At 33.6% G+C, this 60948-nt stretch overlaps 1 protein-coding gene across 3 annotated transcripts; it reads left to right on the forward strand.

The window, feature by feature from the left end:
• Positions 1-32838: 32838 nt before the first annotated feature.
• On the forward strand, positions 32839-60474 carry LOC126747839 (CLIP domain-containing serine protease HP8-like). Of its 3 annotated transcripts, none has more exons than XM_050456741.1 (7): positions 32839-33142; positions 43553-43762; positions 43844-44102; positions 58772-58965; positions 59737-59823; positions 59885-60061; positions 60116-60474. In XM_050456741.1, exons 1-7 carry the CDS (start codon positions 32938-32940, stop codon positions 60316-60318), a joined length of 1335 nt encoding a protein of 444 aa, XP_050312698.1. In that variant the 5' UTR covers positions 32839-32937; the 3' UTR covers positions 60319-60474. The 3 variants fall into 3 exon arrangements, with proteins under 3 accessions (XP_050312698.1, XP_050312699.1, XP_050312700.1); XM_050456742.1 differs by having other exon boundaries at positions 43847-44102; XM_050456743.1 differs by lacking the exons at positions 32839-33142; positions 43553-43762; positions 43844-44102 and adding an exon at positions 48604-50118.
• Positions 60475-60948: the final 474 nt, after the last annotated feature.

The following is a 60948-nucleotide window of genomic DNA, read 5'->3' on the forward strand; positions in this document are numbered from 1 at the left end:
ATGGACTGATAAAAGTACATTTACAAACTGTGGCATTTTTAACCGATATAATAAACGGATCTGAAGCCAAAATAATCCTCGACAATTAAGGGAAATTATTATTATTTCGAAAAATTGATCTTTTAATTTTAATGTTTTAGAATAAGTCTCTGTTTCCAGTTTTTAATTTCAAAAACTTTCATTTAAAAAAAAATTGAAGTTTTCCAGATTTTTCCAACATCCTTGAAATATTCGAGGCATTTGGAATTAAATATAAGCTTACTTGTAGACCTGGGATGGTTTTCTACATCTTCCAATTATTTTAATAATTTATCTTTTAATATTAATGTTCTAAAATAATTTTTTATTTTTAATTTCACAATTTTTGCCTTTAACATTTTTCAGATTTCTTAGGAACTTTTATGTTCCAGGCGTTTAGATTAAATGTTGTTCTTTTCCAGGATTTTTGGGTCAATTATCACGCCTTTCAATTATTTTAAATAATTTTTTTTTTAATTTTAATGTTTTAGGACAAGTTTTCGTTTACAATTTTTAATTTCAGAATTTTTGAAATTTTTTAGACTTTTTGGTATTTTTATAATATTTGAGGCATTTGGAGTAAAATCTCATTTTATTCCAGGACTTTTTTCATTTCCAGATATTTCAAATCACTTTTCTTTTAAATTTAAAATTTTAAAAAAGGGTTTGGTTTTCAATTTTTACTTTCAGAATTTTTGAAATAACTTTTGACGATTTCTAGAACTTTTGTGTATTTGTATATTATTCCAGACATTTAAAACTAAATTTTATTTTATTCCAAGATATTGAGGTGATTTTTCATATTTATTTCTTGTAAATTTCCAAATTTTTGAAAAAAACTTAATTTGCTTTAGTTGCCTGTGTTAAACTTGGACAAGACAGTAATTTCAAAAACTTTAAAAATTAAAAAAAATTGAAATTTTTTTAGATCTTTCGAACATTCTTGCAAGGACATTTTTTTCCATTATTTTATTTCATCTTCCAAGTATTTTAAATAATTTATCTTTTAATTTTAATGTTCTAAAATTAAATTTTATCTTCAATTTTTAATTTTGTAATTTTTGGGTTCAATATTTTCCCGATTTTTTAAGCACATTATGATATTGCAGGCGTTTGGATTAAATTTTGTTTTTCTCTAAGATTTTTGGGTCAATTATCACGTTTTTCAACCATTTCAAAAAATTTTTCTTTTAATTTTAATGTTTTAGGGCAAGTTTTTTTTCAATTTTTTATTCCAAAATTTTTGAAATTTTCCAGATTTCTTTGGTATTTTTATATTATACGAGGCATTTGAAATAAAATCTTATTTTATTCGAAGACTTTGGAATCATTTTCCACATCTTCTAGGTATTTCAAATCACTTTTCTTTTAATTTTAATATTTTAAAATAGGTTTTGGTTTTCAATTTTTCATTTCAGAATTTTTGAAATAACTTTTAACGGTTTCCAGAGCTTTTGAATATTTGTATAATATTCCAGGCATTTGTAGTCAAATTTTGTTTTGTTCCAAGATTTGGAGGTGATTTTTCTATGTCTTTCAGGTATTTGCAATATATATATATATATATATATATATATACAGTGTGGTGACTTTAACTGGAATAAATTCAGTTAAAACTAATTAAATTTTATCTCGCAAAATTCCAATTTTTGTTGATTTTTTTTCACATTTCAGGATAGTTTTTGTATTTTTTCACCTACAGGAGGGGTTCAAATTAACCCAAACTTTTTTTTTTCAAATGGAAAGCCCCTTTTTTTAAACTCTCATTGAAAAGAGCCCTTTTTCCTGATTAAATTGCCCTATTTACTTTTGTGATTATCTAAAGGAGAAATACGAAAAAAAAATAAAAACCATTAAATTATTAAAAGTCTAGAAATATTTTGTGTTGGTAAATTTTTGGCGTATTTGTTTATTTTATTGGTATCGAGACATTTCCTGACATTGTTGTAGTGTCACTGTTAAAGTGAATTTCAACCAGTTGTTAAATAAGTTAACTTATATTGAAAAAATGCCTTATTTATCCGAATCCCACAAGATTGAAATCTTAATGATGATTGGTTATGGGGACAGAAGTTGTACTCAGCTAGAGGTTGTCCACTTATTCAGGCAGAAATATCCAGATCGCAGAGTTCAGTTCTGTGAATTAATGATGAACGCCATTGACGAAAATTGCATATCTTCGGAGTGGATCCTTTTTTGTGATGAGGCTACATTTACCCTAAATGGCCATGTTAATAAGCAGAACTGTCGATACTGGTCTGACGAGAACCCACACTGGGTAAGGGATACCAATACACAATATCCCCAGAAAACTAATGTTTGGGCTGGCATAATTGGCAGGCAAGTTATAGGGCCCATATTCTTCAATGATACTTTAACTGGGGAAAGATATCTAGAATTTCTTGAACATGAACTAGTTCCAGTCTTGCCTTATATCCGAGTCAGTTCGATCCAGATTTGTATGATGACAGAATCTGGATGCAACAAGATGGTGCTCCCCCACATTATGCCTGTAATGTACGCCAGTATTTAGATGACAATTTTCCAAACAGATGGATTGGTAGAAGGGGTGCAATCGAGTGGCCGGCACGTTCTCCCGATCTCACCCCACTTGATTTTTTTCTGTGGGGACATTTGAAAAGTCAAATTTATATGAGCAAACCAAGAAACCTAGATGAACTCGAAGAACGTATTAGGCAGGAAATCCGACAAATATCTCCAGAAGTGTTAGAAAATGTCAGAAACGAATTTTATTATCGTCTTGGGCTTTGCCAACAAGTAAATGGTGCTCATTTTGAGAATCTTACACATTAAAAACTTTTAATAATTTAATGTTTTTTTTTCGTATTTCTCCTTTAGATAATCACAAAAGTAAATAGGGCAATTTAATTAAGAAAAAGGGCTCTTTTCAATGAGAGTTTTAAAAAAGTGGCTTTCTATTTGAAAAAAAAAGTTAGGGTTAATTTGGACCCCCCCTGTTGGTGAAAAAATACAAAAACTATTTTGAAATGTGAAAAAAAATAAACAAAAAACGACGGGTCTCAGGAATTTTTCGAGATAAAATTTGATTAGTTTCAACTGAATTTATTCCAGTTAAAGTCACCATACTGTATATATAATATAGTAAGTAATATAATGTTTTTATTTAATACAGCGATATTGCGAATTTTAAATTTCGAAAATTGGCATGTCTTTGGATTTTCTTATAGTTTTCCAGGTTAATGGAGTAATTATTTCAGGTATTTACAGTGAATTAAGAAACTTTAAAATTTTAAAAAAATTAAAATTTTCCAGATCTTTCCAACATCCTTGCAATATTCCAGGTATTTGGAATCAATTATAATCTTATTTCTAGACCTTAGGGTCATTTTCTTCCATTATTTTATTTCATCTTCCAAGAATTTTAAATAATCATTCTTTTAATTTTAGTGTTTTAAAATATTATTTTATTTTTAATTTTGCAATTTTTGGCTTCAATATTTTTCCAATTTTTTAAGCACATTATGATATTGCAGGCGTTTGGATTAAATTTTGTTTTTTTCTAAGATTTTTGGGTCAATTATCACGTTTTTCAACTATTTCAAATAATTTTTCTTTTAATTTTAACGTTTTAGGACAATTTTCTGATTTCAATTCTTATTTTAAAAATTTTTGAAATTTTCCAGATTTTTTGCAATTTTTATATTATTCGAGGAATTTGGAATAAAATCTAGTTTTATTCCAGGACTTTGGAATAATTTTCCACGTCTTCCAGGTAGTTCAAATCACTTTTCATTTAATTTTAATAATTTAAAATAGGTTTTGGTTTTTAATTTCAGAATTTTTAAAATAACTTGTAACGGTTTTCACAGCTTTTAAGTATTTGTATGTACACTGTTCCAGGTATTTGTAACCAAATGTCCGTTTTCTTCCAAGATTTTGAGGTGATTTTTCCATGTCTTTCAAGTATTTGCTATATAGATCGTGTTTTCTTTCGTTACTTATAGGAAACCGCATAGAGGCAAAATTTTGCAACGTCGCGCGTGTACAAGTGCCTGTGACAGAGCACCACCCCGGCCGGCCCGAGGACGGGATTAGTAAACATCTGACTTTCGTGGGAGCTGTGTCGTTTGGCGACAAAATGTCCCGAAATATTACGCGAAAATCCAGGCATTTTTAAAATATTTATTCTAATGTATCTATATTTATTCTAAAATATCAACTCTGATAAAAATATAATAAAAAATCAGAAATAAAACTCTAATAAACAAACTTAACAACATATCATTTTTTAAATAAAAGGCTCAAATAAACCGCCTTCTTTCGCTAAACAAAAACTTAACCTATTGTAAAAACTATTTCGCAACTCCTCTAAATTTGTTGGCCTACTAGATTCATGCTTGTAAATGGTCTGCTTAATTAAGAAAATCTCATCCATTTTTCACAATAAGACCGACGTATACAACAGACGAAAAACAATGAAAAAGACAAAGTCACGGTCTCACAACATTTACTTAAAGCTACACGTGTTTCGCTCTATTCAGAGCATCATCAGGCCTAAAACAATAATAATTAGTCTTGAAAGAAAAAAAGAGGACATTAAAAAGACTAAAACCTTAAAAAGCCACTGACGTTGGCAAAACAGTAAATAAACATACATTTAAGGTTAGGATGACTATACAGTTATTTAGAACCAAAAAAATAATAAAAATAAAAATAAAAAATTGTAAAATATCACACCTATTGGGAATCGAACCCGCAACAACAAGCTTACAAGCCAGAGACTATAACCTATGGGCTACCGGAACACTGAGGAGAAGTTCAAAGCATTTGTTGTTAAGGCAAGGCATTCTAACACAATATTAAACTTATTTCAGTTGGAAGAGATTATGTAAATATAAAATTGATTAAATAAGATTATTAAAAATAAGGTTGGGTTCAAAATTAAATACGTCGTTAACACAGACAAGAACAGGACTCTTCTTGGCTTTAGTAATTTCCATCCTCTCCAGAAGGTCAAGCTTAGGGCATTCATGAAGTATTTCAGCTCCGACCTCTGGAGAAAAGTGATGTGTGGAAGCTAACAGGTGATTCGCAAACGCTGACTTTGTATCACGGACGTCTGTATTTTTAAATTTCTCAAACAACGCTACATGTTCTTTAACGCGTGTAGAAATTTTTCTTCCAGATTGGCCAATATATACAGCGTCACAATCCCCACATTTCAAAGAGTAAACCCCTGATTTCGAAAAGACATTTGCCTTGTCTATCACGCTCACTAACTTTTTTTTTTAAATTATTCGCGGTTTTGAAAGCGATTTTGATATTAGAGGTCTTAAAAAATTTAGCTAAATTTAATGAAATTGAGCCGAAAAAGGATAAAGATCTAAAGGACTTTTTGTCGTCTTTCGCATGAAGAAGGTTGTAAGTCAACCTATATTTATTTAAGAACTTAAAGTATAATTTGTTAATTAAGTAAAGTGGAAATCCATTATTAAAAGCAATATGTTTTATAATATTAAGCTCTTTAGCAAACGCTTCCTTTGACAGGGCAATGTTAAAAAGTCTGTAAAAGAAAGAATTGAAGGAGGCAAATTTGTATGGATAGGGAGAAATAGACGCATATTGAATGACATTATCAGTAGTTGTGGGTTTACGATATATTTCAAATATTAGTTTATTATTGAGTCTTTCTATAAGGAGGTCTAGGAATGGCAGTTTACCATTTTGTTCTTCCTCAATGGTAAAAGAAATCTTTGGGTGCAAAGAATTCACAAAACGAAGAAAATTTGTCAAATCTTCTTTCTGGCCATTCCAGACAATGAAAATATCGTCAACGTACCTCTTATATTCAATGAGAAACTCCCCAAACCTACCCTTAACAATCCTTTCTTCTAGGTTGCTCATAAAAATTTCACTTAACAGTGGGGAAAGGCATGAACCCATAGCCAATCCAGAGACTTGTTTGAAAATTTTATTATTGAATTGAAAGAAATTTTGATTCACAACAAGGCTGAGCAAGTCCAAGAGGTTATCAACTATAACTCAACTAAGGGAAGATTTTAATAATAGAGCTCTTATCAGATCTATACATTCTGTAGGGGGAATACTAGGAAAAAGATTTTTTACATCCAAAGAAATAAGTATAGATCCGTCAGGTATGTAAAGATTTTTTAGACTATTTGACAAATCCACTGAATTTTTAGTTGAATAAACACTCCTAAACTTAGTCACCTCCCTCAAAACTGTGTTTAACCAAGCTGATAAATGGTAGCAGGGGGAATTGATAAAAGAAACCACTGGTCTTATTGGAACATTGTTTTTGTGAATTTTTAGAAGACCGTAGAGAATTGGAGTTCTGGGATTCATAGGATACAGCTTTTCTTTCTTAGTATTAAAGAACTCAAGAGTTAAACTGCACTTGTCCAGCATTTGCTTAACTTTAGTAAAATACGAGTTGGTGGGGTCTCTATTGACTGGAACTTACATTAAAAATGTAAGATATTGCAGTGTTTTTTTGTACCTATTAGGTAGGTTTCGCAAAAAAATATAAGTGAAATAAATACACATAAAAAGTCATAAGACTGCAAAGATTTTTGCAAAAAATTTGAAGCCACACTCTTTTTTCTCGCAAATAACGGTACACATTTTTTACTTAAAAAAATTAATAATTTGCTTGAACTAAATGTACTGTTTGTTACCACACATTTTAACTTCTAAATTGCTTGTATTTTTTTTGATGATCTGTTATAAAAAATGTAAAAATTTTAAAATGATGTAGGTACCACACTAAAATTAAATTAAAATTAAATAGTATTCATTAAAAAAACCAAAGTTTGGCGTAAATAAAATATTCATTATTTCTAGACATTTTCGCTATCTATTTGCTTACACATTTACCGATTTCATTTTTTTTGGTACCGTTGAGTAGAGAATTTTACGCTCCTTACTATGATGTATCACACGATGGGGGTTCCCATTTGACATATTAAAGTGAGGTTCGCTGAAGGTGAGGAAGTGATTGACAGAACTTCAGTAAATGCATAATCGTTTTGAAATGAAAGCACTGTATATATATATATATATATATATATATATATATTGTATATATATATGCTGGCTTCGTTTTAGGTGTTGTGGAGTTTCTGAATATTTTTATAAATTAAAATTGTAATACCATAAAGATATTTTAATTACCTATTTAATCATTATAATAGGAAGGTACATGCGATATTATTTACAGAAATTTAAACTAGTCAAGTTTAAGCATGGACGCTACTGAATAGTAATTTAACTCCACAACAGCAGCAACCCGAATATCAAAGACTCTAATTTTGATAATGACCCTGATAACGGCAAAATATGGTATTTTTGCAAATCCGGAGCTATTTATTCTTCCTGCGGGAATTAAAAAGGGATTAGGAGCGGAGTGCAAGGATAGATAAAAAGGGTTACTCTTACTCGTATTTTCGTTTTACCCAGGATTGGTTTTGTTGGTGATTAAAAAGATATACGTATTTATTTTTATTACTGAAGGCGGCGTACGCTTTGTAGCATGTGAATGTTGGATTAGGCTGTAATAATATCAGTAATAGGAAATATCTACTAATTTTATTATTGATCTGTTTATCTAAGAAATATTCATCTTGACCAATCTCTTTGACCGTTTTTCAAGATATACACTCAGGTAAGCTTAAATTATTATCAGTAAAAGGTATGTAACATTTAGAAATTTTTAGTATTGAATAGTTAAGAATAATTCTGTATTCACAATAATTATATCTTTTTTATTATAAATGTAGGGATTTTTATTAGTGGTCTAGAGATATTGCTAAAGATAGTATAGAGTCGATTGAGGGAAGTGTGCGCACTTTTGTGTTTTTTATCGCATAAAATAAAAAATGTAAAAGTCAAAATTGTATAAAAAGAATATTTATTACGTTTAGGTATGCCTAATAAATACATAAACATAATATACAGTTAAACTTAAACATTTCTCAGATAATACAAAAAAATGTTTTTAAGGCAGTTTGCGCACAGTTGTCCGCGAATAAAGGAGGGCGCCCACTGAATCGGATCGGCTCGGTCGGTTCGGCACGTTTGGTCCGTTCAGTCGATAACTAGCGCTCATACAATCGGCAGAACGAAAACACGACGAAGTTTAAAAGTGGTTCGACTATTCGAGCATATAGACGTTTTTTTTTTTTTATGGTAAACACAAGCACAAGAGGAAAGTCCTATGTCACTCTTGGAGTGGTGCTTGCGCGAAGATATTTGTGGGCATTTATCTTGAATCGTTGTAGGTTGTATGCGTCGGGAAATATGTGAGGTGGAAGCCCGTTCCACAAAGAAGATGTTCTCCAGATGAATGAGTCCCGATAAAGCGACGTCCTTGGGGTAGGCAGGTAGACTCGATGTTGATGAGCCGCAACTGCTAGACGCGTCCTTCTTGCCGGAACAGCCCTGGGTGGAATCAGGCCTGCCAGCTCAGAGGAGCACTTACCGTGATAATAACGGTAGAATAAACAGAGATCAGCCATCTTTCTCCTGTGCTCCAGACTATCCAGACTCTTTGTCAGTTCTGGTTTGTCGATAAGACGAATAGCTCTCTTCTGTATAGAATCCAGCAGGTTTAAACTATGTTTGGGTGCAAAGCTCCAGACATGCGAGCAGTACTCGAGGGAAGGGCGTATTTGAGCCTTATAAAGAGTCAGCAGCTGTTCTGGTGTATACAGTTTTTTCGTTTTGAAAAGCACTCCGAGTTTTTTGGAAGCCGCCCTGGCGACCTCGGCAACGTGGTCATGCCAGGACACATTGTTGGTGACCTCGACTCCTAGAAGATATAAAGATGATTTCATTGGCAATGTTTTCCCTGCCATAACCAGCTTCGGGCCACCAAGGTTAGTCTTCATCGTAAATACTGCAGCCTGCGTTTTTTTAACGTTGAAATTGACCAAATTGTTATCGCCCCACTCCAAGATTGCTCTAATATCGTTGTTGGTTAAAGCTACGTGTTGCTGCCTAACATTCTGAGAACTTGCGGTTGTCGTTGGTTTGGCGGACTTAAATGTGGAAATAAGTATGCTATCGTTCGCAAAGCTGTGGATTGGATTGACAGTGGTTCCTAGCCAATCGTTGGTATATATGAAGAAAAGGGTGGGGGATAGAATGCATCCTTGAGGGACTCCAGCGTTAATGTTCAATTTGTCGGAGAGGTGTCCATCGACGGCTACTTGGATTGTTCATTGTTCAAGAAAACTTTTGATCCAATTCAATAATGAGTTTTGTATGCCGATTGAGGAGAGCTTGGTTAGTAGTCCCTCATGCCACACTCTGTCAAATGCCTTGGAAATGTCAAGAGCGACTGAGCGGGACTCGCCGTGCTTCTCCATGGCCTCCGTCCACAAGTGTGTGACGTAAGCCAGAAGATCGCCGGTGGATCTAAGCTTTCGGAAGCCGTATTGATGATCGCTGATTAGTCCAGATGATTCCAGATATCTTAACAGTTGTTGGTTGACTGCTTTCTCCATAATCTTCGATATTACTGGAACTAGTGCAATCGGGCGGTAATTGGACGGCATCGTCTTCTTATCCTTTTTTGGGTACAGCTTGCACTCGAGCAGTTTTCCCGCATGTTGGAAATGAGCCCTGCTTATACGATGCCGTGAACAATCTACATAAGGAGGAGTCAATTCGTCTGCACAACGTTTTAGTACTAGGGCTGGAATTCCATCTGGTCCAGAAGTTTTGTTGGTGTCTACGCTTTTAAGAATTTTATTTATAATTCGTTGGGGAAACGAAATTTCTCCCATCGATGAATTCACTCTTGGCAAATATGGCGGTGTTTTGCCTTGCGAGTGCAGAGTAGAATTGGACGCGAAGAGTTTACCCAGTAAGTTGGCTTTTTCCCTTGCTGTTACCACGATAGGACCATCATTTGCTGTTAGGGGTGGCAAGGCCGACTTAGCAAATCCTTGACTAACGGCTTTGGATACCGACCAGAAAGATCTTGTTCCATTTGGGCAGTTTAGCAGTTTGTTTTTGATCCTGTTGTTGTGACTCTCTTTGCATTCATCAATAATTCGCTTGCAACTATTTCTGGAGGTTAAAAAGTTCCTCCAATTTTCGGTGGAAGGATGTTGACGCCATTTGCGATATGCTGCGTTTTTAGTCTTTACTGCCTTTTTGCAATTCAGGTTGAACCATTGCTTGTTGTTTGATCTGCATTTAGTAGAAAAAGGGATATAAGCTTCCATTCCTGCTAAGATCGTCTCTGTAATTTGGTTTGCACATTCTGAGATGTTATTGGTTCTAAAGCAGACTTCTTTCCAAGGGAATGAGCGATAAAATTCCCGAAGATGGTAATAATAATTATATTAATACCTAAACTATACCTACAACCCAGTTTTGTGTATATTTATTTAGTACTTGTATTTTGGTTTCTATATTTGTGTGTTTTGCTTTTTATGTATAGCTTTGTCTACAAAATTTTTTAAATTTTTTGACAATAAAGCATATTTGATTGATTGATTAAGATGCGTTTATTTAAAATGAATCTTTGCAGAAAAATTTGCAGTAACTTCTCTTCACAGATTTAATACCAGGCCCCATTATGAGCCAAACCATGTGTCAAATGTCAAATGCAAAATATATATTTTCTTTTACTTTCAACCGAACACCACTGTAGTCAGTTAATGTCCTATTTTTATACTACGTAAAACTGTTGTTGGAAATGAGCATGCGGACACTTTAACTAGAAACGAAAGGGCATGGAAACGAAGCAACGCGAGAGCAGACGCTAAAAAAACAGCCATTACGAAAAACGGAATGGGCTTGCCAAATTTGTTTGTTATTATCGCGTACTTTATTACGGTTCTTATCACCGAGCTCTGATTATTTTCTACTTTATTTTCCGTAATATTTAAAATATGGCATCGCTCATATTAGAGACCTTTATGGAAAGGAGACACTTAATGATAAAACATGTTTTTGTGATAACTCTAGAATCCCTTTTTAAAATATTAATTTATTAAAATATAAAATTCGTAAAGTACATATAAACTTAAAGTGATCTGAAACGAACAGTGTTTTGGTTTTGCTCTAACCACAAAACACAAATATATAATGAGAAGTATTGGTTGCATACAAACTGATCGAAATTTTCCTGACAAATCTACTAGCGTCCTCTCGCTTGGCAACGGAAACTATTGAAACTAACTTGACAGTTTGACGTAACTAATTGGACCAATCAAAATGGTAAAGAGGCGTGGCCAAATTAAGGCGGGCAAATTTGAATTTCATTTAATAAGTAATCTCATGTTATTAATTAATCGTAATATCCAAAGCAAACACCTAATCATAAAGATTACTTTTTGATTAGGTATTAGGATCAGATATTGATCGGGATAAAATAAAATTCTTAAGCTTTATTTTACATATCTAAATGAGTTAGTTCATTGCAATATCAATTAACAATAGTGTACTACATATCACCAATTACAAAATGGAAATAAAACAATGTTTTTCTTTAATACATTTATTATTTAATTTTACTGAAAAATAATTACTTAAGAATATGTAATAAAAAATAAAATTATATGCATAATACAATAATAATTTATTATAACAAATATTATTTAAATTAGAATTAATCTAAAAATATTTAAAAGTATTTTGTTAGCACTGAACTATGCCAACCCAAACAAATTAGAAAATATTATGAAGCTTTTTGTGTTATTTTCTTATCATACATGTAAAGACATTACCATTAGGTAAATATTATCCTTATTTTACTAACACAGACAGATTCTATAGAGGATAATAATATATTAATAATAAATATTTTTTATTTGCAAAAATATAATACACAAAATATTTATAATCATAGTACAAAACTATAAATGCAAATAAAAGGCCTACAAATTGAAATTTATACAGTGCAGATTCTAGTCTTCAACATTGTGACCCGAAAAAAAGGAACATTTTATAAAGTATTAGTTTACCTAGAAGACAATTAAGATAATCTTTTCAAATAATACTTAAGACTAATGACATAAGCACTAATATCCATGTACTAAACCTACACAAGTTAAAAGAATACATAATCTATATTACTAAAAATGATTTAAAAACAAAACATGCCAGACCCAGACATAAAGAGCAAAAAAAATACATACATAAATTATAATTACACCTAAATTAAATATTCTCTAAAAGTATTTAATAATCTTCTTTGTAAAAAAAAATCTAAATTTTACTGCTGAATGAATTACTTTTGTTTAATATACATTTCTTTCTGTTTCTTAAAGAAAAATTAAACATATTCTAAAAACTAATTCGATAACAGAGTATTATCTAAAAAAACAATATATCTCTCTCCTTATAGTATTATTATTAACTTATAGTATGGAACAAATACATTTTTAAATAAATATGTATTGTAGTGTGAAGCCAGCAGTATCAGCAATATTAAAATTTGTTGGAGAGAACTGATCAGAACAAATTCTATAGCTCAAAGTCTTAATAAAATTTACATTGCATATCTCTTTCCATGTTTTTCTTGTAATAAGTCTGAAAAAAATTGAAAAATCTTTTATTACTACGTTTATCTATAATAATATAATAATAATAATAATAATAATCTTTTTTATTTAGCACTTGGCTACTTATATCTAATTAACAGAAAACAAAAAATCAATTTTGATTGCGTAAATAAACAAATAGTCCCCTATTAAACATATGTACACTTGGTGCATTCTTTACCTCCTCAGGCAACTTATTAAACATGCACAGTCCCTCGTAAAACAAAGTTTTTTGTAACGCGGATGTCGTTACCTGCCTAATGTTAAAGTTTTGCTTAGATCTAATTTTATAGTTATGGAATTGTACTCTTCTTTTTAAATAAACGTTGAGATACCCTGGCAATAAGTTATTTTCAATTTTATATACGATAGAAAGATTTGCCTTTTTTATGTTTTGCTCAACATTTAACCAATTTAAAGAATTCAACATGCCTTTAGTCGGCACATATTTGCTACAATTCAATAATACACGCATTATTTTATTTTGCTGTATTTGTAATTTTTGTATCTCTTCTTTGTTGCAAGAAATCAATAATGAACTACAATACGTGAAGTGAGGTAAAATTATAGTTTTGTAAATTAACATTTTTGACCATTTAGAAACAACATACGATATTCTATTAAAAAACCCTACTTTTTTTCCTATTTTCTTACATAAATAATTTACATGACTTGAAAAATTTAATTGCGGATCAAGGATTACACCTAAATATTTAATTTCAGTTACAAACTCTATAGATGAACCATTTATGAACAAAGACAATCCTAAATCGAAAAAATATTTACATTTTGTTACTGATCCTACTACCATACATTTAGTCTTTAAAAAATTCAGTTTTAATCTATTTTTACATAACCAATCATACAACACATTAAGCTCACTATTTAATATATTTACAATTTCTAAATAATCTTTTCCAGAGACGGATATGAAGGTATCGTCTGCAAATAAGTGTATAAAACATCTATTTAATATCCTATTCAGGTCATTTATATAAAGAATAAACAATAAGGGCCCCAAAACACTTCCTTGGGGTACACCCAGTACACTTTCCTTTTTTTAAGATACCCTATGTCCTATTTTTGTCCTTTGAAACCTGTCCTTTAGATAATTATCAATCCAACTTAGAGCATAATTATCAATACCATAAAGCCTCATTTTCTTTAAAAGAATTCTACGATCAATGGTTTCGAACGCACGCTTAAGATCTACGAATACACCAAGAACTATTTCACCATTGTTCATTTTCTCTCTCCAATTTGTACATACACACTGGATTGCAGATTCGCAGGAATGTTGACTTCTGAGTCCTGATTGTCCCTCAAACAACAAATGATTTTTCTCAAGATAATCCCTCAATTGATTACAAATTATAGTCTCTAAGATCTTATCTACAAATGGTAAAAGATTTACAGGTCTAACCTCCGAAGGAACAGTTGGTTTATTCACTTTGGGGATTGGAATTACAACGCTAGTTTTTAGGTCATAAGGTACCTTCCCAGTGACTATTGAAGTGTTAATTAAATATAGTAGAGGATATCAAATCACGTCAAAGAATTGTTTTACCAATTTAACATTTAAACAATCATCACTTGAGCCTTTGTTTTTTAAACCATATACAATTTTTTTCAACTGTGAAATATTAATTGTTTTAAATTGAGAGAGTTTTGATTTAATATTTAGGTCTGGCGCCTCCCAGTCTCTATCCTCTATTCTTTCAGAAACTTCATTTAAAGAGTCCAAAAAAAAGTTGTTAAAGTTTTCCTCTAATAAGCCGTTGTAATTTTCAAAATTTAGCTCAGTAAACCGCTCACTGCCCTGCTTTTTTGTTCCGACTAAGTCCTTTAAAACTCTCCACATTTTTTTACTGTTCCCTTTGCAGTTGTCAATATTTTGTTCGTAGTACCGTTTTTTATTTTTTCTTATCACAGATACAACCTCATTTCTATATTTCTTAAAGTTTTCCCAATCTGCTTCCTGTTTTGTAATAGAGAATATTTTATAGGCCTTGTCTCTTTTTTCCTGTAACTGTTTTACATCTTGATTTATCCACGTTTTTTTAGGATTAATTTTCATTTTTGGTACAAGTTTATCTAAGGCTGTCTGAATGTTAGTCATAAAATCCGAATAAATAACATCTACATTTACAGAGGTGTAATTCCATGTTTTTCCTATTAGTTCCTCAGCTATATTAGCAATATTCTCGTCACTCAGATTTCTGCAGTAGAAAAGCGATTTTTCTTCTGGCGGTTTCTGTATTTGTATATTTGCCCCAATTATTTCATGGTCACTTATGCTTTGAAAATCCCTTTGAACTTCTTGCAGATTAAAATCATTGGTTATTATGTAATCAATAAGAGAAGAAGAAGTTTTTGTTATTCTAGTCTCCTTTGTTACCACTTGTTTAAATCCTGAACTCTGAATGATGTTCTTTATTTTTCTTGTGTCACTAGTAGTTTTTAACCAGCATATATTAAAATCTCCTAAAAAAATGGTTCGCTGTCTATGAAACATCACATCACCTAAGCTATCTTCTAAATACTGGAAAAAGGGAGCTGGGTCTGCATTTGGAGATCTATAGCATGCACCAATCATAATATTGTCCTGCGAAATTTTTAGTTTTACAACCAGGGACCAAAAATTGTAGTCTTGAGAATCGTTAAGAACAATTGAAAAAGGCACATAATTGCTCACATAAGTAACAACCCCACCGGTATGTCTACTATTAGATAAACAGTTTACTGCAGTATACCCTTCAATAAAAAACTCATTTTCTTCGATGTCAGATGTCAAATGCGTTTCACTTAAACAACATACCATAGGTTTTTTGTCTTCCATAAATTGACAGAATTCATCAAAGTGTGTTGTAAGACCTTGTATATTAACGTGTAAAATTAAAATATCTGATATTTTTTGAATGTTAACATTTTTATTGCTTAATTGCTAATAATGCGTTTTTGATTTTTGTCTTTCTATGGCCTTTTGGTAGGATAAACACTGTTTGTCAAACACGGTATGATCAAATTTGATATCTTTGATTTTTAAAACTTCATATGCATATTTACAGTTTGTACATTCCTTATGTTCTGACTTGCATTCATCACTTTTATGGCTTCGGTTACACAATGGGCACACAACATCTTCTCGGCGACACACTGCAGCTTTATGTCATCTGAACCATTTACCTACCTACTTTTACATGAAGGATATTTACATGAAAATTTGAATCAACTTGTTAATTGTCGAAACGAACTTAACGTTAACTGTCAATTTTCCCAAGCCGACATACGATTCCAATTTTCACCATACAAGCTTCATACATGTGGTTCTAACTACGAATAACACAATGAAAACAATAATAGTCAAATTAACCCTTAACTGGTGACCATGCATCTCACAGACTCCGCACAACCATTAAGATGTCAGCACTCCCCACCAAAAATACATATCAATCGGTAATTCCGTGTATAGTTCAGTTGAGAGATCTATTAGAATCTTTGATGTGCCGCGAATAGTCCGTGAGCCGGTGTTGCTTGTATTGTGACATGACATGCATGTTTGACTCGCAAAATTGTATGTGGAAAGAGTCAAAAAGTAATATTCTAAGCGATATTTAATCATTCCATTAAATAAATAAATGTTTTAAGCATTTTTTTTTTTAATTTATTCATTTGATTCGTAAAATTTGACTACATGCGCCCACGTACTATTTTGTTAGACGTCTGACCGACACAGCCACTCAAGCATGAAAAGTTGCTCAGGTCCGGCCTTAAAATTTATTTGTATTTAAAACAATATTTTTCGGGATTTTTGGGTTTACTTTTATTAGGTTAGAAATTCAGGATAGTTGATAGCAAGATAATATTTAATTTAACTATAAGATTTAAGTACGTAAAATGAGTTTAACCAAGAATTTTAATTTAATAAGTTTAGTTTTTAGCGCCATCAGTAGGATGTTTATAACAAGTGATGAGAGAATAGGTGGTATGAATTACTTAGGCCCATTTATTCTGTGGATTAAGGCATTAAAGATTTACTGTTTGACACAGAGGGTAAAATGTTTTGGTTTTCTCTTCAAATTTTATTTATTTCCTTTTTTTGGGTATTGAGATTTTATTTTACTTGGTGGTGACTATTAATGGTGTTTTGGCTGCCATATTATTTTTTTTTTAATTAATACATATTATGATATATAAATATGATAATATACTCATGAAAACCCCATATCTATAATTAGTACCAACTTTTTTTGATAAAAAGTAATTATGTGGTCAGAAAAGTGGTATATAAAAAAAGTATATTTTTTGAAATAAACTTTTACATTAAAAATCATCTAGCTGTCTATATCTTATGCGGGTAAAAGACACAAGTTTTACTTAAAAAAAAACACACTTTACATCCTGAATGTAACATTTATTAATTTGTTTGCCTTATATTTAGTTATTGTGCATATTAGGAGAGATTAGATGAAAATTAACAAAAATAAATGCTTACACTAAAACCTAAAAATTTTATACAAAACACTACATTTTAAGTATACTGGATCCTAAAACTATAGCGAGAATACTAAATACTTATAATATTTATAAGTATTTATTTATTATAAATTTAACCACTTTTTTCAATCTGGCCCAAAGAGTTAATACAATTTTCTAAATTCTGTTTTTTTTTTTGCCTTTGTTCTTTAGCAGTTTCTTCCATTAAGGAAGGAAACAGTTTCTCTGTTGCCGCTATAGATTCCAAATCAAACTCAAACAGGAGATAGAGGGAGTCATTTACAATCAAAATCACCCCCTATGTTGTTATGCAATTGTGAATAGCTTAAAACTTATAGCCATATATGTGTGTTTTTTTAATTCCAGCACCTTTGTCAAATAAAAGCTTTTAAAAAAATTATACAGTTAATTAAACAATCTGTTTTTTTTTTATAGGAAAAATGTGCCTAGGAATGATGTGCCTCTCCAACAAAAATATGTTTCTTAAACATTACTTTTTAAGAGCACTAGAAAAACAATTTTTTTGGACTTTTTACAACTTTAAAAATAAGTACTTAACTTTGATGGCATTTTTTGCGAAGAAAATATAAGACATGCGAGTGACCCTGAACCTTAAAAATTTCTTTAAATCATACTAATTCCAGCAAAGTACAACTTAAATAGATTATTAAAATTTCTTATTGTCTAATTGTATGAATAATAATACAAATCCAAATAATACGTCACACGCAAGTACCGAAAAGACTGACGCGGGGAATCGAGGTGAAAAACACTCGGTACTAGATCGTCTTACTGTTAATAACCATTTTTACGACCAGTGTTCGCGCGGCCTTCCGCAGAAACCTCCTGTGTTATCCTGATCCTGACTGACCCCTAGGTACGTCTTTTTACTTTTAATTTAATTCAATTACTTTTATATTTTTCGTGCTGTTTCGTGAAGTCAGCAGGCTGTGGTGTAAAACCGTCCAAAGGTACATGAACCATCGCAACCTATAAATTTTACAGTCTATAGGGCCTCAATTGATTAGAACCCCTTTCTAATCAATGGCACCCTATTAAACAATTTGTTTATAGAACAACGTATTTTCCTAAGGTCCTTCCAAAGGCCTGCGCTTGGCACCTACAATGTTTTGAGTTGTTTTTTGCTTGTTATACAAGTCTGAGTTAAGAAGGAGTTTTGAAGGGAGTGTAAACAAGAAATTTAAAAGATTCAGAAAGAATCAAAGATTTCAGTTCATATTTCTCTAAGAATCATAAGAATCAGTTCATATTTCTTTTAAATACGTGAATAAGTCCATTTTCTTCTTTTCTTTAATTTTCGAATGTGTGAGATAGTATTTTCTAAATTGACTTTTGCTATAAGTGACGTAATACCCAATAAAATGAATAACTCAAGCCTAAAAGTGTAATAAAAATTATTTCTTTTAATGGGCCAAAAAAACAAAAATTCTTTACAAATTTACTTGAAGGAAAAATACCACTTTTGCTATGCTCAAGTAGCTTTTATTCCATAATAATTATATAATATACTTAAATAAACATTATCATTTAGAAAAATATATTGCATATAGCCTATCTAATAAATACCTTAAAATTCCATATATGTATGTACTTAATCTGGAATCGATATGCAATTTTGGTTCAGCACGGAAACGTTTCACATAAAAATATTTCATAGAAACTATTTCCTCCTTCATATTATTATACTCCGTTAAGGGGGGAATTTATCAAGGGCACATGATAAGGTAAAATGAAGTCGATACAAAATCATGGGCTTATATAAAATTTTACAGCTTCATCCGGTGCAGGGCGAGACATAATGCTGCGAAATTGAAAAATATAAAACGTCTTTATCTGTATTTGTATTTTATCAGGTCGTTCTCCTTATGTACGAATATGAATATAAAGCAGATTGAAAAGGTTTGGAGTAACTCAGCCCCACGATTCCTTTATAGGGCTATTCTTGATTATAACATAAGTATATGCTTAATTTGCATGATCTAAAAAATTGAATATTAATATTTTTATATCTTTAAAAGTAGGTGTTGTATAATGTATTGATATAGTTAGCAGATAAAGTTTAACCGCTGAATGCTATCAACAGTCACGTAAAGAGATATGCAGATGGTGCCAGTAATGAATTTCTGATATAATACCAATACTCTCACTTATCATAAATTCACAATTCTAAAAACTGAATTAATTAAACCGCTTACGAAAAAGATCATTTCTTACTTTTTGCAATGGTTTTGTCAAAATGTCTGAAATCATCTTCTATGTTGGTAAATTCTTTAATTTCAATCTTTTTTTTAAAAACCACATCCCTAACAAATTGTACTTTTCATTATCTTTCGAGCACTTTGATTGTTAATATATATAATTATATATAGGCTTGTAGCGCGTAACTCGATTTAAACCAATTTATTTCCAACCCGTGGGAGTCATACCTACTATCCAACCACAAAAAAAAAAATTGTTTTAAAAGATTCAGAGATTTGGTGGCCGCCAGCTTTTAGACAGTGGAGAAGGTAGTGGGAGAAATTTTAATAAGAGCGCCACTTGATTTAAATATTTTACACCAAACCCTGATATATTATGATGGTAATATAAGCCCCCCCTTAATCAAGAAAATGATGGCCTATATTTATAAGATTGGTTGACTTACCTGTAAGGAAGATCAATCTTAATTATTCGAGCATCTCCGTCCTTCTATGAAGCTATTGGTAGGTCTCATTTTATGGCCTATCGACGCACAGATGTTTCGAAGAATTCGTAAAACAAACAAACCCAAAAAATCTCTCTTTACCTGCTAACCCTAACTCAGTTCATTATGTGACGCGGAAAATCGCATCAGCACCTTAGGGAAAATGCCAAAAATAATAATTGGGTTGGGTTGGATTGGGTGGGTGGGCCCTATCATAGAAGGACTCCGATGCTCGAATAATTAAGATTGATCTTCCTTACAGGTAAGTCAACCAATCTTATAATTATTCATTGCATCTCCGTCCTTCTATGAAGCTATTGGTAGATGTTTGTAGGTGAGAAAATGAATGCGATTTTGTGCAGAAAAATATATTACTCCTAAAACCAAGTGTTACCAAACATCCCATAACAAAAAATTAAATTCCCATATTAATTGAACAAACAAAAATTTTGTCTATGATAACCTAGGTAAGTAAGACTACATGATAAGATAAGTAAGGCTAAATATGTTTATATAATAAACAACATTAAATTAATAACATATAATTTGTGTAATATCCTAAGTTGTTGATAATACAGAATTTGTAAAACTTTCAGGATTTTGTGCTAAGGGAAGATTATATATAAAACATATTGAATACCATCGACTTCTTAGTCCAACTTGCCGTGTTACGGATCAGGTCAATATCTAAGCCTGCTCTGGCAGCTGCAGAAGTCAAAGCATGTCTTATGCTATAACCTTTAAATATTGTCGTATCAATATTCCTTTTGTTAAGAACATCCTCTACCCATCTACTTATTGTCTGTGTAGAGGCAGGATGAAAGGGCTTTTTAAAAGTTAAAATAAGTGACTCCTCTTGTAAGTGGTATTGAGACGTAATTTTTAAGTAATGTTGTAACGTAGAAGCTACACAAAGTTCCCGTTTATTTTTAAAAAATGAATAAACTAAGTATGGTTGTTTCCTGCCTCTACCTGACGTCTTTAATCTAGCAGGAATTCGAATTTCTATCTTGTCAGGACTATTTTCGATATTACCTACTTCAATCTTCGATATTGTTTGTACCCTCTGACCCGATGTCAATAAAAATAATGTGACTAGTTTTAAGGTAAGGTCTTTTATTGATAATTGAGACAAAGAAAAAAGACTTGTCAAATATTCTAAAACAGGGCTAGGGTCCGATGTTGGTGAATATCGGGGAGCACTAGATTTTCTTTTAAAAATACCCTTAAAAAATCGTTTTAGTATTCTTTCATTTTCACCTCCAAAAGTAAAGATCAATGCAAAATCTGCTCTAGATGGATTTAAAGATGAGTAAGAAAGACCCCTGTTAAAATTCTCAAGAAAAAATTCCAAAATGATATTAATATCACCATTATATGGATCTAATTTCCTTTCCAAACAGTAATCCCACCATTTTCTAAAACAGATATTGTATTGTTTTAAGGTGTTTTCTGCTATCGAACCTAACATAACCGGAAAAGCAGTATCCGTAATTCCCTTTTCCCTAAAGTTTTTATCTGGACCAAAAATTAAAGAATCTTCTATTAAAAGTTCCAAAAACAAAGGGTACCCAGATTGAGTCGGCCAATTAGGAACCACTAAAATACCTGTAGCTTTATCCTGAATAATCTTTTGAATAACTCTATCAATTAATAAAAAGGGAGGGAAGGCATAAAAATAATACGAACTCCAAACAATAGTGGACGCATCTACACAAACACAGTCTGGGTCAGGACCCCAAGAAACATAATAGATACATTTTTTATTACTTTTTGAGGCAAATAAATCTATATCAGGTCTACCAAAAAGTTGTATGATTTTAGAAAAAATAAAATTATTTAACTGAAATTCTGCATGGTAATATCTATTTCGAGACAATAAATCTGCTTTTGTATTTTCAGTAGTATTAATAAAAGAAGCCGATATTATAATATTTCTTGACTCACACCAGTCCCATATGAAACGTGTTATATTATTTTAATGTGTATATCGAATACTACCCATCCGGTTTATACAGGCAATTGCTGTAATGTTATCTATATGAAGTAAAATTTTACAATTTTTATAAGTTCTTGCTAAAGATTTAAGACCATAATATGCAGCACATAACTCCAGCCAATTTATATGTTTTCCTACTTCATCTCTATTCCAAAAACCTTTTGCTTCTATTTTCTCAGAGAATGCACCCCAGCCGGTCTCAGATGCATCCGAATAAATCTCGAAAAGAAAAGGCTGTGGTTTTATTAACTTTGAAGCTTTTGGAATTTTACCTAGCCACCAATCAATTTCTAGGATTATGTTTCTGGGGATAATCATAACTTTATTAAAATTGTGAAAATTCTTCTTAAGGGCTTTTTGTTTAGCAATTTCAAGAGGTTTTAAATGTAACCAACTGTAATCTAACGTAGGGAGAACTGCAACTAACTTTCCTATTAATGATGCAAAATATCGGATCTTACATTTTTCTTCTTTTTTAACTTTTTGCAGTAATTTTAAAAGAGCAACTACTTTTTCCTGGGGTAATGTAAAAACCAGTTCATCTGAATTAAAAATAAAACCTAAAAATTGAATTTCCTGGACAGGAAATAATATACTTTCATCATAATTTATTGTAAGTCCTAAATTAGTTAAAGTTTTTGAGATTTTAACTACCTATTCAAAGCAAGAAACAAAACTGTTTCCAAGAATCAAAATATCATCCAAATAAATAATAATTTTACAACCACTTTGCCTTAAATAGCTGGTTAAAGCTTTTAATGACTTTGTAAAGACTAAAGGAGCTATACTTAACCCAAAAGGTAAGCAATTAAATTGATATAATCTATTTTCAAAACGAAAACGTAGGTATTTTCTATCTCTCTTGTCAATAGACAATAGATAATATGCATCTTTAAGGTCTAGTCTAGCGATATAACAACCGCTGGAAATTAATCTTAGAGCGTTACGGTAATCCTCCATTTTAAAAAGACGATTAAAAATAAAAGAATTTAATTTCTTTAAATTAAGAATAAATCTATAAGATCCATCTGGTTTTTTAATAAAAAAATATGATGAAAGAAATTGACCCCTACTAGCATGACATCTAGATATAACTTCTTTATTTAATAGTTAATGAATAACTTCTTTAAAATTTTTATTTGAAATAAACGGATCTGGTATTCTTTGTTGGTGGGGTTTCAAATTAAAAGGTATTCTAATTTCCTTAACCCACAGTAAAATCTGACAATTTTGAGATATCTTTTTCCATTGTTCTAAGACATACTTAATTCCTCTTATAGATTTTGGAATTCTAGTTACCTCTAACGTTCCTGATAAGGTTTCCTGTTGTGTGGCCGATTGTACCTCTCTCCTTTCTTGAACTCTTTCCTCTGGCCCTTCCATTGATAGTCGACTCTGCTGGACGATGGTCTTCTCCCCCTCCTCTCTTCTTTCATCCTGGTTTTGGGATATGAGCGCTGGTAGTTTAAATTACTTGTTGATGGTTTTGAAGCGCCAGGCCTTGAAAAGTCAACTTTCTTGGAAACTGTCTTTTCCAGCTTTTTTCCAGCCTTTTCCAGCTTTTTTCATCTCCTGGCAAGATTTGACCTTGGAAATGAATTCCTTCCCAAAAAGAAACTCGTCACTAGAAATTTTATCTGCTGCCATTCGGCCCTCTTCATTGATAAAAGGACTTATTTCAAATTTTCTTTTTAAAGATATAGCATAATGAACATTGGACATTAATTGACCCGCTTCTATCAACTCCGGCATTATATCTTTCGAAAAATCCTGCTCCGGGTTTTCAATTTTCTTCGATATAATCGTTCCTAGGGCTGATGGACTAGCTCCTACTTGAGTCTGCATTGCTGATAGGAAATGGTCATTTTTAAACGTCTGAGATGACAGAATCGGTTTTAGTTTTTCATTTAAAAGACGAGCATTAATTGTTTTGCAGTTCTCTGGAGTAAGGTATTTTTGAAGTAAATCCTTCCTTACTTCAGCCGTTAAACCTAATAGCTAACTCCTCATGGATCTTAGGACCAACCCTTTTTTGCTCTAAAGGATTGTCCTTAAAATACTGTTCGGCATTGTTAATCGCCACCGGTTCTATAATTTCACTAGAAGTGTTGTTTTCCGGTATATTACTGAGGTTACCAGCTATTGGAGGGTTATTAGAGCCTCTATCATTGTTACGCTTCTCCGTGTCAGAACTGCTCTGAGAATCTGGCAAGTAAAGAAAAGTCTATATAATTATAAGAACCTAAAACATTGAACATAAATAAAAAACTGTGTTATCAATACTGTTAATATTCAAGACAACTAATACAGTATTTCTAAGACAAAGAAGAGTCAAAACAACTCTTTTTGTCTAAACTCTCTAAATATTCCTAGTCAAACCAACTAAGGATAGCGGATCGTATTGTGAACAAAAACATACGCAAAAAATCAGCAGAATAAGGTCAAACCAACCTTAATTATCTTGTTAATCAAAACAATTAACAAGAAATTAATATCTAAAAAAGGCATAAGATCAAAACAACCCTGCCTTATTACTATCTCTTATTAAGAAAAACAATTAATAAGAGACCTAATATTTTGTTAAAAAGGTATAAGATCAAAACAATCTCTAACCTCATTACTATTGTCTAAAGCATCCAAAAACTTTTTAGACCTCCAAAACCTATACCTAATTAAAATAAAAATATTATTAGCCTACCAGAATAAGATGATGATAATGGACTACTCGGAGGCCGAAAAACCTCTTCTCTAGACGAGCCAAAGTCGCCTTAATAACCTACCAATAGCTTCATAGAAGGACGGAGATGCGATGAATAATTATGCTTGTACCTAGATCCTAAAAGCTGAAAATAATTTGGGAAAAACTCAAATAACAATCCATAGGTCCACCAGATTGATATAATCATCCAAGAATTTACATAGTCACTTCCATTTATATAGAAAAAATTAAATTCCACTGAGATATTTAAATTTAGATAATTATTAAAAATGTAATGCTGTAGTAATTTTAAGTAAATAGAAAAAATTGATAAAAAAATTAAGAGTTACTTGAGGTATGCTTAAGGCGAGGAATTAGTAAGGAAAAAAAAACAAATCCGCACTAAACTACTGTTCAAGGGGAAAATCCAAAACGTGATCACGTGTTATTTACAAGAAGTATATGTTTGGAGCCTAAATCACAATACCTCACTGGCCCTAAATACCTTTTACAAAAAGTAAAAGTCACATTAATCTAAATAAAACTTTTAAATATTAAGGTTCGAATTTAAAAGCCTATTAATGGTATGTTGGTGCAATAAAACCTATTAACCAACAACCAACACTATGACTAAATATATTATTTGTAGCAAATAGCCGATCCCTTACAAGGTGATCCAGGCTCAATGTAAAAATCAATTATGTCGATGCTCGACTCAAATAAAAACCCTTAGGTTAAAATTAATAGACTTAGCAAGAACCTCTTAACGTTCTTGTTTTACATAAAAGAAAATAAACCCATAAAATTCAAATTAATAAATCAACCCCCAACCCTAAATCAAACCGTTCAATAAGAGAAGAATAAAATAAAATGTGCAAAAACTTGCGTGTCCTCTAATCTCTTGTGTATTTTGGCTAAGGTAGCTTAACTCGACAGCTCTGGAACTAGTCAGCTACAACCAGGGTAATGACCACATGGGCAAGTCGATTTCAGGCAAGTTCCAATCCAAAATCGCAGAGCCACAGTACAATGCTCAGTCCAGGCTGTGTTGAGGCTCACTTCAGCCGGTTGCCAACAGTGTTGGGATGGCCAGAAGAAACCAGAGAATAGGAAGAGACCAGAGAATAGAGGAGAGAATGAGAAAAAGGAGAGGCCTCTAAAATAGAGGACAAAAAAATCAGTAAAATAAACACACAATCAATTCTATGGCAATTACCAACATGTTGCTACATACCTAAGGTGGTGAGCGAGGCCTAGAGTCTCGTTTTGTGGTTAGAAAATTTCAAAATCCCATAAATGGTGTGGGGTGAGCAGCCGACCAAATCCAAAAATATCAGGTCAATCCGAAATCCTCTCGGCTACAACTTCCCACTAGACGTTCATCAAATTAAACCCCAAAACTTGGGAGGAATATTTTTCCATTCAACCGAATTACCGGCAAGATGAACTTAAATTTTCCTTAAAACCACAAAATGTCGACTGTTCTTTCTGATAACGGGATGGCTACCGGCTGGACAAGGAACTAACAACCGACCAGACAATGACAGGTGACACTGGCAGTGAACTTGTCACTCTCTCTCTTCGACACGATTTGACCCTGCCTCTTGGTGCAAACTACGCGGAGCCTCACTCTATCAAAATAGAAATTCATCCTACTCGGATACTAAAACATGGAAAACTAACAAAATTTTCCCAACGGGGCTACGAAATTTCAATTTTCCTCTTACGTCGCTCTGCCTGATTTATGATGCTCCGTCATCCGCCAAATGGAAACCAAACTTTAATGGGAAACAGCAACGCTGCCAAACCTCCACAACAACAAGTGTTTCAATAGCCATTACTGTCAATCACAGTCACTGTCAATCGGCTAGTAGGGTTAAAAACCAGATGTCAAAGCACGTTTATTTACTAAGACTTAACTTGAAGAATTGAAGGGAAATATAGCAAGCAAAACTGGGGAGGCCAATTTCAAATCAATTAGGATACCTTGCCCAACATGATTCCGCTATAGAAGAAAGTACTTGTAAGTTTTCCTACACTAACGGATCACCATCTAAAGGTCTTATTTACTCCACTCATAGCGCAATCTGTGGCACAACAGCACCCTCTCGAAGTCCCTCCATACCCCAGACATATACCGGCCTCATAGAAACTTTTTCAGTATCGGTTTAGCAGTCGTACAGAGTAGACGTCTATACTCGTAGGAGGCGCCGGTGCTCTGTTTTGTTTTGTTTTGATTTAATTTAAATTGTTATGATCTAGTGTTGCGTGTTTACATTAACGTGCTATATTTTCGCGGTACAAGTGTTTCCAAAAAAACTAATTAAGTTCCTGCGTCAGTAAATGTTTTTGTTTTATAATCAGTTCCTGTTTTGACTAAATTTAAATTATCTGGCTACCATTGACCTTGAACTTGAAATAATTGAACATTAACCGTAGGACGTGCAATTGTGTGTTTTGTTGTACGTTTGTTTCCTGCTTTGGGTTTAAGTTCAAGTTACTGTTTACTTGCAGTTCCTGTTTTAATATTTATTTCAATATAATAACATTGCCTTATAATCTAAAATGAACCGCAGTTTCAAATGTTGTCAGAAGAGGGATTTTCCAAATTATTGCTGCATCTCTTGTATTTCAATATTCCACCCAAGTTGTCTGGAAAGAAATTCTGATGCCATAAGACTGGGAGGCTATAGGATTTTATGCTCACAAAGATGTCAAGATGATTTTAATGAAAGAGATCAGGAAGGAAAGATTAATGAGCAAAAGATGTATGATTTGTTGACAGAATTGAAAGAGAAGGATAGACATATAGAGAGAATGAGAAGAAACAGCATGGTTTTTGAAGATGAAGTGTCGGAGGCCGAAAAGAAGTTTTCCTCATCCCTGGAAAATCTGCATAAACGGAATGAAGAGCTTAAAGTTGATTTGGAAAACTTAAAAATTAAAGAAGGTGAATTGTTGGTATTACTGGAAGTGAATAGGCAAAAGGGCAAGTCTTAAGTTCAATTCACAAATAAGCGAGCTAAATATCATAAATAAAAATTTAATAGTAACGAAAAAAACATTAGAAAATGAGTCTTCAACCTATAAGACTAAAATAAACTTGCTACAAAAAGACGTAAACGACTTAACTAATTTAAATAAGAAGATGTTAGACTCCGTAAAGGTGTTGGAGGTTAAAAGAGATACCTGTTATTCCGACATTTGTGCATTGAAGGAACAGTTACAGATATCCAAATCTGTTGTTATTAATTCTCCAACACAGCTACCAACTAGGCCAAATACACCTGACGATAGTCGATCTCGGCTTCTCTTTGTTGGTGGAAATTGTAGCAGAGTGTTCCTAAAACATTTACGTTTAAAGTTTGAAGCTTACTACAAGGTCCAGTGTTTCCTGAAGCCGGGCAGTTCAAGCAGTGAGGTGATTAGGACAGCATCAAATTTAGTTAAGGACTTTACGAAAGAAGATTTTTTAATAGTAATGTTAAATGGAATTTGTTCTTCATCTGATGTTTTAAAAAATTTAATTCAAAATCATGTTGATACAAACACTTTAGTGATGACAAGCCCTTATACTTATTTAAACCATAATGTTATCTATAATAGTAATAAGGCCCTATATCGTACTTTTCATGAGAATAATATTAATCTGTGTTGGATTTTGAAGTCTAATCACGCCAGTAACTTTGGTTCAGACTTGGCATCATTATTACATGCACATATTTTCAAATATTTTAAAATTAATATTTCATCGAATAAATTGTCTTTGAATCATCAAATTAATGAGTCTGAACTAGTTACTGATCGTGAATTGGATTCTTCTTTTTTATAGACATGTCCACGAAAGTTGAATCTCATTCATGTTCATATTCTACTAGTAAAATTGAAATTAGCTCTTCGAAAAACTTAAGTATCTTTATTCTTAATATACAATCCCTAAGAAACAAGATGGATGAGCTTCATCTTTTGCTGGACACATGTAATTTTCCTGATATTGTACTTCTGACTGAGCACTGGTTGAGGCCTAGTGAATGTTTTTTAGTATCTGATTATCTTCCTATATCAAATTTTTATCGTCAACAATCTATACATGGAGGAACCATGATCTTGGCTAGGCAAACAATTGAAACGATTTTTTGTAATATTGATAAGTATGATAATCTTCTGTTAGAGAATGTTTTTGAATTCTCTCTTTCTTTTTGTAAGCGTTTTAATTTATATATTCTTTGTGTTTATAGGCCACCTACAGGAGATATTGCTATGTTTCTGGACAAACTTGATTCTATTTTATCCCAGTTGTCCCTACACTCTAAGGTTATATTTGCTGGTGACTTTAATATCAACTACTCTGATGAAACCTTGCCACGTACTTCTCTTTTAAGTATTTTAAATTCTTACGACTTAAAAATGCACGTTCTTTCTCTCACACGAATAACTTCTTCATCTGCAACTACAATTGACTATTTCTGTACAAATTTTGATGACGTTTTATGCACAGTACTCCCATCTGGTATTTCCGACCATGAAGCTATTCTTGCTAAAATGCCATATAATACTCTATCATCTTCATCTCATTATATGGGAAGAATTTTTAGCAGGAGAAATTTCAATGCTTTTTCTGCTGCTACAGCTTCGGTAAATTGGAATGCACTTGAAACGGCTTCTGACCCACTTACTTTATTTTTTCAAGTTCTGTGTGATAAGATCAATCAGTGCTTTCCTAAAATGAGGCTTAAAACTAAGAAACGAAAACCATGGGTTACAAGAGGCCTTAGAATTCCTGCTAAAAACCTCCGTTTTTTGACTAAATTGTGCAAATATACCACAAATGAAAATATCCTTGTATATCATCAGAAATACCGTAGTCTGTACAGAAAGACAATTAAAGCAGCAAAATCTAATTATTATAGGGATCGCTTAAATATGTCATCAAATAGGCAAAGAGAGTGTTGGTCGATTATTAATGATTTTAGACATTGCCATAGAAAATTATCGGAACCGGAGTTAAGACCTGACATTTTAAACGACTATTATTGTGATATACCTAATATCTTGCTCAAGGGCATTCGTAGTAACATTGATCCCTTACACTATCTTCAACAAGTGTCGGTTGAGCATTCATTTTTCTTTCATCCTGTCGAACTTACCGAAGTAAAAAATGAAATCAAACGCCTAAAAAACCATAAATCATCTGGAGCTGATGGGATATCTTCGAGGTTGTTACTCTTTTTGCCTGATTCAGCCTTAAATGCTTTAGTTTCTGCCATAAACAATTCTTTACATAATGGCATTTTTCCTTCATGTTTAAAAGAGGCAGTGGTTATCCCTCTTCATAAGGGTGGAGATTTGGATCAGCCTTGTAATTTCCGTCCCATTTCTATTTTGTCTACCCTCTCTAAGTTGAAAAACTTGCAAAAAGCAGAATTTTGTCCTTTTTACATCATATTGGATTTCAAGCCGGTAAAGGGACTCATGATGGTGTTTTTAGCTTTTTGGAAAGAGTCTATGTGTCCTTGAATTCTGAAGAGTCATCGGCGGCAGTGTTTTGTGATCTATCTAAAGCATTTGACTGTGTGGATCATGGAATACTGTTATCTAAGCTCGATAAATATGGTTTTAGAGGCGTAGCGTTGCGATGGCTTGAGTCCTATCTATCAAATCGTACTCAGAAGGTTTCAGTGTCTGGGCGTTTGTCTGCTTCTAGATCCCTAAAATGCGGCGTTCCCCAGGGTTCAGTGTTGGGACCACTGTTATTTTTACTGTATGTGGATGACTTGAGTTCATTGAAACTGCAGGGCAAGGTGGTTCAGTTTGCTGATGATACCACCATACTATGGCGCCATAAAAATTCTGACTATATTAAGACTTGTATCCTTGAAGACCTTCAGATTTTATCAGGGTGGTGTGCTTCCAACAGGCTCGTGTTTAATGTAAGAAAGACGTCTATTATGGGATTTAAGTGCGATGGTCAGGGTCTGATGTTTGACGAAAATTCCCTCTTGCAGAATAAAGAGTGCTGCAAGTTCCTAGGAATTACCATTGATGGTCGCCTTCGGTTTGAAGATCATATTTTACATTTAGCTGGGAAATTATCTTCTGGATGTTTTGAAGTAAGAATGGCAAAGCAAGAGCTGGGAGGGGTGGTTGCACGTTCAGTGTACTTTTCACTTATTGAATCTCATATTCGGTATGGCTTGCCTTTTTGGGGTTTAACCAATAAGGGGCTACTTAACATTATCTTTGTTATTCAAAAAAAAGCAGTTAGATACCTGTGTTCTGCTAAGTTAAGAGATTCTTGGAAACCCCTCTTCATTTCTGAAAAAATCCTAACTCTTTTTTCACTCTTTATCTTAGAAACAGCTGCTCTTATTCACAAAATTCCCAAACTACCCTCTGACACTGGCCATTTGACTCGTCGTGTAAATGATGTTCCCCTACCTATTCCTACGTCTTCCCTTACCAAAAACTCATTAATTTACATAAGTAAAAAAATTTACAATCATGTTCCTCTGTGTGTTAGACATATATCGGATGTTAAGAAATTTAAAAGAGAATTAAAGTCGCTTTTATTGGCTAAGGCATATTATAATATAACCTGGATGACTTTTTTAATGATAGGTTTTAACCTTGGACATGTTGGAAAGTTTTCTTTTTTTCCTTTTTTCTTCTCTAGTTTTGTCAACAAGTTTACCTTTATTTAGTAGTTGATTGTTTTATTTAGTTATCTTTAATTTAAGTATGTTCAAAAAGTTTTGTCTTCTTGTGTTTAAATTTGTTCATTGTCTTGTCAATTTTTGAAATTGTATTTTTGTTTTGTTTTTTAGCTTGTAGGATGCTTGTACACAAGATTATTCTTACGTAATATAGCATATTTTCTTTATTCTTTCTTTTTTCTTGACAAACAAATCAAAGGTCAGAAAGTTCCCAACACCAGGTATAAGGACAAGGAAGGGGAGCATTAAACGTTCATTTGCGAAGATTTGTCCACTACCTATAAATTAAATTTTGCGAAGTGTGGTTGAAAGTGCGTACTTTCAAGGTGGGCGCTTTGTTCAGTTCTTGCGATTACAGACCTTAAAAAACTATTGGCAACGTCGCGAACTGTGTACTCGACTAGCGAGTGGAAAACGCGGCGCGCGCGCAGGTATTTCGACATCATTTTCGTTTGTCGTTTTCAGTGTGTGAGAGAACTAGCCTACCAATCTACACTTCGGTCAGAAATATATTTTATTTACGTTTCATAACCTAATTTTATGTTCTCTCGCATGTATCACTTTGACCCTTGTAATTTTAAATGTTATTAAATTAAAGTTTAAGTATTACTTGGTGTTATTAACGTTAGAGTGGCCGAACCAGGCTTTATATACAGTCCACTACAAAACAAAATACATGGATTTATTGGTACATCGTTTGGTCTCATTTCCTCTAAATAATAGCAGATTTAATAAAGAAAAAATGGTAGGGTCTAGGTCAATGGTTATGACGATAAGATTACTGATAAGCTGATTAGAAGACATAGGTGTAAAGTTAATCTTAAAAACTCTATCACATTTCAAACAGATAAAAATAAGCAAACTTTTGTTGCAATACGTATCTTGACGAGAGGCTTTGATAGAGTTTTCAAAGACTTAGGTCTAAGAATAGTCTATCAAAGCTTAGCGAAGTTACGAAATCTTTTAGAAAACCCAAAGGATAAAATAAAAATTAATGGAAAGTCTGGGATCTATGAGATTAATTGCAGCGATTGTGATAAAAAGTACATAGGACAAACTATAAGATCAATTTAAAGAACATGTATTTTATGTGAAATATGGAAGAGCTGAAAAGTCAAGTGTGGCTTAACATGTTTTAAATACTGGTCACTTTGTAAGGATAGACAACTTAAAATTATTAAAAAATAGAAAATTATTATATTTTAGACGTGTTACAATATATTTCGTCAAATGAGATATAAGTGGTATGTCATATGCTACGAATATTGTGTGCCGTCTCAATTATAGCATAACAGGAAGTTAATCTAAAATTGTATAATGTATTATTATTAACCTACAATTATTATTATTATTTAATAGGTTTAATAAGGCCAAACTAAGCCATTCGAAAGTTTACGACCCCTACTATTCTGTCAAATACAAGCCTATAAACAACAGACTAACTACTATATGAGTATGTAGTAATCTTAAACAAATTTTGTATATCTCATCAATGTATTTGATATAAATTACGCATATCTTGCATATTTTATACAAGTCAAATTAAATAAGTGGGTATTTATTATCTTAGCAAATAATTAATACTTTTTAAAAGACCCTGGTATAAACAAAAGGTTTAATAAATAAGATAACCAGTTGAAAGGTTAAGCTATGGAGATCATTCGATCATTTGTTGTCGTTTTCTGACCATCGGGAAATACCCGTTTTAAATTGGTACTTATTAAGAAACTAAAAAAACCAAAATAGTGATGTGGTTCGCGGTTTATATTTTTTATTTAATTTCTGGCACGGCTTTAAGCCATCCTAATATTACGTACAACTATAATTGTTCGGGTGTTTGTGTTGGGTTAGAAAATAGTTCTGAGAATACCAGTGAAAATGTTAGTGACTATTCGGATCAAATTAACGTGCAAGACCTCTTAAATATAACTGGAAATCTTAGTTCTGTATTTCGTAAGTATTTAAATTTGGGTGTAATAGTGATTTAAATCCAAGTAAAATTTTTATAATCAATCATTTCGCTTTTTCTAAACATTTTTTTTAACTATAAAATATTTCGGCTAAATTTATAATGTTAAATAATTTGGTTCTATTTAACTAAGGTTTCTTAGGCCTGAATTTACATATTTTTGTAACCTTGTACGACTTATATGATAAATACATATTATGTACTTGCGTGACGATTATTTTTAAGATAATCAACCATTTCGAGGATTATTATTAGTAAAAACATCTTTGGTATAAATGGATTAACAAACAAAGGTTCCAAACTGTTTTACGGATATATACGAAAAATGGTATTTCGAAGGCGCGTAGGCTGGGTACTATTCTAATATTATTATTATTATTATTATTATTATTATTATTATTATTATTATTATTATTATTATTATTATTATTATTATTATTATTATTATTATTATTATTATTATTATTATTATTATTATTATTATTATTATTATTATTATTATTATTATTATTATTATTTACAGCCAGTTAAGGCTCGCACCCCTCTAAGGGGGGGGGGGGGGATCATTTACTTATCCCAGATACCTGCAATATCAAAAGGATTAAGCTCTGTGGTCTGTGGGGGCCTTTTCGGTGTCCTTAAGTGTCCTGAAATGTAGAGTTATCTCCTAGAAATTTCCGGGTGCTGCGAGCAGTTGCCAGTAGTACTGCCTTTTGTATGTGCTTATATAGATGTTCGCCAGTTCCTAGTTGTTTAAGGTATTCCAGTAGACTCTTCGGTATTACACCCGTTGTCGATATAACAATTGGGATGGTCTGAACATTATCCATTCTCCATTGCCTTCCGATTTGAATTGCTAGATCTTTGTATTTGGCGATTTTCTCAGTGTGTTTCTCTTGCAAATTATTGTTGTTCGGTATGGCTACGTCAATTAGAGTTGTTTTCCTGGAAATTTTATCTATTAAAATAAGATCTGGTCTATTATGCCTTACATGTTGATCGGTAAGTACACTGCGGTCCCAATATGACTTATATCGGTCATTTTCCACTACGGGTTCTGGAGTATATTTATAATACGGAACCTTCTCTGTTGTAATAAGTTCCAACTTCATTGCCAACTCTTGATGTAAAATTTTCTCAACTGAGTCGTGCCATTCTTTGTATTCTGTCGCTGCAAAGGCCTGACATCCTCCTATTATGTGCTGGATTGTCTCTGATGTTTGGCATCCATACCGGCATTTGTCGTTTTATACGGACCGATCTCTGACGATGTGCTTGAGATAATTTCTTGTTGGTATAACCTGATCTTGGATGACGAGTAGAAAGCCCTCGGTTTCTGGAAACATCTTGCCTGATACCAACCAATAGTTCGACGAAGCAGTGTCGACATGATTTTGGCTGATCTCATTAGGATGCCGCCCATGAAGGGGCTTCTCCATCCAAATGCGCAGTTTTTCCTGGTCCGTATGATGGTAGCTGAGCGCTTCCTCGCTCTTAAGTTGTAGAGGAGTGGAATCGTCTATTTGATTTATTGCGCGATGCAGCGTGGAATTTTCTCCTTGCCTGTAAAAATAGGATCTTAAGTTAGTGATTGGTTTTTCAAGTTGTTTACCCAGATCTATTAATCCTCTTCCTCCAAGGTGGCGGGGAAGCATTGTTGAACTTGAAGCATCGAGGGTGGTGGTTGTGCATTTTAGTAAGTAGGGTCCTCACTTTTCTTTGTAGCCTTTCTATGTCTGTCCTACTCCAATTAATTACCCCGAAAGAATAACTAAGAGCTGAACATGCGTAGGAGTTAAGTGCCTTAAACATATTTTTGCTGTTGAGATTGGTTCTCAAAACTTGTCTTACCCTTTTCACAAACTCGTTAGTCAGTTCGCATTTCATTGTTTGTTGTTCAATCGTTTGTGATTGTTTCATCCCTAAGTATTTGTAAATTATGTGTTTGCCCATGGCCTCGATGGGCTGGACATTCTGCATCTGATATTCTCCTGGCTGAATTTTTCCTCGGATTTTATTGAGAGTACGGCATTTATCTAGTCCAAATTGCATGCCGATGTCGTTGGAGAACTCATAGTAGAAGAGTTGGCCGCATTTGGTTTAGCTGGTTCCTAGTTGCAGTCATTATTTTTAAATCATCCATATACAGTAAGTGATTTAACTTTGCAATCTCGGTGTTATTATCTCGGATGCTAAACCCATAGTTGCTAGAGTTAAGACGGTTCGAAAGAGGATTCATAGCAAGGCAGAACCATAATGGGCTCAGTGAGTCCCCTTGGAAGATTCCTGTTCGAATTGGAATGTTGTTTGTACTTACTGTGCTTTTACCCTGTACTTCGAGCTGTATCGTTGTTCTCCAACTTGTCATAGTGCTCTCTAGAAAAGACAAAGTATTACCATCAACTTTATACACTTTTAATATGTTTATAAGCCATTCGTGTGGTACTGAGTCGAAGGCTTTCTTATAGTCGACGTAGGCAGTAAAAATATTTCTCTTGTTGTGATATGCCTGATTGTTAATGACTTTTTATAAGTAAGTTATTATTATTATTATTATTATTATTATTAGAGTAAATTACAAATGGCGAAGTTGAAGTTCACTCTTTATGTGAGTTATTTTCACTCGTTTTTTGTTTAAATATATCATTTGATTTTGTACGTGAAAAGTTATTATGTTTGTTATTAAAATTTCCTAAAAATAATTTTTTTCTGTACAATACCTTGTGCGACGATGTTTGCTTCTTGTTCTTCAATCATTGTAATATTATTTAGGAAATCTAAATCAATTATGGTATATACAGGGTGTTCCTTAAAAACGTGCTAATCTTTAAGGGGGTGATTCCTGAACCCATTTTAAGAAAAAAAGTTTCTATGAACATATGTCTTAAACGTATTAACTTTTGACATACCTCGTGTTATAATTTTCAAAAAAAAATTAGTTTTTTAATAATAACTTGAACAACATTGTAGATATTTTTATGAAACTTGATACATGTATTATATGCATCAAGAGGCATTTTTTAATGTGCAAAAAGAAATATTTTGTACTGACTTTCAAAATAAATTGTGTTAATTATAAGAAAAATATTTATGATATACCGGGTGGTGCGTCGCTGAGCGAAACATAGGAAATCCCATGTAAATTTTAAGGGGGTCAATTATTGGCTTCCCTGTACATTTTACAGAAAAAATGTGAAATAACTTTTTGAAGAGACCAATCTGGCAAAACCTCGTGCAAAGTTTCAAAAAATTTTAATAAGCGAATCTTGAATTATTTAATTAAATGTAATTGCAAAAATAAAATACAATAACTTTTTTAAAAATAATAGAGAATTACATAAAAACATCAATTAATCAAATGTTTAAACAACCCCCCATAAACAGCTAAACAATGTCCTAACCGATCATAAAATTCATATCTAACGTTACTAAGTTAATATTGGGAAATTTTATTGTTTTCCGAAATAATGCTCATGAATACCAGCTGATTTCGTCGTGCATATCTAATTTAATAACACAGTTTGTTTATTTAAATTTGATATAATTATATATACAGAGTGCCTCCGATTAAGTCGGCACTATTGGTATCTTTGTTAATATTTAAGATACAGGGTCGGTTGAATTAGCAAACTAGTAGGATTTTTTCTGTTGAAAACAGAAAAAAAAATTGAACATCGCGTTTTCGAGAAAATGTGAAAAATTTACTTTTGTTAAATGGAATCCCCTGTATATTTTTACATAAATCAAAAGATAATAATTTTCTTAATAAAAAAGTTTTTTTACACTAATAGCCTAAACCTAAAAATAACAAAGTTATAGCGATATTAATAATTTAGCACGTTGGCTTTGAAATAAATAACATCAAGTAAAACCACTAATTTACAATAAATGAGCAAAAACATCGCCATCTTGTTCAATACATTTCTAAGCACACTTAAGCACACGTCTTGCAGCTTTTAAGATTGATCTTCTATCTATTGATCCAATTATTTGCCTAATATGTGTTTGAAGTTCATCAACGGTTCTGTATTTTTTTTATACACTTCATTTTTTATGTACCCCCAAAAATAAAAATCTAGAGGGGTTAGGTCTGGTGATCTAGGTGGCCAACGAATCGGGCCACGTGTCGCAATCCATTTATCGTCAAACAGTCTATTAAGTAATATTCTTACATCATTTAGTTGATGGGGAGGTGCTCCATCCTGTTGAAAATAGATTTGTTGCTGTCTCTCCAAGTTAACATTATCCAAATAATCTTCCAGCGCTCCAGATAATATGAGATCAACATATCTCCTTCCAGTCAAAGTGCCATCATAAAACACAGGTCCTATTACTTGGCTTCCTATTAAGACGCATCAAACGTTTAAATACTAAATTGATTTTGAGGATTTCTGGGATCAGTAAGGAAAAGATTTTCTTGGGACCAATAGTGTACATTTTTACGGTTAAACATACCTTTGTTTGAAAAATTAGCTCCAAAGTTGCAAAAAGCAAGTCTTCTTTCGTTATCTCCAGGCAACAATGTTTGTACTGGTCGATACTTATATGGCACGAATTTGAGTTTGTTTAAGATCCGCCAAATTGTTACTAAGCTCACACCGTAAGCTCTTGCTAAATCTCTAGTTGAGTTTTCCATATGAGCTTCAAAATATGCCAAAATAGAAATTTCAACATCCTCGCTTACTATAAATTGGTTCCTTCTTCTAGTTCTTTTAAACACGTTTTCGTTACTTCTAAATTTTCTATGGAGAATTAAAAAGTATCTAAGGTTTGGCAAGTTACGAGTCTGGAATCTCTGGCGGTGCTCTTCTAGCGCTCTGTCACTATTTTTTCGACATACAAGGTAACATTCTAACATATTACATTTTTCAATATGCGTAAAAGGCATTTTACTAATTTAGATTTTACAAAAAGCACAAACTTTGCTAACATGTTACTGTCAGTATTTCTTTATTTAATAAAATCTCTACGGCTACTGTCATTTTATTATTCAAACAATGATTTATTTGTTTTGTTCTCAAAAAGTTCAAGGCCAACTTGCCTAAATTTGACAAAATTATTAATACCACTATAACTTTGTTATTTTTAGGTTTAGGCTATTAGTGTAAATAATTTTTTTTATTAAGAAAATTATTATCTTTTGATTTATGTAAAAATATACAGGGGATTCCATTTAACAAAAGTACATTTTTCACATTTTCTCGAAAACGCAATGTTCAATTTTTTTTCTGTTTTCACCATTTTAATCAACAGGAAAAATCCTACTAGTTTGCTAATTTAACCGACCCTGTATCTTAAATATTAACAAAGATACCAATAGTGCCGACTTAATCGGAGGCACTCTGTATATGTATACTAATAAATATTTAATACAAGAACTGTGAATATTGGATATCATGGACAGAAAACATTGATTTTTTAAAGGAATTTCTTACTGGACACACGTTTGGGGTGGGTGGGGGGGTAAGGGTTATTGCCTGGTGGACGGCACCATCTTTACCCTAAACTCGATTGCAGCATCACGGATGCGGTCTAACCGAACTAAAATAATTGACATTTGTCACAGTCGGTAAAATAGTCTACTGTAATACCGATCCGTCATAGAAATGAAAGGCGTGCTACTCAAAATTTTAGAATGGCGCGAAATTTTAAATTATTGACCCATTAAATCAATTTTTAACAGCGTAAAGGCTGTGAATCTCGATCACAAATTCTAAAAAATTATGAAATAGTGCAAGTGTTTTAATTTAATTTTTGAAGAGGCTAAGAGTGATAATGTATGTAATTTAAGTTTATTTTTTACATTTTTTAATTGAATTCGTTAGTTTTTTGACATTAGATTCATCAAATTTGCTTTTAAGCTGTTAAGTTAATGGAATAAGGCCCTTCAAAAAAATAAATTGTTAATAATGCACTTTTTCATTGATTTTTAGAGAATGCGAAATAGATTTTACAGCCCAATACGCTATCAAAAAAAGGTTTAATGGGTCAATTTTATTATCTAAGACAATATTTTAGAGATTTAAGTATAATTTATTAAGTCCTATTTTGAGAATTAAATGCTTGATACTAATAATGTTAATTTCACTGTTATCAACAAATTAACAAGGGTACGGGTAGAATTAAAATCAATTGTAAAGTAAGTTTATAATTTATTGTCTTAAAAGGCATCCTGATAGAATTTGTTTTTGTGCTACTTTAGCACAACACTGTCCATCGTATGTATTTTGCTTTTTCTACATTTTGAGGATATGATACAAAAATTACAATTTATCAAATTTATAAATTAATTATTACTATATTTCTCAAAAATATGCCCTAAAAATTCTACGTTTACTACCTACTTTTTTGTACAGAGGGTCCCCAAAAATGTTAGAGGCGTGGTAATATATAAAAACTAACCCTGTAATTAAAATATTCTTTATGGAGAGTATGATATTAAAAATTAGTTGACACTGATGTATACCCTAAATTCTAGATGTCGATGTAGGTCCTTTTTCTTAAATATCGAGGAGAATCCCTGGATCTTACTCCCATCTTATCGAGGTGAGGTACCTCCTTGAGTAGTGACCTGGTAGAATGGAAGTTGTTTCACTTATTGTGCTTTTGGTACTTCCTAGCAGCAAAGCACTGATAAAATTTTATTTTTGTATGAATCCTCAATAGGCCAATAGTATGTATTAGAACAAGTAGGTGCCTTGCAATTAAAAATGAATTTTCCTGGTGATAACATTATTAGGGCAGTTTTAAAATGGTAAACAACAATTTTAGGTGACCTACAACATGGTGAAAACTATTTGATAAAAAAAATTGCACTTACCCCATCCTAGGGATCTGAAACCACACAATAAAGCAACAAAAAAGCTTTTATATGATGAAATTACACTTTAATGACTTTAAGCTACATTTTTAACTATTTTTTGCTGAGAAAAAACAAACGGACACACCCAATGGACGCCAAAATAAAAAGGAATAAGCAATGGCGACGATCGGTGATGCGAAGGCGAAGGTGGGTGGTGGCAAGGAACGAAAGAAAATCGATAATCTAATGACAATTATGACAGAAGTTGGCCCTCGATGCGGTCTAACCGAACTAAATTTTGATGATCAGGTTAGGCTACCTTTCGAACACTCTTTTAATATTCATTTCTCTATGATTTAGTTTTACTCTCTCTTGACTGTCTGACGACGCAAGCAATGGCGTCATACTATTTAATTGAATAATTTGTACTTATTACTGTATTTGGCAAATAAATGTTGTTTTTAATTAACGTGAAATGCAAATAATCTGCAGAAAATAAAGATTTAATATTTAATTTAATAACATTGTTTATTTAAATTTGATATAATTATATACAGTATTGTGCAAAAAGAGAGCAACATTGAACTTTCCTGTCATATATCTTTTAGTATCTATTTTATAAGTAAGGTTTATATATTATTTACAAGAATCGTTAGAGCCTGTTTATATTTTCATATCATCATATTTTTTGTATCATAATAAATAAAACACCAAATTGTTTTATGCAAATTTATTATTCAAAAATATAGCAACAAAAAATAGTTTTAATTCTAAAAAAAATATAACCCAACTAAATTAAAATCGATTCAATATTTCGTGTAGTACCCCGTCTCTTTTATAACATCTGTACATCGTCTTGGCATGGACTCAATTAATTTCATAATATAGTGTTTGTTCACTTCTTTCCAAGCCTTTTCCAATATTTCAAAGAGAATATTTGTATTAGAGCATGTTAGGTGCCTGATTTTGGTGTCAATGTAATGCCATAAATTCTCTATAGGGTTTAGGTCTGGCGATTGAGATGGCCAGATCATTTCATGTATTTTTTCATCGGATAGCCACCTCTTAATAAATTGAGAAGCATGTTTTGGATCGTTGTCATGCATGGCTTCATCCATATATGACACTAAATGTGTTTGCAGAATGTCTTTGTACATGAAACGATCCATAGTGGGCACTATTCTTACTATGGGTTCCATGTTCGAAATGTACTTTTTGTTTAATCTTTGTTTACTGGGGCGTCTGACGTACATCACTCCATCAGTCCTGAATAAATTATATTTAGATTCATTACTAAATACGACTTTCTTCCAATCAGCTACAGACCAGTGGACATAAGATTGGGCAAAGTGAAAACGAGCCTTGACGTTCTTCTTTGAGAGTAACGGTTTTTTGGCGGGGCGACGAGCAGGTAAGTTGGCATCAAGTAATCTTCTCCTTATGGTACTGGAACTGAGGTTTACTCCTCCACCTTCTTTTAATTTTGCCAAAATTTGGGAAGAAGACAAAAAAGGATTTCCTTTGGAAATTCGTAGCAGCTGCCTATCCATCCTCAAATTTGTTTTTCTGGGTCTACCAGGAATGGGCGCCGGTGCAGCTGTTCCAGTAAGGCGAAATTTTTTGCAAACTCTGGATACGATTGACCTGTGAAGCCGTAAGCTTCTTGCAATGTCACTCTGCCTAACACCATTTTCGTAATGTTCCACAATAATTTTTCTTACATCACCAGAGACGGTTTTTGAGCGACCCATTTTAAGTTAATTCTGAGATTCAAAAATAACTTTACAGCAGGTAAATCGATAGTTAACTGATAAAATAAATGCGAAACAAGAATGTTGCTATATTTATGCACATTGTCTAAATAAACAAACATGAAGTTCCTTACTCTGCATTGGCATTCTTATGATATCTCGGTATATTTATAAATAATACAGAGGCATGTACTTAAAAGTAAAGAAATAATATGGAATAAATAAAGAAGCAAATAATATTTTTGAAAACATCGCTTGTTGCTATATTTATGCACAATACTGTATGTGGGGAGGTTTTTTCTGCCCCAATCACTTGTAGTGCTCTCCTATGTAAGGAGAGATCTTACTTACAATTTTTAAGGTTTTAAGAAGAACTGCTCCACCATGGGGGCCGATTACTGCTTCACTCAACCGCCTTCAATTTCTGCAGCGGTTTTTTGTTGTAAAGTTAATTTAATTCAAGAGAAAACAACAAAGTTCAATTTTGATGTGCTGCGAGCGTGTCTTCCATCTTACAACTGAACGGAGACGATTTTGCGAGACGGCTCAAAGGCGACTCGCTGAGAGGTGACGAGCGACTGCCACAAAGACGCCGCGCTGCAGTTCTATAAATAACCGCCGCCTGGCGGTTATTTATAGAACATCAAAAGACTGGTAGCGGCATGGTAGAAAAGCGACGTTGCCGCGGATTAACTTATTTTAAATTGTGTTGAATTTACAGTTATTATCCGTTGTAGAATTACAACACTGTATACTAAAATAGATTTAAAAAGTGTACAAGAGTAGCAGAAATAATATTTTAAAAAAATAAATGTTTTATTAATATATAAAAATTTCAAAAAATATTTTTGAATTGAATTTTTTGGTTTATTTGGTGAACGTATATGTTTTTTGTAATGTTCTGTATCTGATGATGGCTGTTTACACAGCCGAAATGCATAATACATTTACCTAAGTGTCCTACATGCATTTTTCTTGGAGATAAAGACTTCCCCTATTTGTAATCTTTATATACGCATTCTCCTACAAAATATGGACTTCTATTCAACGACAATACTCCTCCCTGCGGGCAGCCCCTAGCCGCCAACGTTTCGACAATCTCGTTGTTCAGCTGGGCAGATACATGATGTTTCGAGAGCATGGCCTCTATCCAGCTAACCAAACATGGTTCTGAGCCGCGGCTCTCGAGTGCTTGACAGATTAATGCAAAAGGGGTGTTGTCGAACGCCCCATCATTTTGCCATTTAAACATGTATATCAAGCGACAATAAATACGACCTGGGCGCACGGACTATTTAGTGCGGCATCTGCGACATATCAAAGATTCTAATAGATCTCTGACCTGGACTTTATAAATGCATTTGATTTTTAAGCGAAAATTTCATTTTTCCTTTAACAAATAAATGGTTATTTTTTTTTGAAAAAGTGTTTAAATAAAAAGTTCTTATAGTTACTTATAGAATATTGGAAAGTCTATATTTTTTTCATTTAACAAATAAGTAGTCAAAAATTTTAAATAAAAAAAAATAATTTTCAATATTTTTTGGATAATTTAAAACAACTTTTATTAAACACATATAGCCTTTTTTTCATTAATGAACCTTCCAAATAAAAACGCGTTTTGCAAGTATCCGGAGGCCTTTTAATTTTAAATGAATTTAGACATAACTCTTGGGACGCGCTGTATAAAATTATAGGCACACATATGACTCAATATTTAATTTACTAAACACTCTTACGGGTACATATGTATTAAAATGTAAAAAACCCCCTTTTTAAAATTCTATAAAAAAAAAAAACTGTATACACTTTCGAGTTTATAATAACAGTTGTATTTTTAGGGTTCGCCACTCCATGTGAGACGCCGAACTTTGAAGTAGCCCTTTGTATCGAGATTTCCAAATGTCCGGTGCTCGACGCTGTCAAAAGCAAACGCAAGTATGCAGAGTTTGTCGAAGCCTCTCAATGCGGTCCAGAGAACGCGGACAAAAGTGACATTCGAGTGTGTTGCGGAAAATACAATAGCTTCCGAAATGTTAGCAAAAATATTGGTAAACTATTGGTACATAATATTATTATTAATGTTAGGGCATTGAAAAATTTGAATTCTTTCTCATGATAACATTAAATAGTAGTTTCAGTTCCTTCAGTCCCAGATGATATGACTGTTCTCCCAAAAAAATGTGGCACTCAAAAACTTATTATGCGAGGTAGAATTGTAGGCGGTACCGAGGCTGCCCTTGGAGAATACCCTTGGATGGCCAGAATCATTCACAAGAATATTTATGGACAGAAGAGTTATGGATGTGCCGGGTTTTTGATCCATGCCAAATATGTTTTGACTGCTGCTCATTGCATACATTCGGAGTTTTCTAAAGTGAGAGGAGATCCGTAAGTATACTGCAACAATATTAGTGGGTGCGTTCAGGCGCCGTCAGCGGCTGACCGTTATGCTTTTGGTACAGAACTTTATGTTTTAAAAAAGGTTTATTTTATTAAAATGCACTAAAATGAGGATGAAGAAATAATATGAACAGCATTTATATACTAAATTTAAATTGCATTCGACTATTGACAATTTAAAAATTGAAAATGGCCATATATTAGGGACGAAAAACTGAATAAAACGAAGGTGAAACATAAAAAGGATATAATCTCATCCTTATCAACTCCTTGGAAAAGGTGAGATACACCCTTAAAATCCTAAATAGAATTGAGTGATACATCATCTGGAAGCCTTTGAAAAATGCTTCTCAATGACACCATAGAAAGCCATATTTCAGAAATTTTTTCTCTGTTTATTAAGGAAAACAATAAAACACAATAACATGCTTTTGAAATTTTTATTGATTCATATGATTTCCGTAATTTTGAAGACAATAATAAAGTCTACTATCAAATTCTTCACTTACGTGGTCATCATCAGACAAATTCTCTTTAAGAATTAAGACACTATTGGCACAAGAAAGCGCATCTAAATGCTTCATATGATTTCCCTCTCTATGCTCTAAAACGTTGTTATAATTTTGTAAAGTTAATGCCCAACGATTAATTCGTCTATTAATTTATTTTTTGTTCAAACCATTTTAATTGAATTGCAATCTGTCACAATTTTAAATATTGGTAAACCTTTCAGATAAACTCTAAACCTCTCTAACGCGTTAATTATTGCTAGCCAAACCGGCAAAACCCATCAAATAATGATAACCTCACATTTGTTAAAGGTGATAGACCCATCCTTAAAGATCTCTTAAAAAACACGTCGAAAGTAATACAAAAACAGCCCAAAAATTTATTTGGGTACGGCCCCGTAATTCTCAAAATCAGTGAGATAGAGAGAGATACACAATAAGTTGCACAGCTTAAAGTAGGAATCGCTAGAGCGCAGGTGTTTTATCTTTGTTTAATAGACTGACTAAAAAGAGGCGACAAGCCTGTGAGTGCTGGAAGTGTTGTGTCTCCAATAAAAAATATTACACTGCCTAGATTGGAGCTTCTGGGTTCTCTTTTGTGTAGTAAATTGACTAGAAGAGTAGTAACTATTCTACAGGAGCAAATTCCTTGTTCATTTACGGTAAACCTGTGGACAGATTCTAAGATTGTATTAGCATGGATTCGTGCTTCTCCCTCTCGATGGACTCAGTTTGTGTCTAATAAAGTAGCAAAAATAGTTGCCAAGAAGTTGCCTCTAATTATACCTTTAGATACGTAAAATCAAAGGATAATTCAGCAGACATTCTCTCTCGAGGAATGACACCTTCAAATTTGATAAAATCAGATCTCTGGTGGCACGGCCCACCTTTTTTTTATACTATTATTTACTACTAATTTTGACTTAGAAACCTATAATGTACAAATCAATGTTCCAAATCCCTTCGAAGAAAAAGTATGTAGTCATCTGAGTAAGGTTTCAACGGAACACTTTTGTGATTACTTATCTAGCAGATTTTCAAATTTTACAAGGCTACAACGTAGCTTCGCGTACTGTTTAAGATTCATTAATAAATGTAGGAAATTAGCTCAAGAACAAGACACATCTCTTACAGTAGAGGAGCTTAGGAACTCTGAGAACAAATTAATTACTTTGGTTCAAAATCAATATTTTTTCTACGAAATTAAACAACTCTTGAATGAAAAACCCCTGAAAAATAAACCATTTTTAAAGTTAAACCCATTCATTGGCAAGGATGGAATGCTGCATGTTGGTGGTAGACTCAGCAACTCAGAAGTTCCTATTGAACAGAAATTTCCTTTATTATTACCTTCAAGGTCTCATATTGTGCAACTTCTTTTGAGAAGGGAACACATAAGATTGGGTTATGCGGGACCCCAAAATACTCTATCCAATGTACGACTTAGGTACTGGCCTCTTGATGGGCTTAGAGAAATTAAAAGAATCATTTACTCTTGCTTAACTTGTTTTGCTGACTTGCCAAGAGAACGTGTGTGTATCTCTCACCCCTTTTCAAATGTAGGTATTGATTTTGGAGGCCCATTTTTTATTAAGAGCTCTAATCTTCGAAGGGCACCAATAACTAAATGTTATATGGCTGTTTTTGTATGTATGGTTACTCGTGCAGTCCATATCGAATTGGTGTCTAGCCTTTCAACTGAAGCCTTTTTACTCACCCTGAAACGTTTTGTTAGCCGTCGAGGAAACCCAAGGATAATTTTTAGTGACAATGCAACAAATTTTTTAGGTTCCAGTAACCATCTCAAGGAGGTTCATGATTTTCTCTCTAAAAATAGTGTCTCTCAGGCTATCCAAACCTTTTTGGCAACTTCTGAGATTAAATGGAAGTTCATACCCCCCTCGATCTCCACACCATGGAGGTATTTGGGAAGCCGCTGTTAAAAGCGCAAAACACCATCTCTTTCGACTAGTCGGGAACACAAAATTCACATTTGAAGAACTTAGCACCGTTATGGCACAAATTCAGGCAGTGTTAAATTCACGGCCACTCAGTGCCATATCAAATGATCCCTCAGACTTGACATTCCTTACTCCCGGACACTTTCTAATAGGTAGATCTCTTACCTCATTTGCTGAACATGATGTTACAAACGTCCCCGAAAATCGACTAGATTTATGGCAAAAAATTCCTAACGTTCGGCAAATTTTTTGGAAAAGGTGGTCTGTAGATTACCTTAACAGACTTCAAAATCGCCCGAAGTGGTTATATCCTTGTTCCAACCTTAAGGTTAATGACTAGGATGATACCCCAGTTTTACATTGGCCTATGGCTAGAATAATTGAACTTTTACCAGGCAAGGACAAAAGAGTCAGAGTGGTTAAGGTGTTAACTAGAGATGGAACCTTCACCAGGCCAATTACCAAATAAAATATTTTGTAAGATGCTTGGATTTTAGTTCGCGGTCAATTTTTTGATATTATTTTCTTTCTAAAAATGGACATTTTCGAAAGAAAAATAAAAAATTGTATAAAACATGGGGTTTTACGTATATTTAAAATGATTTCATAGATAAACAATATAAAATTTTGCCATTTAAACATGTATATCATGCTACAATAAATACGACATAGTAATTATGATTCGAAGGTACCTCAAACTTTGTTGGTTGAAGTCTTAGCTTCTCAGTAGGGGCTTGGACAAAAGGGCTCTTCCAAACAGGAACTCTAAATGGCTTTAACACTGCCTGTTCACCAATAACCATGGCAGTATTTGTTGTCGAGTCTGCTGGAGCCACTCTGCTGCTCCTCTTCTGCGGGCAGTTCCTTACTTGGTGGTCTTGGCTGTCACAATTGAAAAAGGGACCTTTTTCTCTACTAGGCTTGGGACACATATCAGCATAATGGCCAGCATCAAAACAGTTAAAGCATTTCTTGACAGGTCTAAGAGGGGGATTTGGAATTGGGCGAGGCTGGGAACTGACATGACCTTGACCTTGGGTCGGGTTGCTCCTTTCTATAATATTCACATTACACATAATGCGTAGCAACTCATCAAGTGTGTGGAAGTTTTTCGTACGTGCTTGGGACTGTAATATCTCATTGGTAAAACCATTAATAATTCAATTAACAGGTTGACTGCCGAGGATTATCGCCAAAAGTTTCCCTAGGTGCCAAAACTCATTTCCGGACAACCATTGCATATAAATTAAGGAAACGATATGAAAACGTTTGAATAACTATTTTTCTTCAAGAAGAATAAATAAAAAAAATAGCGGTCATATATGGCCGCCCGGCACTGTAGGAACAAGTCTGCCGCTGTGGCCAAGCGGGCATCGCATCGGCCATCGCGACAAAAAGTAAATATTTCCAGGAACCATGCGAACGTTTTTTGTTCGACTGTAACCCAGTATGTTTTGTAGCTTGGTAAAGTGATAAATGGAGGTGAAAGTACAACTGGTCAACTGTTGATCATGTAAGAATACAGTTGACGGCGGCGGGCCACGTGTTAAGTACGAATGGAATAGAAACATTTAGTTCTTTCTCGATTTTCGATAAGTACGTACAAAGAGTGCAGCTATGTCTAGTCGCAGCAAACGAATTTTGAGTTTTGCCTTGAATGCCAAACTAGGTAGATTTAGTTCTAAGCTGCAAACATTATCATTTACTTACTTGTTCCAAGACATATAACCACTTCTAAATATTTTTTGAAAGCGATATCAGTATTGAAGACGAAGACGACTCAATCGTCGATCCAGCGTTTTTACCATCAAGTGATGAATATGAGTCACTTTTTCAACCTTATTGTATTATTTCTGAAATATACTTACCTTCTGTGCCACAGCGGTCATTCAATCGTATTAAATATAGCAGACATGACCGCCATTCAAAAACCCAAATTGCAAACTGTATGCAAAAACTCCATACATTACTCTAGAATCCGAGGCCAGAGCGGCCACAGTTCATCATAAAATACATGCTAACTCATGCCCGCTGGCAACGAAGGCTCCGGTCATTTCGGCGGGCATATATGACCGCTCGGCACTCTGCGATATAGGTAAGAGCGGTCATATATGACCGCTTGGCAGTCAACCTGTTAAATCCTCTTCTGAAATACCCACATTATTGCCCAGAAAAACTTCTCTTCTCATTTACATTTCCTTCCTTCAAACTTTCTCATCCTAGCTACCTTATCGGATCTAACACCAAATATTCGTCTTAACTCAACAGTCAAATCATCCCATTGCATAGTCACTAAATCATTTTTTGAGTGAAACCAGGACTTTGCTTGACCCGCAAATTTGCCAACAGCAATAAAAGTCATCACTTGAAGGGGTACATCATAAGTATTCTTAACAGTATTCACTCTCTGCAGCCAAACTTCTATGTCTTAAGCAAATTTAGGCAACAAACTAGCAATCTCACATTTGAAAACTCTTTATGAGAAGTAGGGGAGGTTTCATGAGGTCCAGGTTGCGATAATGGAACACTATTTTGCTGCCTGACGCGCTCATACGACATAATAGCGCGAATAGTAGCCTGCCCTTTGTCATCTATCGCAATTGCATGCACATTTTCACTGCCACTCTCACTAGTACCTTGATTTGGTAGATTTTGTGTTATGTATTTCTCAGAATCGTCTTTATTATGGGAATTGTTATCTCTTGCGCTGCCTTTATCCATCATACCGTCGTCGCTTGACCGTTAGATTTACCCCACATCTGAACTGTAGAATGGCCTTTTATTCGGTTAAAGAAATACACAAATTACAACTTATAACTTATAAATCCATAATTTCAAATACATAAATTAATACGTCTCGCCATAATCGAGCCACGTCATCACTCATGCAACCTAACAAAACGTAATAACTGTCAACATATATGACGTTATATCTAAAGGTGCGAAATTCAAATTTTAAAATTAAATACTACAATTTCTAAATCCATTTTTTATAAAAACCACAAACTTTAAGCCGCGTCCACACGGAAGCCGGCTTGCCGATCGGGTTTTGGATGGCTTCTGCCGAATACACGACTACACTGAAATGACAAACAGTGGCATCAACATGAATAGTCCCGTAAATTCAGTCGCAGTTGTAATTTCTAATAAAAAAAAAGAAAAATAAGAGATTTTGGGTGCGACCAAGTCTCCGGAGCCGAACTCGTTATAGTGGAACAAACTTAATTAACGATCTTATCCTCGATGATAAAGGTATTTTGAATTTTAGAATACAGGTGCAACGGTGGATTCCGCAATTTTTTCAGAATGTCAAGCAGCGAATTTGAGTTTCTTTTAAATTTAATTGGACCTAAAATTACCACACAGGATACCAATTACAGAAGAGCAATTCCCGCAAAGGAAAAGTTAGCGTTGACTCACGTTGATTCATATCATTCGCTTATGTATCTTTTCAAAATATCGAAACAGTCAATCTAAAAATTTATTCCAGATATGTGCACTACCATTATAGAATCTCCAACTAAATATGTTAAGGTAAGTTATTAAATGATAAATTAAAAAATATTTTTATTGTATAATAACAAAAAAACAGGACTGACAAAAATCGTGATTAACTGGGATAACTTTGGATTATATAGGGTATTTCGTATTTCAGATGTCTGCAAACGGGAGGACATTCTCTCTTATTCTCTTTATAGTTTTTATTTCCAGCATCTCTTAAAACACCACGCTCACGGTACAACTCAATTAACGTCAAAACTTTTTCCTGGGACCATTCCATACTGACGCCAATAATCGCTTCAAGATTCAACTACTACCCCGACACGACTGAACAAGAACTAGCGTCCACACTATGCCAATCGGCATCATTCGGCTTATGCCGATCGACAAAACATGTCTCTCATTTTTTTTTAAGGGTTTTCTGGATAATCTTATTTCAAGGTTCTCGTCGCTCGACAAACTGAAACGCATTATGGCCTATATTCTTCGCTATAAGCATAATATTTCATTGCCCCGCAAAAAATATGAGGGTAACCTTACTTTGGTAGAACTCCACAATGCATTAATGCTTTTGGTTAGACATGTTCAGTCGCAAACCTTTTCCTCGGATATAATGTTAATTCAAGGAAATAAAATACTTTCGAAAGCGTTTAGAAAATTGAATGTTTTCCTAGATAGTGCTGGGATACTACGTGTCGGTAGTAGATTAAAACATTCTTTAAGTTTTAACAATAACTATCCCGCTCTCCTACCCAGTAATCACGAGGTTACAAGGCTTGTAGTTACTTTTTTTTTATTTAAAGTATTTTCACGCTGGTGTGCAGAGTGTTCAGTTTCTTATTACACAGCAATTTTGGATATTGTCATCTAAAGCCGTTATTCGTCGTATTCTTGGTAAATGTGTTAGATGCTTTAGATGTAGGCCTCAGTCAATTCAACCTCCTATGGGTGATTTGCCTGCATCCCGCGTATCACAGGTAAAACCTTTTCTTCATACCGGCGTTGATTATGCTGGTCCATTCAATGTCATGATGTCTCGTTACCGCGGCTGTGGTACCAGTAAGGCCTATTTATGTTTGTTTGTTTGCTTTGCGACTAAAGCTTTGCATTTAGAATTGGTATCCAGTCTATCTACGGAACCTTTCTTAGCTGCTTTGAGACGATTTGTAGCTCGCCGAGGTCGCTGCCAACATTTGTACAGCGATTGTGGTAGCAACTTTATTGGTGCATCCAAGCAGTTAAATAATTTTATGTTAAAATCCGCCGCATCTGAAGGTATCACATAGCATTTTAACCCCCTCTCTGCGCCTCACTTTGGAGGATTGTGGGAGGCCGGAGTGAAATCTGTAAAAAACTCATTTATACAGAGTCATTGGTATGCAGTGTTTGACCTATGAGGAGCTAAATACTGTATTGGTTCAGATTGAAGCCTTTCTTAACTCGCGACCTCTTACATCCTTTAGTAATGATCCCAATGATATGACTGCTCTAACCCCGGGTCATTTCCTGGAACCTCTGAGTGTTCCTCCTGAATTGGATGTCACCTCACTTCCCGTTCGTCAATTGGATCATTGGTAAATGCTTCAAAAAATGCACCAAGATTTTTGGCGTCGTTGGTCTGGTGAGTACTTGCATACGTTGCACCAACGTGCTAAGTGGCATAAATCCAGTGGTAATCTTTTACCATGAACTTTAGTTTTAATTCGCAATGATTTGGCCCCTCCTCTGCATTGGCCAATGGGCCGCATAACTGAGGTACATCCAGGTTTAGATGGAATAGTGAGAGTTGTTACTGTTCGCACTAGTAATGGGACTTTAAAGCGACCTGTGGTGAAGCTCTGTCCTTTGCCACTTTTGGAGGACTGAAAAATGCAATGCATTTTGGTGGGCGGTATGTTAAGTTTTCATTTAGTTTATTTAGTTCATATTGATTCATGTACTTTTATCACTCGGTATTTTTCTTAAGTTAAATTTAATGCCTTTGGTTGACTCACCTTGTTAAGGAAGCATTTCATTTGTTTAAATAATTTAGTTTTTTTTTTGTTTTGAAGCCTTAAACAGTGCGCGATTCAATTCGAGCTCTAATGGTCAAACAGTTTAGAGTCGCGACTCAACACCGAAAAATCGCTAGCGTGAAAGTGTAGATAATTCGCAAATCTCGGCCACCGATAATAGAAGGTAAGGTCTCACAACAGCGTTTTCCAAGTTTTTAGTTAATCTCATTAAGTGTTTACAGTCCACTAAATTACTTTTTTTTTTCATCGTGAGTTAACTAACTTTTTAATTTTATTTTTTATTTGAAACAGCGCAATTAATCAACATTATTTTTGGTTTAATTGAATTAGTGTAGACGTACCGGTCGGCCTTGCCGAAAGCCGGCCCGAATCATGCCGAATTCAACCCGACTAAAGTCGGTCTCCTTCAAAGAAAGCCGAACCAAATGAAATCAAAATCCACAAGTGTGTACATGCCGGGCGGCTTTAGTCTCAGTTGAAGGAAGGTCGCATGCGTGCAAATTTATTTTATTTGTTTTTTAAATGTTTAGAGTTGGTGAAAGTGGTTCGGAATTTTTGCTTTTAGTTTAGAATTATGACGTGGACTGACGAAGAAACGTTGGCCTTTATTGATATGTATCGTGTTCGTTCTTCATTATGGAACAGTTCAAATTCCGATTACAAAAATAAAAACCGAAGACATGACGCTCTCACAGAAATTGCTGTTTCATTGGGTATAGAGAAGCAGGAGGTTGAGCGAAAAATCAAAAATTTACAAAGCCATTTTTCGAGGGAAAGAAAGAACTCGAAAGCAAAAAAACTGGAAGTGGTGCTGACGAAGCGTACGTAAGCAAATGGTTTGTGTACCAAGCTATGTTGTTCTTAACCGACAAGAATAAACCACGAAAAACAGTAGATAATGTTGAGGTAAGTTCATATTTTTATTTTTATAAATTTTTTGCCAACACCTCAACTTTCTGAAAAAGAATCATCAAGTTTAAAATATAATTTTTTTGTTTCGGCCGCCATTTTGCTTGGATAAAAAATTATTTAAATAAATGTAACAGTCGTCTCTTTTAGCTCAGACATCGAGGACACCTTTTCAACCGGTTTTAGACGATAAAAAAAATGTATAGGCTTAAAAAAATCAGTTACTATTAATCTATAGCTGAATATCCTTTTCTTTGTTCCTTTATCATGACATCCAGAGTATGGTTGCATAATATTGGGAGTGAGAGGGAAAGCATCGTCCGCAACTATTACAAAAGGACTCGGGGTGATTCGCCCAGGCAAAGTCCGCGGTGCAGGAACATGTATGGTGTTTTCTTCAAGTCCTTTTTTTTTCTTTTCCTTTCAAGACGCCTCTATCGGAAATTCTCCCTTGACAAACCACATTCACATATAATATAAAATTGTAATTTGCGTCTACTACAGCGAGCAATACGATGATAAAAAAACTCTTATAATTGAAAAATTCCGATCCAGAATAAATCGGAGCCTTCACAGCGATGTGCTTGCCATCTATGGCTCCTGTCACAGTTCGGAAAGTTCAATTTTGCTTCATATTGTTTGGTGATTTCTTCCCATTCTTCTTCTCTTTGGGGCATCTGAAAATTAAGAAAAAAATTTGTTTCAGGATTCAGTGGATTATGATGAGGGAGAAAAAGATTTACAAGAGGAAGACACTGGAATTGGAGGAGAAGTTTAAGGCCAAGTTTCAACTCAACCATCAACTTCCCAAGAGAAACAGAGGAGGCAGCAGAGGAGACCCCCACAAAAATACTCAAACCCAAAGTTTTTACATCTCCGAAAACCCCCAAAAGCAAATCCGCAAAACTTTCATTGAGTAATTCTGCTAAGGCACCTATCTTTGATGAAGCGGTGAATCTCATGAGATCCATTCAGTCAAAAAGAGTGGACAACAAAGATGAATATTCATTGTTTGGTGAACAGGTAGCGATGAAGATACGCAGACTTGCTACACCGCGAATCAGATTTTTGGTGCAAAATGCCATAAATCAAACACTGTTTGACCCAGAAATGGGGATGTATGAACAATACAGTGCACCAGCTAGGGCTGCATACAGTAACATGGCACCTTCTACCTCAAACATTCCAAGTCATGTTTTCCCCATGACGTACCACTTATCATCTAGCAAATGCGCTCAATCAGACTCATACAATGATGCAATCACCTGCATGTTCCCAGTCGCCGTCATCTGCATATTCCCAGTCGCCGTCGCCTGCATGTTCTCAAGCGCCATCACCTGGATCTGTTTTCTCTGATGGCTTTATGGATAACTACTCCCAGCAGCACTCTCAAGAACGATCCAGCCATGAGGATGATTCTACACACTTAACGCTTCTTTCTGGCACATGAAGATCTCTACCATTTTGGATTATCTTTTCAAACATCATTTTGCTTTTTCTAATTTTGAATTATTTACTTTTCTTTTTGAATTTGTAAAACTATTTTTCTACTAACACGTATGGTTTCTTAAGACAATTTTAAAAGAAGAAATCTTTAACCACCTTGTTTTTAGATTTAAAGGTCTGATGCCGGGCAGTGTTTGTTTAATAATACATAATGTAGTCTTATTTTGATGCCTTTTTCCCAGTGTCATAAATAAATCAAAAGTTTTTTTTTCTATTTTTTTACTTTTCTTACCTTGTCGTAATTTTGAAGAGCTTCGACAAGGGCTTCACTTCAGGCGGCGAAACGAGAAATAGCTTGCTTGGATATGTTCATAGTGTACATCAATGAATGGTACGAATCTCCAGTCGCAATGAAACGCAGTGTAGCTGCAAGGCGTTCACTTGCAGGAATAGCTTCCCTGAAGGATGTAGTTTTTTTAGAGATTTTTGGTCCAATCATATACAATAAAACCTCAAAATCAGAAATTTTCATTCTGAAAAAGTTGCTGAACCCCACGTCGTTTCTGTACTCAAAATTTAACTCGTCTACCTTATCAAGTAGTAAATTTTTCATAATTTCACTAGCTCTATACTTCTTTCTACCATTAAGGATACTGGGGCCAACCCAAAATCTCCGAGGGCGAAAGCAACGACGTTCACTAGCGACTACTCCAATTATGATTGCTGCAGCAGCAGCTAAAACAACGTCTTCGTCATCACTCATGATTCATAAAAACTTTTAACATACGCAGATGGGAAAGCGACGGTAACTACGTTCCAAACGCGGTGCACTAATGATGACTCGGCAGCCGGCACCGATCGGGACGTCCACACTACAAAGCAATATAGACGATTATGCCGAACCGAACGTGCTGAGCGGCACAGGCCGATCGGCCTCTTTCGGCATAAGTGTAAAAACACAGTGGACGCCGATTTCCTGCTTACCGGCAGCCAGCGCCGATCGGCGCCTATAAGCTTCTATAATAAATAATGCTTTCAAGTTAGCAATAACACAATAGAGACAGGCTCAGGCTTGTTGGCGCTGGTAGTCGGCGTCACCGGTTTTACCGGAATGATTATTTAGTTCTTTCTAGCCGGTTGTTCGTACAGGCAGACAGATACAGCTATGGATATAGAGATTTTAATAGCATCAGTGTATAAGAAATGCCCAATATGGGATAAGAAAAGTAAATTACACAGCAATAGAAATGTTGTTGACAAATGTTGGAAAGAAATTGCTGAAGAAAGGAAAGAGAATGGTACGTATGAAAATATATATCTATTATTTCGTTTATTATAATATTATTGTTTTTATTTCTCTAAAAATATGAATAAATAGATTATTATTTATCGTATGACAGAGTGATGTTGGAAAAATATGTTACAAATATATCTCTAATCGTTTTGGCTTTATTTAATGGTCGTCCTGTTACTTGCCATCTATTGTGATCAGGAATATTTAACCTTACATCTGTCAAATGTCGTTCAAATCCTTCTCTGTCTATTATAGTGTTGTGAAGAATACATATACATTTAATTATATGATCTGCAGTAGCTATGTCAGTTTCAATGCACTTTAAAAGTAGTCTCCATTTAGCACTCACGATACCAAAGGCACATTCAATAGTTTTCCTTGCACGAGATAAACGTTTATTAAAGCACTCTTTCTCAAAATTTAAATCTCTTCCACCAAATGGTTTCAAAAGATAAGGAAGCAAGGGGTATGCTTCGTCACCTATTAGTACAAACGGTGCTTTTAAGGTAGTTTGAGGCAGATACGCTGGTTCTGGAATATCCAGTTGTTTATTCGATAGCAACTTATACAGTTCCGAAGATTGAAATGTACCACCATCACTTTGTTTGCCGTATCCACCGACATCTATAACTATAAATTTATAATTTGCATCTGCTATTCCTTGTAGGACCACAGAAAAATATTTTTTATAATTAAAAAACATTGACCCTGAATTTCTAGGGCAAAGAATGCGTATATGTTTTCCATCAATACTGCCGATGCAATGTGGAAAATTCCAAATATTGTTAAAATCTTCAGATATCTTTTGAAAATCATCTTTCGTGGGCACAGGCATATGGACTGGTTGCAGTACTTTCCACAATGCAGCAACTGTTTCTGTTACAATTTTTCCCACAGTAGAAGCTCCAACCCTGAATGAAAATGACAGCATTCTGAAAGATGAGCCTGTAGCAAGATACCTGCAAAAAACATATTTTATTAGAACGTGGTTTTGACGTTTTGATAAATGAATGAATGATTACAAATGGTCAGTGAGGGGTGTAAATTAAAATTATCCTGAAAGTATATTTTTAGAGATGGTAAAATCATAAGATAATGAAAGCAAACAATAAATTTGAAAAAATTATTGAATTTTGAATAATCAAGATATTTACAAATTTTTGATACTAATTATTTTTATTTCATACTTTTTAGTGCATTTTGAATTTCGGCGTCGCGTCGGTGCAATTTTTTACTATGTAATTTTGTTTCAGAAAATAAACTGAGGAAAAAATGGAAGTATATCAGGGATCAATTTTCCGTAGAATTAGGAAAATTTCCTCCTCCACGTTCAGGTGATGCCGCAAATGATACTCCGACATCCAAGTGGCCATACTTCAAACTGCTCTTATTTTTGAAAGATACGGTAATGCCTAGAAAGTTGAAAGGAAATTTGCCACAAGTAAGTGGTCGTACTGAAAGCTTTGCAGAAAGTCAAACTGAAGCAGAAGAGTCGATTCAGTCATCGATGGAATTAGACGAGACCAGCTTTTGTTCCACTGAAGATGTTGTACCTCCTCAACGAAATGCCGGCGATGATATCGTAGAAAATACAAGGCAAGAAAATATTGAAACACCTTCGAGAACAAAAAGGAATACTGATGTATCTTCGACATCACAATTTTCATCTAAAAAGAAACGAGGCCCAACAGAAATATTTAACGACTCATTATTAGAAATTGAGAAACAAAAAGTAGCATACCTAGAGTCAAAATCTAAGCGAGCAAATGAGAAAAAAGATGAACACCTCTTGTTTTTTAAAAGTCTTCTGCCTCATGTGAAAAAAATTCCTGAGTCACGCGTATTAGCTTTTCGATGCCGGGTTCAAGAGCTAGTTGAACAATTTTCATACCCGCTAAATAGGTTCGAATCTGTTCCATCTACGATCCTTGGTCCTTCAACTTCCAACTCATCTATTTCCAATCAATCACTGAATTACATCGATAGAAATCGTTTCACTGCAGAAGAAGAATGTACAAGTCTCATTTTATCAAACATGGAACAACCTGAAACGGTTTCTGGTACTTCCGAATGTCCCCCACCACTGTCCTTCTTTTTGAAATAAAAATTTAATCAACCATTTTAAGTCTTATTTTTGTTGAAACAAAACCAACATATGTAATTATTTGCTAGACGTTTTGTTAATAGTAAATGATTTGTTTGTTAGTAACCTACTTAAAATATATACTCGTAAATATTATAAAGATACTTACCTCAAGGTAATGACTAATCTTTCTTCTGGTAAAATGGGCTGACTGTGAAGGTTACACCAGTTTTTAGTTAGAAGATGTTTAACTTTTTCTAGAATATATTTGAAGGTTTCATGGTTCATTCTGGTGTACTGAAAAAAGCGGTCAGGGTCATCTGTCAACTTCTTGAACAAATGATGATATTCACCATAAAGTACCCTCTCACGATTTATAGAGTGAACACCAACTTTTTTTCTAGTAATTATTTTAGTTACAAGGCTACCTAACGCAATAAATTCATCGTCAGATGAGCTAGATGCCATGTTGACGCGAAGGTTAACCTGGAACTGACAAAAGGCTAGTTTTTATTTGCTTTTTTCTCGTCGGCACTGTGTCCGCACTAAGTGCCGAAATTCGGAACCGATCGGCGCTGGTTTCCGGTAAGCAGGAAACCGGCTTTCACTGTGTTTTCGCCCTAATGTGGACACGCCATTACCGTCAAGCATCGGTAAATGAATCGGCTTCGGTTTCGGCAAATTTTGTTGCGCGGCATAAGTTATCTGGCACGTCCACACCTGCCAAAAGAAGCCAGACTTTGGTGTGGACGCGTCTTTAGGTTTGAACTTTAAAAACTTTATGATGGACTGAAAAGTGTAAATAATCTCGGATGAGCAAATTACTGTACATGTAGCGCCTTAACCGCTGATATCTGTTGAACGTAGCCACTATTATTTAGAGACTATTTTTGGTGTAAGTTAATAGTTCTTTAAACTAATTAATATTTTCTATTTAAGCTACTCAGTTCTATTAGGAGAACATAACACGACTACCAAAATTGACTGCTCACCAGGCGGGACGTTTTGTGCCGATCCGGTTCAAACAAGTCGTATCAGCAATATTGTAGTGCATAAAGAATACCAGCAATCGTCCAAAAATCACCACCACGATATAGCATTGATTCATCTGCGAAAAGCAATTAAGCTTACAGGTAAGCAATAGATCGCTAATAATTTCTGCTCTAAAAAATTAAAAAAGTCTTTCTCCAGTTTTAATTATTTAAATTCAAAATATGTTAGGTACACAATATATTTCCATATTTAAATAAATATGAGATCGAGTACGTATATTTGTCAGAAAAACACTGTCAATGTTTTGTTTACTGTTAAACCTCGAAAAGAAAATATTTTCTTTATTTTTTGACCAAAACAAGGCTCCAAATAAAATTTTATTACTACGGCACTGGAACGCGCAGACAATTGAAATGTAAAGAAAAAAAAATATTGTACATTAGTTTTCGCTATAAAAATTTGTTCTACGTTATACAGGGTTGCTAAAAAATTAGTGATTTTACCGATAGAAACAAAAATTGGGATATGTGCATTTTTCTAAATGGAACACACTGTATAATATAACACATTCTGAAAGGAAATTGAAATCCCTTTCAAACGAGATTTCATGTTGAACCTACAGAAAGTTCTACGTAATGTACCCCAATTTACAAAAAAAATATAAGTAATTTACAATAAAATTTCAAAATAATTGCCATTGACTTCTAGTTCTTAAAATCCTAATGAAAATGCAATAATTCATTTAGAAAACAATATTATAAACGAAACCAAAAGACTTTTTGTCTATCCTCAGTGTCTAATTAAAGTAATTTTACTAAAACCGACATATTTTGAGCCATTCTATACCTAATAAAGAGATGTAAACCCGTTTTAAATAAACCCTTTATATTAATTATGTCTCTTTTTTTTAGATTTCGTACAGCCCATATGTCTTCAAACTAATAATGAACTAAACGTTAAGAAATACTATATAAGCGGTTGGGGAAAAACAGAAACGAGTAAGTAACACTTTTACTTACCTCTAAGATAAAAATAAGTAATTTAATGTCCATTACTTAGGTGAATCTAGTCCAGTAAAACTAAAAGTCGATTTAGTTCCTTTTGATAAGCAGGAATGTCAAGAGAAATTTGACATGTTAAATCTGGAAATTGATAATACACAAATTTGTGCTGGTGGCGAAAAGTTAAAAGACAGCTGCAATGGAGATTCTGGAGGACCTCTTATGACATTTAATGGTAAGATTTAAATAATTTACTATATGAAAATAATTATCTATATGATAATTATAGGAACAAACTATTTTGCCAGTGGCTTAGTTAGTTATGGGATAGGTTGCGGTATGCCTGGATGGCCTGGAATCTACACGAGCATACCGGCTTATATAGACTGGATCACAGCTCAAATAATTGATGTCAGTACACGGTCACCAAAAATCAGGAAAAACAAGAAGAATAAAAAGAAAGTGAAAGCTGAAGAGAATGTCGCTACTTAATTTTAACATTATAAATTAAATAAAAAGATATTTTAGGACAACTTTAAAATGCAATATATGACATATAAATTTTAAACATATAGGTATATTTTTTAATTCTGTACTTTATTTATCAACATTGTTATAATAAAAAGAAAATTGAAACATCTTAGAAAATTATTTTATATGAATAATAAAGTAACGGTTGTTCCTTCGATAGCTCAATTTATGAGCTTCTACGTACAGGGTGTCCCAAAGTCGAGTCTCACCATTGGGATCTCGTAAACTAGAAGAGATACGAGGTCAGTTAAATTGAGATAAAGTTGCGCAATTTGGTGCTCAATAAAACGCCCTTTTGAAATTCCGAATGCTTCCGAAGATATTTGGAAAAAAATTAATATTCGCGATTCCATTTTTATTTTTTTGCGACTCTATTTAAATAGATATAACAAAAGAAATTACTCATTCTCATTGCTGCTTTCTCTATTTTACGAAATGGTGTCGTCAGATTTTCAAACCGACGTTTCACATTTGAGCTGTCATCACCACCCAAGTAACAATTTAGGTTCTAAAAAGGTTATAAATAACTCCTAGAGCCTGTTAAGAAATTATTGATTATACCATTAAGCACAAACAACGTTATTTATTAGC

This window comes from Anthonomus grandis, chromosome 20 (assembly GCF_022605725.1).
Source record: "Anthonomus grandis grandis chromosome 20, icAntGran1.3, whole genome shotgun sequence".
Classification (NCBI taxonomy): domain Eukaryota; kingdom Metazoa; phylum Arthropoda; class Insecta; order Coleoptera; family Curculionidae; genus Anthonomus; species Anthonomus grandis.

Bases quoted from the DNA above. Each gene is read 5' to 3' on its own strand.
- LOC126747839 (XM_050456741.1), top strand. From the start codon at position 32,938: ATGTGGTTCGCGGTTTATATTTTTTATTTAATTTCTGGCACGGCTTTA. The intron at 33,143-43,552 runs GTAAGTATTTAA...TTGTATTTTTAG, and splicing joins AAATCTTAGTTCTGTATTTC to GGTTCGCCACTCCATGTGAG. The intron at 59,824-59,884 runs GTAAGTAACACT...TCCATTACTTAG, and splicing joins TTGGGGAAAAACAGAAACGA to GTGAATCTAGTCCAGTAAAA.